Below are 71471 nucleotides of genomic sequence, written 5' to 3'. Positions count from 1 at the left end.
CTGAATTTGGAGGGGGAGCCAGGGGGCATCGTCGAGGGTATTCTTGTTGCGGTCGATCTTGGAGAAGAGGAGGTGGGAGACGTAGGTGTGAGCGAGGCTAAGGATGGAGAGGGGAGGATGAGGGCGAGGGCGAGGACAATCTGGGAGAAGATACGTCACCATGAGAGCACGATCTTAGACACATCTTGACACCAGATCCATGCTAGTGTTACGATTAGGGTTCCTCTATGTGCGGAGATTGGGGAAGAATTGGGGGAGAGAGATATAAGGAGAGGAAGGAGTATTTTGGGAACGAATAGGGAATGGTGGGCTAGTGGAGGATTTGGATTTGGGAGATTGCTCTAGTCTTCTATCTAAATTGGTTGCAGTATCAGCCATTTGATATCAATCTAACGGCCAGCAAATTTTAAGCGGTTTGTACCAGCAGCCCATAGGCCCAAATAATTTTACAAATTCAGTTCAGATCAGGTCGGGTCATAGGATTGAAAACCTAAAATTATCCAAATTTTAAATGGGTCGGGTCGAGTCGGGTTGGATTTGAATTCAGTAAACCCAAACCCGACTCAAAAAATAAAATGGGTATAATTTTAGGACTTGACCAGCCCTACGAGTCCTCCAAAATGGGTCGGGTCGGGTCGAATCTAAGCAGGTCGGGTTGGGTTGGATTACTGGTCAACCCGACCCATTTGCAGCCTTATGCATAAAGATTCAATGGAGCAATCACTCAGAGAGAGAGGCTACTTGGGAGAAGATGATATGAAGACCAAATACTTGTTTGAGAATTAAGGTATGTCAAATTTCAAGGATGATTTTTTTTTAGGAGGGAAAAATGTAAGAATTAGGCCAACCGGGCCTAATCTAGACCAAAGTCAGTAGGTCCAACCGGCTTTGATTGAAACTTAAAAAAATAGATTGAAATAGAGGATCGTGATTCCCTACTCGATCAGTTGGAATGGCCACCATAGAGGCATAGCAGGGGAGGCACGACTGGCACAAACTCTATGGAGCTGGTGCTAACACGGCTAACAATCATTAGGGGTTATTGCAACTAATGAATGGCCGGTCGGTGCCACCATTTGTCCAAGTTTATCTCTCTCTCCTGTGGCTTCTATATAAATTCCTTCCCTTCGATTGATCCCTCACCACTCACGTCCCTAGCTTCCTCCTCCTTCTCTGGTGGTCGGCGAGCCACCTTGACCGAGAGCCACCTCCCGAATCTCCCTCTTATTCCGAGTACCCTATTGCGAGAACCATCATCTCTCTTCTCTCAAAATCCGCCAGAACCCATCTCCTCAGCCAAAATCCACCGCCTCCAACCCTCGCCGATGAGTTCCACGCCCCCATCGTCGCCCCCTTTGGATGAGTTGGCTGCCACCGAAGCAGCTAGGGGCGCTGCCCCTCTTTCTTTCTTTCTCCATCTTGGCCGAGCACGGCTGTTCCCATTGGTCATTGACGGACGCTCTCTACAGCCGCCACCGCTGTCGGCTGCCGCCACCGCCCCACCACCATGGTCAATCACCGGCCGCCTCCTTCCTCATCTATTTTGCCCAGAAAGAAGAAGAAGAAAGAAGAAGAGGAGGAGGAGGAGGAGAGAGAGAACTCATTCCTTCCTCTTTCTCTCTCTTATTTTCTCTCTCTTCTCTTCTCTCTAATCTCCCTCTTTTTCTCTCTAAAAGACCTATGAACCCTAAGAGGGTCCCAATTGCCCATCCACTGGACCCTGAGCTGACCTCTGCATAGAGACTGTGAACAGCCCTAGTGCCCTGGCTGCTTCTCGGACCGATCACCCCAGTTTTATTGAATGTCCCTAAAACTCTTATTGATGAACCTTGTTGATTGACCTTAGCTCTGATTGAGTCCGATTCATTGAACGAATCGTCTAGACCTAACCCACTCGCAACCACCATACACCCGATCAAGTCTTCTCATATTATTTATAATTTCATTAAAGTCATCAAATAAAATTTAATTTTGCTGTTAATATTTTAAATAGGTCTAGCAAAGACGCTTAACAAAGTTTGAAAGTCTAAGACAAAAAGGTAAGTAGATCTTACACTCCTTATTTACTTTTTAAATTATTATGTCTTCTTTGCATAAGATTTGCTTGTGAAGATATCATGTTTTACTTAAAATTATGGATCAACATAGGTAATAAAAATCATTCTTATTTATGAAAATAGTTGCATGAATATTTTTTAAAAAATAGTTTTATTATGAAATATGAATCTGTTCGTGTCATTTAGTGTTTTTTGTCTATTTATATGTATGTTTTAAGAAAAGGATATGAATACCTCAAAGGCTCTTAGAGAGTTATGTATGATCCCCAGAATTGAAAAAATCGACACTCAGAGCTAACATCCATATGAAACACAGCCCTGCCAATGGGTATAAAATTAGCATATGAAAGAAGAATCTTTATCGATTATGAAATATGACCCTATCATAGGTATAAAGTGATCATAGGATGAATATCTGTGAGCGATGTTTTGAATTATATTATGGCTACATGGTAGAAGAATGGTTTATGAATGCATTTGATAGTATAACTATGTTATCAACATAACTCTTCTATCAACTTTGAGTTAAAATTTTTGATGGGCTGAAGCTTGCCCACCATATGCTAAACAATTTCTAGTCTCAGTATCTTTCTTTTGCCAATATGATCCCAACATATATAAGTCCAACATCTTCTTCCACATAGAGTGTCAAAGGGAGCCATTTAGATGATAGCTTGATAGTTGTTGTTATACAGAATATTCACAAAAGATAAGTGCTCATGTTAGGATCCCTCCAAATCCAATGCACATGACCTCAATGTATCTTTGAAAGGTTTGAATCGTCATTTCTGACTGTCCATTTGTCTGAGGGCGAAAGGTTATAATGAATTCTAATTTACCCTTCCTAGCTTGATGCATTCTCATCCAACAATGAGAGACATCATGTATCCCTATCAAACATAAAAAAGATTGGAGCACCATAAAGCCTTATAATTTTGTTAATATACAATTCGACTAGCCTTTCCATAAAGAAACCGACTTTGATGGGCAAGAAATATGCTGACTTTGTCAGTTGGTCTATAATCACCCAGATAGCATCATTTTTTTAAGAGTCCTTGCTTACCTGGAATGAGATCCATCGCTATATGTTCCAAATTCCAAATTAGCATAAAGAGAGGTTGCTATGGTCCTGATGGCAATTGGTGCACCGCTTTTACCTGAGGTATTTGCCCTTTTATGCCATTTCATCATAAATTTTCTCTTAAATCCTTGAACATTTTAGTATTTGTTGGATGTACTTATAGGTAGCGTTGTTAGCCTCAGACAAAATTTATTTCTTCAGTTTGCATTATTTGGGTATTGCCAAATCTTAAAGACCTATTTTTATAAATTCCCAATTCAGATGCCATACCAGATTGTACCCTTTTTCTATCCTCTATAGCTCTATATCATCTCCTTGGGATTCTTCGATTCTTTGAATCAAGGTAGGTTGCATCATTAGAGTAGCAAGCAGGAGATTCTAAATTGTACAATCATACCTCGATTTCTAGTATTTTTAAGTCTTGTAGAATATACTTCTATAAGATAATCAAAGCTGCTATACCACCTGACAATTTTTTGCTCAAGGCATCTACCACTATATTTGCTTGCCTTGGAGGTAATTGATGGTCAAGTTATAATCCTTTATCAAGTCTAACCACCTCTTATGCTTCAAATTTAGTTCTTTTTGTGTAAAGATGTACTTGAGAAAAATTTCACATAGAACACTATACAAATAATATCTATAAATCTTTAGGGCAAACACTACTACAGTTAACTCCGAATCATGGGTAGGGTAGTTTTGCTTATATAACTTTAGCTATCTGGTGGTATATGCTACCAACTTTCCATGCTGCATCAAAACACATCCTAGCCTCTCTAAGGAGGCATCACTATAGATAGCAAAATCTCTACTTCCAAATGGTAGAGCAAAGATAAGAGCTTGGCAAAAAGGATCGAAATAGAAAGTCTTTATCCTTTCTTTAGTGTTTCTTCATAAAGGACGAGCTCATCATTCCTATGTAATGTCACCAGCCAGAAGTCTCAGGCAACTCTAGGGTGAAGCTTTGAGGGATGTAGTACTCGATGCAAATCTTTATCGGGTCGTTCTCCCTTAATTTATTTTTCTTAGTAGCTAGGGTAAAATTAGCTGCCGGTGAGGGTTCTTTCGAGCTTGCAGAGCTTTAATTAGGAGAGCACCGAGCCACAGGCTCATTAGCTGAAAAAAAACTCCGCTATTTATCTCATCATTTTTCCTGATCAAACAAAAAGAAAAAAGGGAAGGTGTTAGGTGTCATCTTGCGTATTTCCTTTCTTAAGCATTGGGATAGGTCTAGAGATCACAAAGAGACTTGTGAAAATATTATGTGTTTTATCAACTACATCTTCCACCTTTTTAATGATAATTGATTTATCCTTTCAATCCCAGGAGACCTTTAGTCATGAAATTTAAGGTCAGATGGTTCAAGATTAAGATAATAGTAAATTCTTGACTTGGATCGGCCCTTTAAAAAGAAGTGCATGTCTAGAATACAAAATATGTTCAATAAGGAAGATCACCAAATAGTCAAAGCATGAAAAAATATTTAAATTTTATAGGCAGCATTGTAGGAGGATAGTAATTTAGCTCTTGCAAGTTGCAATAGACTCATTGCACCATTATGGATTTTTAGCTTATGTGGGATAGTACATATTTGGGGAGTTTTAAAGATTTTTTTCCTTTTTAAATTAAACTTGAAACCGTTATTTCCCATATCTCCCCTTTTCCGGAATCTGGTTTCACCTTTTTTGAGCTACTCCTTGAGCTACTTCAGAATTAGGCTAAGAGATATAGCGATATAGTTGAAGTTAAACTACGTTATCGAATAAGATCGGAAAAACCAAAAAGAGTTTTTGTGGGCAACTAATTCTAGATTTATATGACAACTAAATCAAATTTTAAACATGATTTATCTTATTGCTTATATCCCGGGCCAAAGGTTCCATGGTCGGGGAAAATCCTGTTTTTGGTAAATAAAACTCCTACTTTTGAGATCTCTCTCACGCTAACCTCCTGCCGAAGCCCTACCAAATCTCATCTTTCTCTTTTGACAGGAAACCTCCCTCTATTCGTTTTCCATATGGCGTCACCCGAGGAGAAGACCGAAGCAGATGGAAAAGGCAACGCTCTCAAAGGATTCAATTCATTCATCAAGGAAAGAGATCTTCTCTATCTCCCAGACCATGCCCTAAGGGTACAGATAGTTTCAAAGCGACCACACGGTGAGGAACGCATCGCCACAGAAGAGTCTCCGAAACCCGAAGCAGAAGGATCGGACAACGTCAGAAATGGTGAAAGTTTTCAGAGTGTCTACCATTCCTTGAACAGTATCCTTTTTTGTTAATCCTTTTTAACAATTCGATGAATAAGAAATATTCGTTCGTCAACAATGCAACTTTGCTTCATAAGCACATCTACTGTTTACATATACATGGAAAAGATAGCATATCTAATGTACTTAAGTATCTAGATTTTTAACATGCTTCTGCTTTTTATCACAATCTGGCAAATTTTAAATGACTGCTTCAAAAAGAGCCCAAAACAATGGACAGTAGATGCAATATGCACCTTCTTTCTTTCAGTTTCACAGAGAGAGAGAGAGAGAGAGGGCAGATCTACACTCCACTTTTGTCACCCCTAAATACAATACAGCTTGCGCTCTCTGTTACTGTAGGGATTGGGCTCCATGTGGTACTTATATTTCTTTCTTTTTGGATTGAAGGTACTTATATTTCTAGACGGTCAAGGGGTGTAGATTTTTCTACTACTGGAGATGGTTCTGGGGACGAAGTCATCAATGTCAACTCTAAGCTTTTATCCCGGAAGAGCGATCTGTTTCGCAAGGTAGGAGAACCAGAGTTAGATTTCAGTTTAGTTCCTTATTATGTTGTTTAAATCACTCAACTTCCTATTGCTCTATTTTGAAGTTATTCAATGAAATGAAGACAGCAGTACTAGAGGAACCTCTAACTATTCAAATTGAAGCATCTGGTATGTGCTAAATTATCATGCACGTGATATTTCGCTTATGTTTTTTTTTTTTTCTCTCTCGGTGTAACAGTTTGAATATGATTTGATGGAACAGAGGAAAAAGCCTTCTTCGGGCTTCTGGAGTTCATCTATTTTTCCAGTCTCTCAGCATCCTCTTACGAAGAAATTGTGGATTTGCTGATGATCTCAGACGAGTTCCAAGTTCTTTCATGTGCTTACAAATGCATAGAACAGCTGGTCCACACGCTAAACTCAGCACTCTCTTGCTTTGAGCTTTCGCATAAAGCAAGCTGGATCCAAGTAAAAGAGTTGCTATTAAAGGAGGCAATAAAGTATGTCACTCAAACTGACCCTCAAAGAATGATGTTTCCAAAACTTAAAGAAGACCGTGATATAATGAGGTGACTCCTGATCAGCTACTCTCTTCTTTTTCTATAGCTTTCCCGAATGATCGTTATGAATCAATTAAAACTTTGGATTCGTCTGACCAGCATGAAAGATGAACTACTTCCGCTGCCGTTTTCCGGAATCGAGGCAATCTTTCGCATGGACCGGATCCCAGTTGAATCAGAAGATGCTGTCTATGATTTTATCCAGTATTGGGCACAGACCCACTACCCAAAACCAGAGGACCATTCCGCTGCCAAGGAACTGCACCTGGAGCGCCTCATCCGCTTCAATTACCTGACACCCCAAAAGCTGGAAGAGGCCCTGCAGAGTGACTTCTTTCACCCTGAATCCGCATCCATGGCTGTCATCGAGGCCCTGGCTTTGAAGGCCAGGGACCCATGCACACGCGGACTCGGCCCGGGTTGGTGCTCGAGCAACCACTTACGTGAGCGGCGTTACAAGCGCCCGCCCGTAACAGTTAACAGGCTTTGGTACCCAGAATTCGACCGTTGCGAAGTATATTGTAGCCTCACCATGTCTGATTTATTGGACATGTTTCACTCCATAGGCAGTAGAGAGTCCGAGGACTTCCAGTTCGGCCACCAACTTTTCAGTCTAGTGGCTTCCTGCAAAGTTGGCACAAGCGAATTTTCTTTTGAGCTATGCATTACTGCGAAGGCAGAAATCTTGGGCAAGAATGTCTATGCCACTAGGTTTCTAGCAATGAAAGAAGTAGATGACTTGGTGGATTTTGTTGAGATGGGAACGGGCACCTTTATGCCTTCTAAAGAGGAAAAAGCTGGCTGTGATGACCTCTTACCTGGGTTCTGGCCTCAACTTCTTACTGGTACCGGCCCTTTCATACACGGTGGAATTCTTCTTTTATGCGTGGAGATCACTTGCAGACGGTAAGACGGATCTTATGCCAGTAAAGCACTTGCAAGAAATGCCTTTCTCACTGCAAAGGTAGAATGGTGGCAGTGCTTTCAATTTGCTGAATTAATCAGATTGTGCAGGAAGTTTCTTTATCCAGACATATATATGTTTGAATTGGAATCAAACATATGCCGTTAAACTTAGAATACATTTTAACTATATTTTGTTTTTTTGATTGTATTAATCCATGGAGACACCAAAGAAAGATTGATTGACTAGTCATGACCATAAATATATGATCATAGACCACTGAATACACCTGAAAAATGGAGGTGTAAATTTGAGATCCAGCAGATGCAAGGGAAAATCAAAAGGCTGTGTATCAGATCAGTGCAGTGCATGGCATTCATGAGGATCACCAACCAATGGAGCGGGTGTGAATAATCTGGATTATATAAGTTGGTTTCCAGGCAAAAAGCTTTCACAAGACCTCTAGCTACTGATTTGTGTTAGTTAAAGGAGTGCCCATGCATTTCTGGTATCAATCAATGGAATAAGAGCTTACTGCGAGTCCAAAAAGGTGTAATGCGCCACCAGCTCTGAAGCTCGCCTATTTCTGTTATCATATTCCCCTCTCCGGCACCTCTTCAATCAGAATAAAGTCCTGGCTAGAGTTGTAAGCATATCGGGTGGGATTAGGAACGGGCATAACCCGGCAGAGCCTATATCGATCTAAATCGGGTCAAAATGTAATCCAAACACCAACCATAATATATATATATATATATATATATATATATATATATATATATATATATATATATATATATATATATATATATATATATATATACATATATACATATATATATATATATATATACATATATACATATATATATATATATACATATATACATATATATATACATATATACATATATATATATATATATATATATATATATATATATATATATATATATATATATGTATATATGTATCTATATGTATATCTATATCTATATGTATATATATATATATATATACATATATATATATGTATACATATATATATACATGTATACATATATGTATACATATATATACATATATATATACATGTATATATATATATATATATATATATATATATATATATATATATATATACATATATATACATATACATATATATACATATATACATATATATACATATACATATATATACATATATATATATATATATACATATATACATATATAGACATATATATACATATACATACATATATACACATATATACATATATACATATATATACATATATATACATATATATATACGTATATATACATATATATACATATATATATACGTATATATATATATATATATATATATATATATATATATATATATATATATATATATATATATGTATATATATATATATATATACACATATATATATTGATTTTCATGGGTTCAAGAATCTAGGATCACCATCCATGCTTCAGAAAAGCTCTAAATTGTGAGCAAACATTGTAAGTTACCTCTATCCCTAGTTTTTTTATCATGCACATTATCTGATTTATGATTGTTATCTGCAATTTAAATTATGGATATTATCTGTACATATAATTTGTTTAAATTAAGTATCGCATATGCACTACACAAAAATAATTTGAAATATTGGATCAAGTATGAAATGATTTACATAGGATGGACAAAATTTTATCGCATCGATAAATATGTTGATTTAATCATGTTGCTATTGTCAAACCCGGCCCTTTAAGCGAATTGACATGGTCCATTCGACTGGCCCAATGGAATTTGGCTGAAGACACACACAAAACAAAAGGAAAAAAAATTCTTGGGGCTTGTAGCCCGGCCTGGAGTGGCCAGACCTAGCCCGATCCACTGGCCCAACCCAACGCACAGGCAGAGAAGAAGACTCCGATGGAAGTCTTCCTCTTCCTCCTCCTTGATTCGTCGTCGGAAACAACCATCGAAACCTCGTCGGACCGAGGTAATTGCCCTACGCCTCCTCTTTCTTTTTCTTTTTTTAGAGCTGCTAGCATGTTGGATTTAGCCGACAAATTGTTAGAATTTCACCCAAAAATAGAGTGCTCTATTTTGGCGACCCTTTCTTCTGAGTTGCGCCACTATCGGCTGCTAGATTCGGTCGGGTTTTGTTGCCATCTAGAACCCCTGAGAACATGTGGTTGCCGGTTAGGGAGTTGGCCATGGTTCATGCCGAGTTTGATTGGTTTTTTGATGACCTTCTTCCGCTTCTTCCCTTCTTCATATCGACCAAGCACCATCGCCGTTGGTGCCACAGCTGAAGGCCGGAGCTCGACCACCTTGGGCAGCTACCCCCTTGATCTAAGAAGAAGAGGGTGAGATCGGGCTTTTCCCTATTTGAAGGAAAAAGAAGAGAGTCTTCTCTCTCTTCTTTCTCTCTCCTCTCTCTAGTTCCTCTCTCTTTCTATTTCTCTCTCTTTATCACTTTTCTCTCTCTATAGGTTTTAGTGGACTAGTGGCAGGACTAGGTATTTTCTAAAATCAGGCCAACCCTTAGAGGGGTCCCGATCAGTGTTGTGTAACCTGGAGCTCCGGACCGTTGTTGGTGTTGGGTCGGCGTTATGTAGTCATAGGAAAGGCTCCAAGTCGGTGTTGTGTGGCCGATGAGGGATTTCAAATTTTTGGGTTGACCTCTCTCTATCTTGGTATTCTCTCTCTTCTTTCTCTCTCCTCTCTCTTAGTTTTCTCATTCTTGTTCCTCTCTACCTGGATTGTTTCTCTTTCTTATTTTTTCCTCTTTATGTGGTTCTATGGATCCAACTGGAGGGTCCTAGATGTTTTCATTATGGACCCAGATAGACCCTGGTAGACGGTCCTAGACTAGTATCGTTGCGACCACCTGTCGCGCTAGTCTTACCCTAACCATTGTCAAGTACTAGTGGACTCTATCATTATAAATCTCTATTATGTTACCCAAACCATAGTTTGATTCTTATTTCATGACTTGATTGGCTTGATTGGCCAGAGCGGATCGACACGGATCGTCGGACGCTGCTACCTAGTTGACCCTATCCATCCTGCACCCGATTGTTGTCCACCCGATTGTTGTCAGCCGCCATTGGACCCATAATTGATATATAATTCTTGATCAAATGAATTGGATTATGTTGTGCTGATCGATTCAAACAATTGGGCGTTGTTATCTAGTTGGCATCATATATCTTTCTATATGAATCTATTTTCACAATCAACCCTGATTTTGTATAGGGCTACAATCATCTGGAGGGCTCCGAATTAATGGACGTGGTGCTTTGGACTAACCATGTTATATTGGTTGCCCCGTCGTAGATTGGAAACGTGATTATGGTTAGCCTAAAGCTGGGAAAAAAAAATTGATGTGTGGATGTGAACTGGATTGAATAAACAAGGAATTTGGTCTTATCTCGTTAATATGGCAGGCCCCATCATAGGCTAAAAATATGGTACTTTTGCAGGCTTCGTCACAAACTAAAAATGTGAAACTATATCAGGCCCCATCAAAGGCTGAAATGTAAAACTATAGCAGCCCTGCCACAGGTTGAAAATGTGATACCTCGGCAGGCCCCATTACAGGCTGGGAAATGTGACCGAGATTTAGCCCAAAATTGAAAAGATAATTGATTCATATCAAGTTAAAAAGAAATGTAATAAAAAGTATTGAAAATACTAATGAAGATTTATGAGATATTATATGCTACATCACTATTGAGTGGATGGATTTCTATTGATATTGGGCGGACATATTTATATTGATTATTTGAGCATTATTGATAGCTGGTTTGTGATTTTATAATGTGTGCAACGATTTCTTGTGGTTTTCAAACTTATATTATTATTGTGTTGGTGTGGATGTGTCGTACGCTATAAAGCTTACAGCCCCTTTCTCTTTCTCTTTTTGAGAGTTGCAAGTTGGATAGTATATGGCTATGGTTGAGATCACAGGTGAAGGAAATGATTAGATAGAGCATAACTGATCTTGGTTGGATGATCAAATTTTGTAATTGGATCAACTTTATTGTCTGGTATTAATTAATATCATTGTTAATTACGGATATTGAGGTTGTATTATATTTTTAGGCCTTGCATATTCTCTAGGGCTCTACTCTAAGGAGTGTGCGGTTGTATCGCGTGCAAAACCCGGATGTTGGGTTTGAGGCGTGATAGCTATCTAGTCTATATGATCAGATGGGTTCAAAATTTAGTTTTCTTCCGAGCCTCTGGTGAGGTGAGCATATATGCTAATTGATGACATGTTGTAGTCAGGATCTAGTTTTTTTTCAGGCATAGCCAGTCGAAGCAAATCACTGGCACATATTGATAGAAACATATTTTTGATGTGATTTTAAAGCAAATTTTCTTCCAGACCTCCACTAGGGAAATTAGATGTATTAAACACTTTAAAATCTATATTGATAGACATACCTTGTAACATATATTCATCAGTAAACTTTTTTAATTAAAAATTTTGTACTTTCAAAATTGATATTATATTCATAATATGTTTGATCCCGCTAAAGATAAAGGTTATTTAATGAGCCTATATAATTCACTATCTCTTTCTATTTTTTTGGGATGCAGAAGAATAACTGGGAAGAAGATTCTAAGATCTAGAAGACACCTTTGGTTGTTTTGAATTAATAAATATGATCAAGCATTTGCATAAATTTTTTTCATTACTTTTTGAGATTGTAGACTTCGTTTGAATAATTATTAGATCAATTATTGCTTTTACCATCACTGCTTGAGTTTGGAATAACTGGCATATATATAAAAATGGCAGGCCCTGCGAAGATATGCAGGGGACTAAATTCTATGGATGTGCGGCCGTTCGCCACATGCTCGGCTTGTTTACTCAGATCATCTTTCTTCTAAAAGAAAATAAACAAAATAAAAAATTCTTGAAGAAAAAAGATATTATCTCTAAGGTAGATTACCAATTAGTCAAAGCTAGCGGAAATTTAAGTTTCTTAGGTATTAGCTTATTTGGGATGCTAGATATGGAGTGTTTGCACTATTTTAGTGAGAGTTCTTCCAACTAAAAAACGGCAGCAGGCCATTGAGGTGGTGGCTCAGTGAAATTGGACCTTACTTCCAACCAAGTGGTTCCAAGTTCGAAACGCGCATGCGCCGATTAAATTATGGAGACCGGATGCTTCTTGTATTATGCGCCGATTAAATTATGGCAAGGTCTTGAATGGATGGTACCTATAACCAGACTCAACTGTTGCAGTACTTTAGAGGAAAGAGAAAATTCTTCTCTTTTGAAAGGCTGCTACTTCAGCTGCCTGAGCTAACCCAACAGCAAGCCGAGCAGCTAGAAATGCCTGAGCTGTTTACAATGTTTTTGCCGAGCGTCAACATGGACAAGAATTTTTAAATAAATGTGTTGATGTCAGGGGGTACAACCTCCCGAACCCCCCGGATGGCACTGTCCGCTACGAATCGTCCATGCGTGGAAATTAGCCCGCCTCAAAAAATTAGAACATAACATTCTAACATAACAGTCTGGATCGTTCGGAGCAAGCAGTAAGTCCCTCCTTCCAACAAGATTTCGGACACGGGATCTGGGAGGGCTTATTGGTCCACTGGTAGCCTCGGTGGTTCCAGGTATGACGTACTCACATGGAGGATAACCATGACGGAGCCCAGAAGGATAACGAGCCGGGCCCACAGGTAGGAAGGATATGAGTAAAACCGGCCGGGATGCCACACGGTCATTTCTGTCAACATCGAATATTCTTCTGACGTGGTGGGAGCTCAATGAGGGCTGTTACGGGGGGCGGGGTGGGCTTGTCCCTTCCTCTCCCCCCTTTCCCTTTTCTTTCAGCCCAAAAAAAAAAAAAAAAAAGGGCAGCAGCACCAAAGCTAAATGATCCAACGGTGGATTCGCGCGATCCTTCGCGCGAAAAATGCAACCGCGACCTTCACGGCGGTTGCAACGGCCGTCTCTTTGCGTGCGAAAGGCCGTTATTTCCCTCGTCTTGGCGGGCTTACCTTCTTTCTCCCTTCTCCTTCCTTCGCTCCCTCTGCTACTTCTTGGGTTCTGTTTTGGGTTATGATAGGGTTAGCGAGATCTCCCCATCTCTCTCTATCGTCCCCCCTCCCTCCATCCCTCCCTTCGCGCCCCGCCCCCGCCCACCCCCCCTCCCCCAATACCCGGAATCTATGGAGTCACCCAAGAAGACGACCGAAGGATATGGAAGGAAGACTCTGAGACGCTTCATGAAAAGGGAAGTTATCCACCCCTCCGACCACCCCCTCAGAGTGCGAATTGTTTCCAAGCCACAACCTGATGGAAGGGAACACATTGGCACAGAAGATTCTCTGAAGTCCAAAGCAGAGTTATTTGATGACATCAAAAATGGTGAAGATTCCATTCTTTCTTGAGATATATTCTGTTTTTTTTCTTCTATTAATTAACTCAATGAGGATTTGCAATTCCTGATAAATTGTTTTCGGACTGCTTTTACTTGGATGAATTACCTGATTTCCATCAGTATCCTTTTCTTATCTCATTTGAAAAGAATTTGTATCTGTAGGAAATTGGGTATGGAAGATATGTTAATAGCAAGGAAGAATCAGAAAAGATTCAAGAAAGCATTTGAAAAAAATTAATCGGGCGGGTATGGATACCCGACGTATTTATCTTTTTTTTAATAGGATGGAATTGGAGTTTTTGGAAAAAATTTTAATCGAGTTTGGGATAGATTTGGATAGTAGAATTTTAAACCGGTTTGGATACAGGAAGGATAAATTTTGGGAGTATTCTATCCGCTGCCATTCCTAGATTCCTCTGAGCTTTTATCATATTTGACTTTGTGCCTAGATGCGTAGATAAAGTGGCTTGACTTCTGCAATACTTTTTGAACACAGATGATGGAACTTACTTCCATGTAGACAACTCTAAGTTACTGTCTGCAAAAGTCATATCAGCATGTCTGAAGTTGCTGAATATTGACTTTTGGTTCATCAGTAAATTAAGTTTGATCATGTGTTTTGAACTGTTGGCTAATAAGCACATCTGACATTTTTTTGTCAAAGAGAAAAAGAAAACCATGTCTAATGAATTTAGGTATCTAAATTCATCATTACTGTACCGTGATATCTGTAACATTTTATCATTGCAAAACATGCTTATGCTTTGCATCATAGTTTGGCAAATTTTGAATCACTGCATTCATACTTGTTGTCTACCCAGCTTCAAGTTATATTAAGTATGAATAAGAGGCCTAAAACGATTGACAGTAGCTGTAAATTTGCACTTCTTTCCATTCCGAGGGAAAGAGGAAACAGAGTTGCACTTCCACCCGAATAATGGCTGCACTCTATGTTACTGTAGGGATTGGGGCTCCGTGTGGTACTTATATTTCGAGGCGGTCAAGCGGTGTGGATTATTCTAATTCTGAAGGTGATTCTGTGGAAGAAGTCATCGCTGTTGATTCCAAACTTCTATCCCAGGAAAGCCATCTGTTCCGCAAGGTAGAACATGAGCTAAATTTCAGCTTAGTTCCTATGTTAAAGTTGCTTAATTCACTCAACCACCTATTGCTCTGTTTTGGAAGTTATTCAATGAAATGAAGACAGCATTACTAAAGGAACCTCTAACTATTCAAATAGAAGCATCAGGTATGTGCTAAATTATTGTTCTTTAAGGCGACAAAGTCCACCCTGCAATCCAAGCGATAATTTGAATATGACTTGATGGAACAGAGGCACACGCCTTCGTTGCGCTTCTGGAGTTCATTTTTTATTCCAGCATGCCACCACCCTCTTATGAAGAATGTGTAGATTTGCTGATGACCGCAGACGAGTTCCAGGTTCTTTCATGTGCTCACCAATGCACATACCAGTTAGTGTACAAGCTAAACTCAGCACTCTCCTGCTTCGAGCTTTGTTTTAAGGTGCTGTGGGTCGAGGTGAAAGAGTTACTAGAAACCAAAGCAATGGATTATGTCACTCAAACAGACCGTACTGACATGAGGAATTCAAAACTAAAGGAAAACCATGATATAATGAGGTAACTCCCTATCAGTTCGCCTTTTTTTTTTTCTCTCTTTTTTTTACAGATTGTTATACATGATCATTCTGGATAAATCATTTAATAAATCTTCTGATTCTACTGAGCAGCATCAAGAATGAACTTCTTCAGCAACCATTTTCTCGAATTAAGGCACTCTTCCTCATGAACTATCTCAAGGTTGAATCAGAAGATGCTGTGTATGATTTCATACTGTGTTGGGCTCAGACCCACTACCCAAAACCGGAAGACCACTGCAGTGCCAAGGAACTGCACCTCGAACGCCTCATCCGCTTCACTTACCTGACACGCCAAAAGCTGGAAGACGCTCTCCAATGCGACTTCTTCTACCGTGAATCCGTATCCGAGGCTGTCATCGAGGCCCTGGCTTTCAAGTTCTGGGAGACGTACAGACGCAGACTCGCCCCGGGATGGTGCTTGAGCAACCGATTTCTTGAGCGGCGTTACAAGCGCACGCCCATAGCAGTTAACCGGCTCTGGTTCCCGGAATTTGACCGTTGCGAGGTGTACTTGAGCCTGGCTATTTCTGAGTTGCTTGGCATATTTCACTCCGGGGGCAGAAGAGAGTCCGAGGACTTCCAGTTTGGCCGCCAACTACTAAGTCTCGTGGCTTCCTGCAAACAGGTTGGAAAGACATTTTCTTTTGATCTGAGCATTACTTCGAAGGCAGAAATCTTGGACGTGAATGTCCATGCCACTAGGTTTATGGCAATGAAAAAAGTAGGTGACGGCGGAGAGTTTGTTGAGGTGGGCACGGGCACCTTTATTCCTGCTAAACAAGAAAATTCTGGCGGTAATGACCTGCTCCCTGGGTTCTGGTCGCAATTTCTTTTCGGGGCCTGCCCTTTCATACTTGATGGAATTCTCCACTTACGCGTGGAGATCACTTGCAAAAGAAAAAGACAGATCTTATGACAGTTAAATTCTTGGAAGAAATGGCTTCCCACGGCAAAGGTAGAATGGAGGCAGTACTCCCTATTTGCTGAATTAAGCAGTCCATGCAGGAAACTTATGAACCCAGAGATAAATATATTCTTGTATTGTAGTTAAGCCACAGAACGAAATCTAGCTACTAAGTTGTGTTAAACGAGTTCCCATGCTTTTATGTCGCCCCTGTTTCCTCTCTCTCTATGACCAAAAAGGTGTAATGCGCCTCCAATGGAGCGCGCCGTATTCCTGTCTTCATGTTCCCCTCTTCAGCACAATAAAGTCATGGCGAGAGCCGCAAATGGATCGGGTTGAATTGGGATGGGCCATTCCAAACCCTGTCCATATTTTCAATCAGGTCAATAAATGGAATCCAAACCTAAAGCAATTTCCTTCATCTTGAATTAAATTGGATTAACAATGCATCGGATTTTTCAGAACAAATCAGTTCAAAAATAATCCAAACGCAAATCAAAACAAATACAAGTAGACCAATCACCTAATTTAATAAGATGATAGTAAGCAAAATAGGATTTGATTGATCCGTAATATCGGTACCGGGTACCTTATCAGTATAGTATATCTCTATGCCAAAATAGCTTTCTTATTTATTTTCTCAATTTTTATATCGGTATACCTCGGTATGGCATACCATGATCTCTGGAGATTTAAGAAGCCAACTTGGCCGGTTCTTAAATATTGGCCAGAGTGTAGGCCGTTGTATTCACATGCAAAACATGGATGGCATGTCAAAATTGCAGGTTGAGGGGTGGATGCCAATAGCTACCATCCATTCACGAGGTTCCAAACATGCACTGCCTTCTGCAATGCAAAGCTTGCACCAAGGATGATCCCAACTTGAAGTGGACCGTTTACCCCACCCATTCTACCTCAACCTATGCTAGGAATGTCTAGCAAAATCAAGGCCCAAGAAGTTAAGGAAGCGACCACATCTGATACAAAAAAAAAAAAAATAGAGTTCCAAGTGTGCTATTGACTCGAAGTCATCTTCGGAACCCTTTAGTAATCTTCGGTTGTATGAGCTACCTGCTGAGGTGTTGGTAGATGGAGATGCATCTCCCTCCGGTCTTCCCGCACGCCTTGCCACCCAACTCCTAAACCAAAGGCCAACCAACGCATCTCCCCCTCAAATGTTTTCGTTCCATTCTAGAAGACCGACCCTGGCTATCATGCTAACAAAACCGCACTTTGTTAAGGTGCCTTTCACTATTCTAGATTGGTTCACCTATTTGACATCCACGCCCCAAATGTGTCCAACAATGGCTAGAGATGGCTTCGTAACTGTGATGGCCTGGTCAAGGCCCTGTCCACTTGACTAGCGTGACCCGAGCTTGGCCCAGCCCAAGCTCCAAGCAAAAACTAAAGAATAATCGGAATAGGGGATCGCAAACCTCTGCCCGAGTGGCCCGAACGGCCGCCGTTAAGGTGCAGCCGAGGGAAACGGAGCTGATGCGAATGGTCAGTAGCAGCTAGGGATTGTTACAACTAGTGAACGACCCACCGGTGCCACCATTTGTCTGAGTTTATCCCTCTCTTCCGCAGCTCTATATAAACCCCTCCCCTTCGATTGATCCCTCACAACTCATATCCCCACCTCTTCCCTTCTTGCTCCTTCATCTCTGGTGGCCGGCGTGCCTCCCCAGTCAATCGCCACCGCCGAAAACCTCCCTCTTTCTCTCTTTTGATCCCAGATGCTTGCTTCCAATGTTCCGAGAGCCATCTCCTCTTTTCTCTCCGAGATCCGCTGGAAATCTCCACTGCCGACGGAAGAGCACCTCCTCCACCCCTTGCTAGCGAGTCCCCTTTCCCTGTTGAAGCTCTCTTAGGCCATGGTGGTTGCCACCGAGGTAGCAAGGGGCACTGCCCCTCTCCCTTTCTATCTCTATTTTGGCCGAGCATGGCCCTTTCCTAGGCCGTTGCCAGCCGTTCTCTACCACCTGCCACCGCCTCTGGCTACCGCCTAGCCGGACCACCCTGATCAGTCGAGTCCTCCTCCTTCTTCCTATATTCATGAGGTTAAGAATTCAGGTCTTGATGGGGACATCAGCTAGGTCCCCATTTTATTTGCACATTTGCTTATTGTTATTTCTGGGTTTATTTGTGTTTAGGGATTTATTTGTGGTTTATTTTATTCTGGGCTTATTTTCATTTTAGGGCTTGTTTGTGGGGAATTATTTTATGTAAGGGGTTTATTTTAATTGTTCTTATGGGGCCCTATTTAAAGGGAACTTGTAAGCTGATTAGGATTTTTAATGCAGAATTAAAAGACTTCTTTCCCCACGTTTCCTCTTCTTCTCTTCTCCTCCCTTCTCCTTCTTCCTCCTTCTCTTCTCCTCTTCTCCTGCTCTCATTTTAAAATTAGTCCGGCATCAACTTGGTATCAGAGCCAGGTTGGTTTTGCCCCTGCTGCCAAAGCCCCGATCCAACAACAGCCCTCCTTCCCCATTAGTTCTCACAGTGCTTCAAGGAGAACAGGGCCTTCCCTCTGTCAGCCTGTTCAAAAAAAAAAAAAAGGGGTCACTGCCGAGTCTGTGAAGACCCAGATCGACAGCCACCCGCATCCAAACCTTCCTCTCTCTCGGTCTGTGTTTTCACCAGAGCAAAAAAAGAAAAAAAAAAAAAAGGAAGCTCCCCTGTGGCCGAGCAGTTCCACTGTGCCCCTCCCTGCCGCAACCACCTCTTTCCATCAGATTCCCCGGAGGCCTCCCTGCAGCGCCACCTCTGGCCCTCCACCGGAGCCTGCAACCGACGCCACCACCACCTCTGCCGCGTCTTCACCGTCGTGCCACCACCGGTGTATGGCCGAGCGTCGCCGGATTCCGGGATTTCTGTGGCCGCACGAGTATTACGCCGTACGTCGACCACGGACACCGGAGCGCGTTGAAGGACCGCGTGTGACTCCCGCTGCCGGAAAGAGGAAGAGCGTCGTCGATCTGTTTGCCACCTTGTCCCTCGGCACTGTCGACGCACCCGCCGACCACCGCGCGCAAGATTCCGGCCGCCACCACGACCAGCCGCCGCCTGTTGCCGCCGACAACGGAGTCTCCGTCGCCGTTCAGTTCGGCCGCTCCGCAACCACCGCCGAAGCGGCCGGAACGCCCTCCCGAGTCGATCGGGAGGTTGAAGAAGGAGTTACGGTAACGGGTAAGTTCTAAACCCGTTACCCCAAACCCGATAGCCCGGTTCACATCCGGTAAGTTAAAAAAAAAAAAAAAAAAAAAACTTTGGCACGTGATCCGCACGTGCTAAGTTTCACAGTTATCGGAGCGGGTTTCCTTCGAAACCCGAAACCGATAACCCGAACCCGTTAGGGTTCAAAAAAAAAAAAAAAAAAAAAATCCCTTCGGATCACGTGACCTGCACGTGTTCCTAAAAAAAAAAAAAAAACCTAACCTCTGTTCTGCCGAAGAGGAAACCCTAGGGTTTCCACCGCCTCCTTCGCCGCCGTCGCCGAGCTCCGCCTGCAGCGCCACCACCGACCGTCCGCCGTTTCCTCCTCGCCGCCTCTGCCGTGCCGTTTCTGCCGCCGACGCCATTTCCTCCGTCACCCGAGCCCGCGCCGCCCCTGTGCCCGTGCCGCTCGTGTCGCTGCGCCGTCGCCGCCTCCGCCCGTGCCGCTTCCTGCCGCCGCCGAGATCCGCCATCGCCTGAACCCCTCCGCTATGCCGCCCGAACCAGCTGCGACGCCGTTGGGCAGCTAACACACCACCCGAGTCCGCCCGCTTCCTCCGATTGTCATCGTCTCTCCCTCCACTGAGCCACGCCACCACGCCCCGCCGCTACGCCCACCTCCGCTTGCCGCTGCACCAGACCACCGCCTCCACCTTTCCCCTTTTCTCTCCACTCCCCTTTCGGTCCCAGTTTCTCCTTCACTCGAGCTCCATCGCGCCCGATCCACTGAGCCACCTGCGGCCCAACTGACTGCAGGGCCCGCCACTGATTCCCGATCCACCGTAGCACCTGCGGCCCAACTGACTGCAGGGCCCGCCACTGATTCAAGGATCAACTCACAAGCCTTCCTCATTTACAGGCCCGCTAGCCACACCATACAGTATACCCCAAAGTTGACAGGTTCAGCAGGCCCCCAGTTGCTGTAACGCGACCAGATTCACGCCATCCGACGACCCGACTCACTGCGTCCCGACCGTCGCCCCAGCCCACGAGTACCTGATTCTGATTGGCTGTATCCGCCACAGGTAATAGGTTCTTCCTCCCTTGGACTTGCTTATTTAAATATGTTCTAGTTCTCTTGCATGACAGCCCTGTTTTGAAACTTATTTTCTTGTCAAACTGCAAAACCTAGAACATTTTTCACCACACCTGTCCTACCTACCAATTAAATCTAAATATTAAATTAGCACACCTTAGTGTCAGGACATCATCAACATCCATAGATCAGATTACTTTCAGACTTTGTATGACTGTAAAACGTGTTTGCAACCTAACTTCTTATAGTGACTAATTTTCTACTTTAATTCTGAAATAACCAAAGTACAAATTAGTAAAATTTAATTTTAAGTTATTTTTGTGAAAAAATTGCTGATTTCCGAATTCATAGTAGGTTGCATTAGTGGGTTGCATCAGTAGGTTGTCCTGCATTACCTTTGGACAATTAGGGTTCATTAGTAGTATTGCATATCATATCACCAATTAGAGTAGCTCCTGTATGCCCACCCGTAGTGGTAGAGAGTACCTCCTCACTGACTCTCAGACCCCTTCATCCACCATGGACCCCAGAGTCATACAAGATATTCTGGAACAATTAGCTGCAATACGAGCTGATAACGACGAATTCAAACGTGAGATCCGTGCTCAAATACAACACCTTAGGCCTCCGGAACCATCATCCCCAATCGCAGCTTACCCCGAGTTTGGTTTGACCACACCGCCGGCAGCTTTTCCCCATCCCCCTAGGAACCAACATCATCCTGATCACCAGCGCGATCTTGACGAGCGACTACTTCGTACCGTGCGAGTAGAAGCCCCCACATTTGCTGGTCAATTAGAGCCGAGCGTGTACCTTGATTGGAGAGCAGCCATGGATAACTATTTTGAGTGGTACGATATGCCTGAAGATAGAAAAGTACGGTTTGCCAAAATGAAGCTTATTGGGCAAGCTCACTGGTACTGGCATAACGTTGAACATCGGCGTGAGACCCAGAGGCTTCCACGCATCACCACTTGGGAGGATATGAAAGAGAAACTGAATGAGAAGTATCTGCCATTCTCTTACCGACAACGCCTTATGGATAGGTGGCAGAAACTAACTCAAGGGACTTTAACCGTCGCCGATTACATTGCACAATTTGAAGAGTTTCACATGAGGTGCGGTGTAATCGAAGAGGAGACTGTTACTCTTTCTAGGTTCCGGGCAGGACTCCGCCAGGAGATTCAGAAAGAATTAATCCTCCGAGAGATTACCACCCTTGGCCAAGCATACCAGTTGGCTCAAGATGTAGATAGTTTCTTACAAGCCCCTGTAGTGAGGCATACCGACCCTCGACCCATGGCCCCAGGAGCCCGACCTAATCAAAACTACCTCCCACAACCCAGGCAGCTTCCCAATCCTTCTAACCAGCCCGGCCCTAGCCAAGCACCGATTCGGACATCCCCGATACCTGTCCAGAACTCTTCAAATGATAAAGAAAAGGGCATACTAGGTCCCAATCCTCGTTCTAGAAGCCAAACACAATGTTTCAGGTACCAAAAGTTTGGCCATATCGCGTCCCAATGTAATGCCAAGACCTATCTAATGACTGAACTTGAAGTAGGAACCCAGGAGACTGGATGTGTCGAAGAAGTCTATGAACCAAACATCGAGGATTTTGTAGAAGACTTTGGAGACGAACAGACCGGGTTAGAGTTTATCCAGTCTGAACCCCAAAATGAGCCCACTGACCGGAATGACCAAAATCCTAGGCTTCATGTGGTTCGGTATACTCTAGCTCAAACCAAGACCGAACAAGATTGGCGTAGAACCTCCATATTTTACACGTTTCTTAAGATCAATGATAAAACATGCAAAATCCTATTTGATAGCGGGAGTTGCATCAACGCCATTGCGTCTGGAGTTGTTTCCCGCCTCGGCCTGAAATCTACCCCTCATCCCAACCCATATAAGGTAGCCTGGGTAGATAAGACATCCATCTCGGTGTCGGAAAGATGCCTTGTACCGATTCAATTCCTATCTTATAAAGACGAGATCTGGTGCGACTGCCTTCCGATGGACGTAGGTCAAGTAATTTTAGGGAGACCTTGGTTATACGATAGGGACGTCACACTTCATGGACGTTCGAATTCGTGTAGCTTTATGTTCCAGGGTCGGAAAATTGTACTGAACTCATTGCCTCCCCGAGAGCCCGCCTCTACAAAAAAGAGTGCTACCCTACGGAAAGATAAATTACTTCACATCATTACTTCGAACGAGGTAATGAAAGATATCGACAGCCAATCACCTGTGTTTAACCTTGTGGCTAGAGTTATCAATGTGGAGTCGAATCCTGAGCACCCACCCGCAGTAGTTTCCCTGTTGGAGGAGTTTCACTCTGTTTTCTCTCAGGATCTTCCAGATACACTTCCTCCGATGTGTGACCTCCAGCACGTCATTGACCTCATTCCTGGAGCATCCGTACCAACTCTTTCCCATCATAGGCTCAACCCAAACAACCACACCGAACTGAAATGTAAAGTTGACAAACTCCTCACTCGAGGGTATATTCGTGAGAGTTTGAGCCCCAGTGCTATACCCACACTCCGCACCCCCAATAAAATTATGGTTAAGTATCGTTTTTTCCATCCCTAGGCTGAACGACCTCTTCGATTTTATGTCGAGTGCCACGATCTCATGGCAAGATGTCAATATGGGCTTCGTGTTGGGACTTCCTCGTACCTATATCAAGCACGATTCCATATTTATGGTTGTGGACCATTTTTCGGATATGGCTCCTTTTCTCCTATGTCCTAGGACTTCTAACAATTCTAGAATTGCCAAACTTTATTTCAATGAAGTCGTTAGACCTCCTGACCTTCCAACACCTATTATATCTGATAGAGATGTTAGATTCGTGAGTTCCTTTAGGAAAATTCTTGGACACATGATTGGCACTAAATTAAAATTTTCGTCGGCCTATACTAGGACCTGGGATTTAGTGTTACCGACCGTCGAGTTTGCATATAATAGTTCGGTCAATAGGTCCTTAGGCGTGAGTCCTTTCGAAGTGGTGAATGAATATAAACCTAGGCAGCCCATAGACTTGATTCCCATGTCACATCAACATAGAGTCTCTGAGTCTGCACAATCATTTGCTTCACACCTGCATTCATTGCATCAGGAGATCAGCAAACTTATTCACTCTAATAACTTAAAATATAAATCCTTTGCTGATTTGCACCGCCGTTATAAAGAATTAAATGTAGGTGATTCAGTCATGGTAAGAATTAGACCTGAACGACTTCCTTCGGGGACGTTCAAAAAGTTGCAATCTCGTAGTGCGGGACCATTCAAAGTCCTAAAGAAAATCAGTTCGAATGCGTATGTTGTAGATCTTCCTGAAGACTATGGGATTAGTGCAACATTTAATATTGAAGATTTAGTCCCATACAAGAAATCAACATTCATTCCTTCTGACCCTTTTGTTGATACATCCACTGTTGGTGATCACCCTGCTCTAGCACCTGCTAGTGAGCCTCCACCTCCCCAGTTTCATGCACGCAGGGAACACATAGAACATATATTAGATGAGCAGGTTATCTCTACCAGGAGAGGAAGCTACCAACGTTACCTTGTTCGGTGGAAAGGTCGACCCGAATCAGATGTGTCGTGGATTTCGCGAGCTGAGTTGCAGCGCCTTGACTCGGATCTTCTGGAGCAGTACGACAGCCGCCCCGATTTACACTCGACGGGGTCGAGTTTTTCTCATCCGGGAGGAGTTGATGGGGACATCAGCTAGGTCCCCATTTTATTTGCACATTTGCTTATTGTTATTTCTGGGTTTATTTGTGTTTAGGGATTTATTTGTGGTTTATTTTATTCTGGGCTTATTTTCATTTTAGGGCTTGTTTGTGGGGAATTATTTTATGTAAGGGGTTTATTTTAATTGTTCTTATGGGGCCCTATTTAAAGGGAACTTGTAAGCTGATTAGGATTTTTAATGCAGAATTAAAAGACTTCTTTCCCCACGTTTCCTCTTCTTCTCTTCTCCTCCCTTCTCCTTCTTCCTCCTTCTCTTCTCCTCTTCTCCTGCTCTCATTTTAAAATTAGTCCGGCATCAGGTCTCCATAGAAGGAAGAAGAAGAGAAGGAGAGAGAAAGTCCATCCCTCTCTTTCTCTCTCTAATCTCCCTATGTCTCTCTCTTTCTTTGTTTTCTTCTCCCTCTCCTTGTCTTACCTAGCCTCCTTAATGGACCTATGGTTGACCCTTGGTAAAAAGGGATCTTGAATCATGCTTGTTGTTGCGCAATGTGTTGGCCCTCACCCTAATCCTTACGTACAATGTGTTGGTAAAATGAATTTAATTGGTATTCATTTTATCTGGTATTCATTTGATTATTTTCTTATTACGTATAGTGCAGCGGTTTGGAATTCTTACTGAGCTGAAAAGGTCTTATTCTTCTTTATATTTTTTTCTGGGTCATAGAAGGTGTAGTTTCGAATGAAAGAGATGTAGAATTTGTCCAGCTAGTAGTTAGTTAGCTAGTTATCTCTTTTATTTTTCTGATATCGATGGACATATGAAACTTTATAATTGAACTAGGTTATTATTTAAGGTTAATGGTTTTATTCGATTAATTTAATTTAATTTGTTAGTATTATGTGGATATTGTTCAACTTACGCCTTTCATATTCTCTTGGGCCTTGTCCTAAGGTGTCACATGGCCGACCCGAATGACAGGTTTAGGGCATGATAGAAGTGGTATTAGAGCATAGGTTTAGGATCACTAGAGTAAGTTATGGTTTGATAAGAGTAAGATATAAATCAGGTAGAAAAGATATAGTTTGAATTAACTACATCATGGGATAGCCTCAACGAGCTTATGCATGGTATAACCTCCACGGGCTTATGCGTGAGATAGCCACCACGAGCTTATGCGGGAGATAACTTCTACAGGCTTATGCGTAGGATAACCTCAACGAGCTTACGCATAGGATTTTGTTTAGTAGTCCTATTCTAGGTCATAATCTGTTGGTTAGTCCAAAGTCAAAAAAATAGTGTTATGAAATCTAGAAATCAAGTTAATGAGAATAGATGACATGACATAAGAAACTATTGTTGAATAATTGATTAAATTTGAGATATATATATACAAATATATATATATATATATGTGTGTGTGTGTGTGTGTGTATATATGCTTATTTGATAAGATGGGCTTATGTGCATAAGCTCTCCGAGTATTGATATGGTATTCATTTTATCTGGTATTATTTATTTAATTATTTTTTATTACTTATAGTGCAGTAGTTTGGGATTCTTACTGAGATTCTTATGGTGCAGCGATTTAGAATTCTTACTGCGGTTTTAGAGTCAAAGAAGGTATAGTTTTGAATGGGAGGGACATAGAATTTGTACAGCTAGTAATTAGTTAGCTAGTTATCTCTTTTATTTTGCCGATATCGATGACATCGGAAATTTTATAATTAAATTAGTTGATTATTTGAGGTTAGTAGTTTTATTGGATTAATTTGATTATATTTGTTGGTATTATGTGGATATGATTCATCTTAGGCCTTGCATATCCTCTCGAGCCTTGTCTTAAGGTATATGAGGCTATGTCACGTGGCCGACCCTGGTGGAAGCACTATCGCACGGTCTCCCTTGACCCATACCCCTCGTTCCGAAAACAAATGGAAAATCTACTGAAAGAAATGCACATCCATTCAAGGAATCATCCATGTTTCTCTAACATTTGCTGCTCCTCGCACACTCCATACCATCCTATTACCTGCTCTAAGAAACCTCCCCTCCTCTTCACGAGCGAGGCCCTTAAAACTGGTGCCTGCTTCCGCTATGGTAGCTCAAGGCATCTCAAACCCAACTGCTAAAATCCCATTCCTTGTTTCTGGTGCCTCAACTTCGGCCACTCTATAAAACCATGCAAGACTACACTAATCCATTCAAACAACTCATCTCGCTTCCAGCTTAAAACTACCTTCCCTTGCCAATCATGCAAACTCAACAATCCTCCCACTCAATCATCATGCCCAACCACAAACCTCGCACTAAATCCTTGCAGCAATTCACAGAGGAGATAATAGGCGTTCTTCTTATTTGGGCCCGGTGGCGCTCACTGAATCCTTCGGCCGACCAATAAAGATTGATGATATATCCGCCACCTTGATGCACAGGGCAAGAAAGATTGGTTCTTGCCTTCTTGGACCACCAGGCAATTCTTTGCCAACAAATTCTTCATCTCTTATCCGAACCATGAAGTCTTCCAATCTCTCGTGATAGAATGACACATCCGTAGTGATGGATTCTTATTGACCATCAGTCACTAGGACTAGTTAAAAGGACGCATATTCCATCATCTCCGCAAATATATATTCTATTCTACAATTCTCAACCTTTCGTTATTCTATTGGATAGCTGTTGTAGTCGCTGTTATCCTTTTAGGTTTTGACATCCCCAGCTGAGCTAGTAGATCGAGGAGCCTTCTATGTGAGATCTGACTGGATTTGATGCAATATTCTTCTCTGAAAACCTCTCCAACATTCCAGAGATAGCAGAAGTCATAGTAGATCCTTACACACTCAGTGAAGATCGTAATCAACTATATTGTCGAACAAACCTCCCATTTCGATTGCTTATCCTCCTCCAATGGTGAAAGAAACAATGATGGAAGGATGACTAGGAATTTTGGAGCGGATTGGGAGAAGGCGATCCGGCCGAACCCACACATCATCAAATCCTAGCTGAATTGTTTCCATTGGATGCTAGAAAGCTACACAGCCTCATTTGCTAGTTGAACTGAACCCGATATTCATGAACCAAATACCAAATCAGCTCCTCATCCAGATAGCCTGTCTCCTCTCTCTGATTTTGCATTCATATCTTCCCATATCTGCTACCTGTCCTTTTGATGATGTGATTGGTCACACATGCTTCCTCAAGTTCCTCACATTGCTACTACCTCAAGACTTTCTTGCTTAACTAGGTTGAAGAATCTCAGTAAATTAAAAAAATATATATCATAAATATGAATTGGAATTACTATGAAAAAGGAGTTTGAAATTTCTATCATGATCCAAACTTTTTGAGAAGGAATGATCACTAGGCTTACCATAAGAAGCTTGCAATTTGGAAGCTATCTGTTCTACCCTTTCCCTAAAAAAATAAAGACAATAAAGAATTTTTGAGGAAAATTGATATGGTCACCAAGGAAGATTACCAAATAGTCAAAACCAGAAGGAAATTTAAGTTTCTTAGGTAGCAACATGGAAATTTTGGCGATGCTATTTGGGGAGTTTGTACACTGCTTTAGACTGCTTTCTTCAAATAAAAATTGCGAGGAGCGCCAAGGCTAAATGATCCAACGGTAGATTCGCACGAAGGAAGGTGAATCCTTCTTTCGCGCGAAAGATACAACCGTGCCCCTCGTAGCTGTTGCAACGGTCATCTCCTGGGTGTCAATAGCCGTTTTCTCCCTCATCTTGGCAGGCTTTCCATCTTTCTTTCCCCCTTCTCCTTCCTTCACTCTCTCAGCTACTTCTTGGATTCTGCTTCAGAATCAGGGTTAGATAAAATCAGTGAGATCTCCACTCTCTCTCTCTCTCTCTCGTACCTAGAATCTATGGAGTCACCCAAGGAGAAGATCGAAGGAGATGGAAGGAAGGCCCTGAGTCATTTCAAGAAAAGGGAAGTCATCCATCCTCCAGACAAACCCCTCAGAGTGTGGATTGTTTCGAAGCCGCAACCTGATGACGGGGAGCACATCGGCACAGAAGATTCTCGGAAGTCCGAAGCAGAGATATTGGTTGATTTCAATAATGGTGAATGTTTCATTCTTTCTTGATCTGTATTCTTTCATTCTGTTCGTGAATACGATGAGGATTTGCATTCCTGAAAGATTGTGTTCCCTTTCTCTCAACAGTTTGAAATGCGCCTTTCACATCATCTTCATGATGCACTATAGTTTTTCTCTGCTCCCAAGAAGATAGAGGACTGCTTCTCCTTAGATGAATTCTCCTTTTCATCAGTATCTTCAGTATCTTTTTCTTTTCTCATTTGAAAGGAATCTATATCAATAGGAAATTGTGTGTGGAAGATATGTTAATAGTATAAAAGAATAAAACAAGACTTAAGAAAGCTTGCTTTAATCTTGAGATTTATCTGCAATATTTGAACCCAATTAATATTTCAGTTTTATGACCATTCCGTCATTCGTTTCTTGTTCCTTCATTCCAATTATTCTTTCTTTTCTTCCCTTTTTCAGCAGTGGATGATTAACTAGATTAGTTTTATTATGTAAAGATATTCAGTATAACTATAATCCTCTTGACTAGTCATTTCTTTGAGAAATTACTGGCTGCTTTCCTTTTCCCTTTCTTGGTTTGAAGAAGTTATATTTGTAGGAAAATGGATCTGGTAATTATGCAGACAGCAAGAAGAAGCAGAAGGTTAACAAGGAATGATACCTGAATTTTGAGAATTATTTTGGAAAATTATATAGTATTAGATATTTTAGCTATATGGTCATTCTGCCAAATCTATTGTTTTGAGTGTGTGTGTATTCTTTTTGCTTGTTTAAGATTTATCTGGGATAAAAAGCAATTCATTTCATATCGTTGTTTAATACCGAAAGAAATAATTCAAATGGACCAATATGATCATTGAACAGTTTTCATGATTATGGCAATATTTGGATAAAGGCTAATTAAATGACTAAATATTGTGAAATATAAAATAAGCTAAGAAGCAAGAAGTTAGTTGAAGTAACAGGAAAAAGAGGAAAAACGTTTAGGCAAAGATATTGGCACTTCTCTAAGTTGATGTCTATAAGATCATATCGGCATGTTCATAGTTGCTGTAACTTGGAACTTTGGTTCATCAGCAAAAGGCCAAGTTTGAGCATGCGTTTTGAACTGCTGACTTGTTATTGTCAAAAGGAAAAGAAAACCATATCTAACGGGTTTAGATGCCTAAATTTCATCATATACTGTATTGTGATGTCTAACAGTTTGGCAAATTTTAGATTGCTGCCTTAATACTTGTTGTCTACCCTGCTTCAAGTTATGCTGTCATCATCCATATGCTATTGCCAAATATGAATTAAGATGCCTAAATTAGCTGTAGATTTCAGACTTTTGTAGACTTTGTGGGAAAGAGAATGCAGATGTGCAGTTTCATCCCTCAATAGAATAACTGTTGCACGCTGTGTTACCGCAGGGATTGGGGCTCGGAGTGGTACTTATATTTCGAGGCGGTTAAGGGGTGTAGATTTTTCTACTTCTGGAGATGATTCTGTGGAAGAAGTCATTTATGTGAATTCTGAACTTTTATCCCGGGAAAGCTATCTCTTCTTCAAGGTAGAATCTGATATAAGCTTAATTCCTCATTATATTGTTTAATTCACTCAAACGCCTATTGCTCTCTTTCGAAGTTATTCAATCAAATGAAGACAGGATCACAAGAGGAACCTCTAACCATTCAAATTGAAGCATCTGGTATGTGCTGAAGTATTTTTTTTACTTTAAGGTGACAAAGTCCACCCTGCAATCCGAGTGATAATTTGAATATGGTTTGACGGAACAGAGGAGCATGCCTTAGTCGCGCTTCTGGAGTTCATATATTTTTCCAGCATGCCACCACCTTCTTACGAAGAAATTGTCGATCTGCTGATGACCTCAGACGAGTTCCAGGTTCTTTCATGTGCTATCCAATGCACATACCAGCTAGTGTACAAGCTGAACTCACCATTCTCTTGCTTCGAGCTTTGTCATAAGGTGCAATGGGTCAATGTGAGAGAGTTTCTAGCTGCGGAAGCAATGACTTACGTTACTCAAACTGACAGTGATATAATGAGGTAACTCCTTATCAGTTCGCCTGATAGTTCGGGATAAATCTTTGCTTTCAAGGGACTAATAAAACTTTTGATTCTACCGAGCAGCATTAAGAACGAACTTCTTCGGCAACCATTTTCTCGAATTAAGGCACTCTTCTGCATGGACTATCTTAAGGTTGAATCAGAAGATGTTGTGTATGATTTTGTACTGTGTTGGGCTCAGACACTGTGAGATACTGGGCTGAAGCCGGCAGCCCTAGCCGACTTCAGCCCAACGCCTCTTTTGGAAGGGGCGTAGCAGGGGATCGCGTCTGCGATCCCCTCCTTCTTCTTCGGGCGCAGAGACGCCGCGGGCATCCCGCGGCTGCACCGCGGTCGTCCCGCGTCCACCTCGCGGCCGCACGCACGGCCGCTGATTTCGCCTCCGCCGCAATTCCCGCAACGGAGAGCCGTTGAAATGGGGTGATAAAACCCCCGTTCCTCCTCCTTCGGAGATCACCCGAGCCCTCCTCCCTCTCCTCCGTCTCCTCCTCCTCTTCCCTCCTTCCCTCCTCCTCCTCTCCTTGGTGACCGGCGTGCCCTCCCGGCCGAGCGCTGTCCGAAACCCCGTCGCGAGTCTCCCCTGTTTTGAAATCTTCTTCCTGTCGGAGAGCCCCACCGCCATCGCCGCCACTTGACCGCCGAACTGAGCCACCTGCGGCCGGGATCCGCCGCCTCCATCGTCCACCGGTAGGCCTCTTCTTTGGCTCTTCATTTCGTTGCCATTTACCTTTGATTTCTCCTCTGTTTCGCCCCTACAAACCGAGATCATCTCGGTTGCCCTCCTCCCCGTTAGCCGTCGCAGCGGCCGCCGGCCGCCTCCGCGGCCGGCTGGCCGTCAACCGAGGGGTGGCCTTCGGCCACCTAGCCAGCCCTCTCCCCTCTCCCCTCTCCCTTCTCTTGGTACCCATCTCCCCTGTCCATGGGGAGTTTGGGGAAGATGAAGGCCCATCGTGGGCCGAACTGGGCCAACTTGGGCCTGGTTCACTGTGGGCCCAACTTGGGCCCAGTTCAATAGTGTTGGGCCCAGATGGGCCATAATCTTTTGTGGGCCCAAATCGGGCCTAGTTCAGCCTAGTCCGGGCCCTATTTGGGTCGTACCCTTTTGTGGGCCCAGTCCAAATCTGAAACTCAGTCCAAACCCGAAACCCAGTTCAACTCTGAACTCGAACCCGGAGCTCGAACCCGAACCCGAAACCCGAACCCAAACCCGAACCCGGAATCCGAACCCATTTGGCCAATAAATGAAATTTTGTAGATAAGCCCTTGCCAGTATATTATTTCACAAAAAGGATATTCTGTAATTTATGTTTGGTCCCTATAAGAAAGATTATTACATAAGGCTCCCCAAATATATTTGATTGGTCCCTCCACTAAAGTTTATTATAGAACAGTACCCTGTAATTAAGTATTAGTCCCTGCAATAAATTTTATTGCATAAATAAACCAATTAGAAGCCAACCTTGGGGGCCCTATTTAGCTGGGTCTATGTGGGCCCATTGGACCGTGCCCAATATGGGCCCTATCTGGCCATGCCCATTATGGGCCAACTCTGGACCCTGTTGGGCCGTGACCAATAGTATTATTTTTGGATTTTGCTTAGCTCTGAAATTAATAAGGAATTAATTAAATTTAAACAGGTAAACCTGATCCGTCTATCTGAAGTAGGAATCAAGCGAGAAGATGAAAATAACTTAATACTTCAAGTGTGATTTCTGAATTATTTAATAAACTGATTATGTTTTGATATATGTTTTGCATTCAGTAAAATGGGTCAGACAAGTTAAATTTTATTTGAAAATCATGTTATATGCTCTGAAATCCATGAAATATATTTTTATATATATATGCATTCTCAGCATGGCTATGATCTGTTCTGTTCTGTTCTGGCCCCGCCAATGGGGATTATACGTTGGACCTGTCGACTTGTATCTGTGAGGAACCGATTTCGACACCGTACCACCGGTGATTAGAATAGTGGTATTTGGACACCGTACCACCGGTGCTTAATAATAGTGGTGTTTGGCACCTTGTGCAACCCATGCCACTGGGTTACGTGGCCGTAGCCTATTATGTTGAGATTCTGGTATAAGAGTTTTTGAAAAAATGATAATAAGTTTTGAAAACAACAAAACGATGTTATTTATGATTTATTCCAGACATTATCCTGTATTTTGATCTGATATGCTCTGACCCCACTCTAGGGTATTTTGTTGCTTACTGGGCTAGTGTAGCTCATTATTCTATTTTCTCCATTTTTTCAGATCCAGAGGCTTGATCTCACGGGATTGAGGAGTGCGTTAGATTTTCCGACGATTCCTTCAGTTATTGGTCCTTTAGTTTGATTGATTAAAGTATTTGACTTACGTAAGCATATGTTATTTGAAATTTTGTAAGACTGCTTTTGAATAAATTTAAATAATTATGTCAGTTTTGAATATCTGTATTTGCTTTGATATGATCCGATGCCTTGCACGCCTGTGCGGCCCGCCGTGCGGGCGTGCGGCGTCTGCCACGCCTCGGGCTCGGGGCGTGACAGATTTGGTGGTATCAGAGCTCAGGTTTCAGATTCCTAGGGATTGTGTTTGAAATAGTCAGATGGAGCTTAAGTTTTAGGATCTTTAGGATTCATCGGAAAGTTTGAGAGATGGGTAGACATTAGGCCATTAGACGAAGGCATTTATTTGCTTTTGTTATTGATAAATTTGAGTTATTTTATCATAATTTTGAAATGCTAAAATTAGAATGAAACCTAATTATGGTCGTAACCGAAGTGTGAATAAGCTATTCCGAGAGTATTCTTGGTAGAGCAATTTGTATTTCAAGTTATGATTAATTAGATTTTGACTAAATTAAGTGAAGGAATGTTAATCATGGAATATTATCGTGCAATGTAATTATTTTTGAAGTTCAACTTGATATCAGGTATTGTGGATATTACTTCTAGTTTGAAGTTAATTATTTGGTGGCAAGTTAAGTTTCGTTCATAGGAAGTTGTCTAATGCTTGAACTAGGAGAGATTTTATGATATTCTTCGAGGTTAAAATATGTAGTCGGATCAAACATGAAATTGTTATATATAAGTAAAATATATTTAAGGATGAGACTCAAGAGTTCTTCTTTGGCTCTACTTGGGACTTGAAATTTTATATCTTTTCGTTTTACAATTAAGATTGGTATTTTGATGGGAAGTCAATTAGTACGTCTTGAGAATATTAGAGTATTAAAATATTTTTGGGTTGGTCGAAAATAGGTCCTCTTTGATTTGGAAAAGTTCTTGATGGTTTTTCTTGTTAATGAAAAATTTCGTTGGAAAGTATAGTGTTTCTGATTTTGATCAATATGGATATCATTGTGTTATTAGTAGATTCTTTTATCTGCAATATATATATTAAAAAAAAATGGGAACTATTATTAAAGGGATGAAATAGTTAATGAGTTTGTGGTGTTTTGAATAGATTCTCTAAGTCTAGTAGTTTACAAGATTCCGAAATGTTTGCAGTATTGCAAATAAAAAAATATTTTACTTATTTAAGGAATTGATCTCAATGAAAAATCATAGAGCTTATATCTTGGAGGAATTTCTTGTAAATCTTTGAACCAGATTATTAGATTTGTGTGAGTTAAATATTTATTAATCAAGGCTGTGAGTTGATTGTGGATTTTGTATCACCATATGAGAAATGCAAGTGGGATTTTATGAGAGGCCCAAATAAGTTTAGCCTAAAAGAAAAGATTCGGGATGATTGAGTAAGCTCCTGAGTAAGTTAATCTAGAATCTTTTAATTAACAAAGCTTAGAATAAATATTAACTTGTATAATGGAATTGTCAAGGGAAACTAGGATTGGCTAGTTCAAATTTGGATCTAGAATATGATTACTTGATTATACGATGGGACAAATACGACAACTATCTCAAGGGTTAATCATGACCTAGTGTACTTGGAAAGCAAGGATAAAATTTTGCTTGGATAAAAAAAAAAAAAGAAAAAAATGTTGATGATCTGGGATCATTAAGAAATTTTGGAGAATATTGATCAGAGTTGCGCAGCGAAAGTATGATGGACTGAGTCAATTTAAACTAGTCAAAAATATTGACTGTGTTTTGGTAACATGTTATTATGAAAGACTATGTTGTTCAATAATGAAAGATTTTGTTAATAAGGGAAGGTGTATGCTATTGATTCTCAGGTCAATCATGATAAGATTATGTTATCTCTTGGATAGACTTTGCTATTTTTGGGTATGCTAAGAAAAATTTGAGGATATCATGACCAAGATTGGTTGATTATTGATTAAATATGGTCTAATTTGTTAAGTATCGGAATAAACCATGCATTATTTGCTTCCATCTTATGATTTATAAGTTTAAGTTAAAAGCTTTGCGGCATATTGAATCATAGTATCAATACTTTGTCTTTCCAGACTTGCTTTTGTGATTTGATGCAAATCATTTTTGAGATAAATCGTTGCTACCTAATGATCATCAGTACATGTTCATTTTGCGAATCATATTCTTAGCAATATAATGATTTGACTCTAAGGTTGGTCATTATCTATTGTGGGATCAGCTCCTTACCATAATATGAGCATCAAATTCATTTTATTTCAAGTTCTATCCCAAACACAACTAATTTTAATCAATCCTATTGTGAATCGATCCTGATCCGATCTCGAGTGAACATGCATCAAGATGATAATTTCAGTCTGAGATTTTAGTTAATCTCAGACTGAAATTATCATCTAAAGCTATCTATGTTAATTATCATCGAGTGTTAATCTTGCGAGTTTATATGAAAGTTTTGATAATTGATCTAAAGCTATCTATCACTGATTTTGACCGAGGAGAATGAGAACTTGGATTTGTATTACTCAATAGGCTGAGCATTTCTAAATTTGAAAGGCCTAGATCTCTCAAATTTCGAGGACGAAATTTTCTTAAGGAGGAGAGAATGTGAGATACTGGGCTGAAGCCGGCAGCCCTAGCCGACTTCAGCCCAACGCCTCTTTTGGAAGGGGCGTAGCAGGGGATCGCGTCTGCGATCCCCTCCTTCTTCTTCGGGCGCAGAGACGCCGCGGGCATCCCGCGGCTGCACCGCGGTCGTCCCGCGTCCACCTCGCGGCCGCACGCACGGCCGCTGATTTCGCCTCCGCCGCAATTCCCGCAACGGAGAGCCGTTGAAATGGGGTGATAAAACCCCCGTTCCTCCTCCTTCGGAGATCACCCGAGCCCTCCTCCCTCTCCTCCGTCTCCTCCTCCTCTTCCCTCCTTCCCTCCTCCTCCTCTCCTTGGTGACCGGCGTGCCCTCCCGGCCGAGCGCTGTCCGAAACCCCGTCGCGAGTCTCCCCTGTTTTGAAATCTTCTTCCTGTCGGAGAGCCCCACCGCCATCGCCGCCACTTGACCGCCGAACTGAGCCACCTGCGGCCGGGATCCGCCGCCTCCATCGTCCACCGGTAGGCCTCTTCTTTGGCTCTTCATTTCGTTGCCATTTACCTTTGATTTCTCCTCTGTTTCGCCCCTACAAACCGAGATCATCTCGGTTGCCCTCCTCCCCGTTAGCCGTCGCAGCGGCCGCCGGCCGCCTCCGCGGCCGGCTGGCCGTCAACCGAGGGGTGGCCTTCGGCCACCTAGCCAGCCCTCTCCCCTCTCCCCTCTCCCCTCTCCCTTCTCTTGGTACCCATCTCCCCTGTCCATGGGGAGTTTGGGGAAGATGAAGGCCCATCGTGGGCCGAACTGGGCCAACTTGGGCCTGGTTCACTGTGGGCCCAACTTGGGCCCAGTTCAATAGTGTTGGGCCCAGATGGGCCATAATCTTTTGTGGGCCCAAATCGGGCCTAGTTCAGCCTAGTCCGGGCCCTATTTGGGTCGTACCCTTTTGTGGGCCCAGTCCAAATCTGAAACTCAGTCCAAACCCGAAACCCAGTTCAACTCTGAACTCGAACCCGGAGCTCGAACCCGAACCCGAAACTCGAACCCAAACCCGAACCCGGAATCCGAACCCATTTGGCCAATAAATGAAATTTTGTAGATAAGCCCTTGCCAGTATATTATTTCACAAAAAGGATATTCTGTAATTTATGTTTGGTCCCTATAAGAAAGATTATTACATAAGGCTCCCCAAATATATTTGATTGGTCCCTCCACTAAAGTTTATTATAGAACAGTACCCTGTAATTAAGTATTAGTCCCTGCAATAAATTTTATTGCATAAATAAACCAATTAGAAGCCAACCTTGGGGGCCCTATTTAGCTGGGTCTATGTGGGCCCATTGGACCGTGCCCAATATGGGCCCTATCTGGCCATGCCCATTATGGGCCAACTCTGGACCCTGTTGGGCCGTGACCAATAGTATTATTTTTGGATTTTGCTTAGCTCTGAAATTAATAAGGAATTAATTAAATTTAAACAGGTGAACCTGATCCGTCTATCTGAAGTAGGAATCAAGCGAGAAGATGTAAGTAACTTAATACTTCAAGTGTGATTTCTGAATTATTTAATAAACTGATTATGTTTTGATATATGTTTTGCATTCAGTAAAATGGGTCAGACAAGTTAAATTTTATTTGAAAATCATGTTATATGCTCTGAAATCCATGAAATATATTTTTATATATATATATGCATTCTCAGCATGGCTATGATCTGTTCTGTTCTGTTCTGGCCCCGCCAATGGGGATTATACGTTGGACCTGTCGACTTGTATCTGTGAGGAACCGATTTCGACACCGTACCACCGGTGATTAGAATAGTGGTATTTGGACACCGTACCACCGGTGCTTAATAATAGTGGTGTTTGGCACCTTGTGCAACCCATGCCACTGGGTTACGTGGCCGTAGCCTATTATGTTGAGATTCTGGTATAAGAGTTTTTGAAAAAATGATAATAAGTTTTGAAAACAACAAAACGATGTTATTTATGATTTATTCCAGACATTATCCTGTATTTTGATCTGATATGCTCTGACCCCACTCTAGGGTATTTTGTTGCTTACTGGGCTAGTGTAGCTCATTATTCTATTTTCTCCATTTTTTCAGATCCAGAGGCTTGATCTCACGGGATTGAGGAGTGCGTTAGATTTTCCGACGATTCCTTCAGTTATTGGTCCTTTAGTTTGATTGATTAAAGTATTTGACTTACGTAAGCATATGTTATTTGAAATTTTGTAAGACTGCTTTTGAATAAATTTAAATAATTATGTCAGTTTTGAATATCTGTATTTGCTTTGATATGATCCGATGCCTTGCACGCCTGTGCGGCCCGCCGTGCGGGCGTGCGGGCGTGCGGGCGTGCGGCGTCTGCCGCGCCTCGGGCTCGGGGCGTGACAGACACACTACCCAAAACCAGAAGACCACTGCACTGCCAAGGAACTGCACCTGGAACGCCTCATCCGCTTCATTTACCTGACACGCCAAAAGCTGGAAGACGCCCTCCAATGCGACTTCTTCTACCCTGAATCCGTATCCGGGGCTATCATCGAGGCCCTGGCTTTCAAGGTCAGGGAGACATACAGACGCAGACTCCCCAGGGGGTGGTGGTCGAGCGACCAATTTCTTGAGCGGCGTTACAGGCGCACGCCCATAGCAGTCAACAGGCTCTGGTTCCCAGAATTCGACCGCTGCGAAGTGTACTTCAGCCTCGCTAATTCTGAGCTGCTAGATATGTTTCACTCCTTGGGCAGAAGGGAGTCCGAGGACTTCCAGTTTGGCCACCAACTACTAAGTCTTGTGGCTTCCTGCAAAGAGGTTAGAAGGACATTCTTTTTTGATCTGAGCATCACTGCGAAGGCAGAAATCCTGGACGAGAATGCCTACGCCACAAGGTTTATGGTACGTACTGGGGTGGAGTGGCTTGAGATGGGCACGGGCGCCTTTATTCCTGCTGGACAGGAAAATGCCGGAGGTAATGACCTTCTCCCTGGGTTCTGGACCCAACTTCTTAGCAGGACCTGCCCTTTTATACTCGGTGACATTCTTCATTTATGTGTGGAGATCACTTGCAAACGGTGAGACAGATCTTGTGCAAGTTGAATTATAGGAAGAATTGGCTTCCCACGGCAAACTTAGAATGGTGGCAGTACTCTCAATTTGCTGAATTAAGCAGTCCATGCAGGAAATTTCTGAACGGAGAGATAAATATATTCTTGCATTGTAATTAAACTACAGAAAAAATCTAGCTACTAATTTGTGTTAAACGAGTTCCCATGCTTTTCTATTGCCCCTGTTTCCTGTCTCTCTATGACAGGAGTTTATTAGGACTTCCAAAAAGGTACAATGCGCCTCCGATCGAGCTCGTCATATTCCTGTCTTCATGTACCCCTCTTCATCATTTCTTTGATCACAATAAAGTCATGGCAGGAGCCACAAGTGGATTGGGTTGGATGGGGAATCTGGGCCAATCCAAACCCAGTCCATATTCTAAATCGGGTCTAATCAGCATTTCTCTCTTCCCTCCTAGTTTCACAGCTGACTCCTTCCGATTTCGGAGCATGAAGAGGGTGAGTTTAAAACCTCTACAATATGTGTTTGCATGGGCGACAAATCGCCCATCTTAGAAATGGATAGCTATTGTCCATTGTGTTCGCATGCCAGCATGATGTCTGGCAGCCATCCATTCTCGAGATTCCAAATATGCACTGTCTTCTGCGGTGCAAAGCATGCACCACGGAGGATCCCAGCTTGAAGTGAGCCTATTATCTAGCCTATTGTACCTCAACTTGTTCTTCTAGCAAAGTCAAGGCCCAAGAAGTTGTTAAGGAAGTCCAGCTAGGTTGACCACACTCTATACAAAGGAAAAAAAGTATTCCAAGCGTGCTACTGACTCAAAGCCAATCTTCCGTTGAATGAGCTACCTATTGAGGTATTGGTTATATGGGGATGCGAGTATGGATTCACTTTTGAAAGAATAGAGAGTGGAGTTGGTTATAAACATATCAGGTTGGTCAGGTGATTGTGCTCGACTGGCTAGGTCAATTCGAGCAAGGAGGATTCAATGGTAAAGATCAAAAAGTAGTCAAAACTAGTTGGGATTAAAGTAATGGACCAGTCTACCGTCCGGATATCAAGACGGTGCAGTGCGTCCACCTAGGGATCAACTTAGATCCGAGTAAAAAGGAAGCCAGGGATTTGAACTAAAATTCCTAGGTCTGGCTTAGAGAGAGAAAGAAGCTTAGAGAGAGAATCTTGGTCCAAGTCCTGATCTGATGCTAATCACGGGCCTGGATTGAGTGGTTCGGGTCGACCATTTGGGGAGATGTCTAGATCTAATCAGAATGTGGGCTTGCATAGAGAGAGAAAGAGAGACGATCTAAGGCAAGTTGTGTTTTTGAGCCTGATCTATTTAGTTTCGAGCTGAATCCACTAAGTTAGGTCCAATTAGAGGCTTGGCTTATTCAATCCAGTTTGACCAAAATAGAAAAAGAGAAAGTTGGCCTGGGTCGACTGCATAAATCAATGTATCTAGTCCACAAGTCAATTAAAGAGAGACAAAGAGGGTTTTCCTTCTCTCTCTCTTTTTTTGACCCAAATTGAACAGACTTGCCCACAATGGATATATAGAGCCCAACAGGGCCCACAATAGATGCATAGGGCCCAACAAGGCCCAAAAGGATACAACCCGCAATGAATGAATAGGCCCCAACAGGGCCCAAGAGAAATACGGTCCACCATAGACAGCCCAACAGGACAATAAGGCCCGAACTCGGCCCATGATGGACACAACCCAACAGAGTGAATAGGGTTGAACTTGGCCCATAATGGATATGGCCTAACAGGGTGAACAAGGCCCAATAGGTATACGACCTACAACAGATACGACCCAATAGGATGAATAGGGCCTGAACTCGGCCCACAATGGACACAACCCAACAAGGCCCAAAATGATTAAATCGAGTCCAAATTTGGCCCACAATGGGCATGGCCTGCTGGGCCCAAATTTGGCCGACAATGGGCACGAACCAACAGGGCCCAAAATAGATGAATACGGCCCAAGCAGATGAAACAGCCCAACACGACCCAATTGGATAAACTCAACCAAAGTAGATGAAATGGCCCAACACGGCCCAAGTAGATGAGACGGCCCAATTGGATAAATAGAGGGAATCTTCATCATTTTTTTCCCACTTGGCCCAAAATGTGGTGGACACGGCCCAAGAGTGTTCCTTCAACCCGTTGAGAAAACAAGGACGAAGCGGGAAGAGAAGGAAGAGAGGGAGGTGATGTTCGAAGGTCCGGCATTGGCCAGGCCTGGGTGGCCGGAGGTCCGGCACGGTGGAACCGGTGACAGAGGCGGCGGATACTGCGGTGGCAGGCAGCAGAAGTGGGAAACGACCAGCGGGAAGGAAAACCGAGACAGTCTTAGTTTGGGGCCAGAATAGAGGAAGAAGAACAACTTTACAAAATGAAAAATAGAGAAGAATATGGAAGGGAAGCTCATCGGCAATCGACGGAGGCAAAGGACCTCGGCCGCGGCTGCTCAACCGGTGGCGACTAGTGGCGACAACGCTCGAAATAGGGAGCAATCAAAGGAACAGAGCAATCGTGGAGAACTTTGGATGGAGCTTGGCCGGGGTGGCACGCCGACCACCTGAGAAGGAGGAGGAGGGAGGAGTGGGAGGAGAGTGCTTGGAGATGGTGGCTCGGTGGCAGAGGAAGGGGGGATTTATAGAAAAACATTTTTGAACGGCTCACCGCCGTGATTTCCATGGCGGTTGAGCGTGATCGGCAGCCGCTCAAGCGGCCGTGGGGCGGCTCCGAAATGGTCTCAGTGCCTCCGCTCGCGTCTCGCCCAAGAAAACTGGAGCAGAGGATCGTGATCCTCTGTTCTGGCTTGCGCCATGGGCTGAAGACGGCAGTCCCTGCCGGCTTCAGCCCATTATTCTCGCATATTGTGTGCATCTTCCTCCCCATACACGTGGGACTGCCGGCTTCAGCCCATTATTCTCACATATTGTGTGCATCTTCCTCCCCATACACATCAAACATTTGAAATACAAAGCTTCTCTATATCATGGGCGGCCAATACTCCTAAGAAAGGAGTAGGAACCCAAAAGCACACAACAAACATTATAATCAGCAAGATGATCTGCCTTCAGCCAATCCCCCTTTCCTCTATGCATCCCCCTCCTTCAAAAACTTGGTACAAAGTCCACAATGAAATAAAAATAATAACTCAGTATCCAACCCAGTTGTTGAACAACCCAGTCATGTTGAAGCTGCCTTTGGCTCATCGAGCAGTTTCTTTGCAAGAGGATGCAATGCAACAGCTCCATATTGAGGGCTCGAATACTTCTTATAAACCACCTTCAGCTCACTCTCTGCTGCCAGGGAATGAAATCTCACTTAATGTTGTGCACAATCCCTGTGTCCAGACATGTTGAATTGGTTCAGTTATCGTGCCCAATGGAGAAACTAAATGGAGAAAGAGCAAACACTTGTCAGCTAAGATAGGTAAATTGTCTTCTACATAACCCACCACGGATAACTGATCTTCAGCATCCAAAGCATCGATATCTTGAACCAGATCCTTTGGTTCATCAACAATCCCACAAGCAGCCTGAAATGAAATTTCAATGCACGCAAGAAATTTAATGATTAATCTTTATTTAATAATAACATTCAGTCCATGACTAGACATTATGATACAAGGAAAATGGGTTCATTGAGGGGGAAAATGATAGAGATCATCATTTATACCTCCTTAGCAGCAACGTATTAGACGTTCTAGGAAGTAACTAAACTTCCTGAAAAAATTTCCAATGTCTCCAAGTGCTTTTCGGTTCTTTCCATTACCTCCAATGCCAAAAGTTGTGCATTCCATCAATGCCAATTTGTTGTGCATTGATGTCCAAGACCAAAAGTTTTTTATCATAGTTTGTTCTAGGAATGGAGCTTTCGAAGCCAGCATCCCGAGTAGGAGAATAATCATTCTAATCACTGAGTAGGAGAATACTGAACATATTTCGATGAAGATGGAAAAACATAGTTTCTGTTCTATTTGCGCATCCATAGATGCAGCTGTATGCGAATTCATGTTTTGGCACAAATATATCAAATATAGATTGCTTGTTAATTGAAGCAGTGGATGAAGAGGCAATCCCTACAAAAAAAGAAAAAAAAGTTCTTTTTGTTCCTAGCAGCTCATTTGCATGAGATGTCAATAGCCTTTGCATGAACCATTAAGCCCGTTTCTTGTGATAGTTTATATGAAAAGCCATTATGTTACTAATATGTCAAAACTGTTATGAAATTTAACTTAGAAAAAATCAAGGGCACCCCTCCAAGTTTGAGCCATTTACACTTTGACCTCAAAAGTTTAAAATGTATTAATTAGCCACTAAAACTTTAAATTCATTACAATGTGGCACTTTGAGATTTGTGCATGCAAATACTTTACAAACAAAGAGTTTTGAGATCTGTACGGAAAATTGGATCATAGTCATAGTACTTTGAGATTAGTGTAGATAGATGGATAATAAAGAACAGAGCTCTTTAAGATCTATGCAGAAAAATAGAACATAGTCATAGTGCTTTGGGATTAGTGCAGGTAGATTGATAACAAAGAATAGAGTTCTTTGAGATCTGTGCATGTAGATGGATGATTGAGGCTGGAGTAATTTAAGATCTATGCTAGCAAATGAATGACAAAGAATGGAGCACTTTAAAATCTATGCAGGTAAATGAGTGATAGATAATGGAATGCTTTGAGATTTATGTAGATAGATGAATGAAAGAGAATGGAATGCTTTATGATCTATATAGGTGGATGGATTATAAAGGATGGAATACTTTAATATCTGTGCATGTAGATCAATGACAAAAAGACAACCACTTTGAATCAAGGGTATTTTTGTCTTTTTTATGCACCATTAACGGTGTTAGAGTCCAGATAGATGATTAGGCCATATTGCAATAAATTTAAACTTTTGGTGACTAATTGATACTTGATGCAAACATGCTCTCAAAAGATGAAACTAGTGATATCAAGTTCTTGTAGATAGTGATGAGGTACATTTGGCATTAATGTTCTTACACTACAAAAGAAATAGTATTTTCCGGCGCTTTCTAGAGCTTTTACCGACGCTTATAAGCGTCAGTACTTTCTAATCCAACGCGTCCAAAAGCGTCACGAAACTGTCGGGCAGGTGGGCGTGGATAATTTTCGTTCCGACGCTTTTCGCCTGCGTCGGCATTACCTTACCTTTACCGACGCTTTAAAGCGTCGGCAAAGGCTTTATATCCGACGATTTTAAGCGTCGGCAAAGGATTTATGCGTCGGTGTGCATGGGATTACCGACGCTTTTATGCGTCGGCGTTACCTTACCTTTACCGACGCTTTAAAGCGTCGGCAAAGGCTTTATATCCGATTACCTTTACCGACGCTTGAAAGCGTCGGTAAAGGCTTAAAATCTTCTTATGCGCCTGTGCCGGGATAATGTTATTGCCAACGCTTTTAAGCGTCGGCAATAGAGATTTTTTTTAAAAAAAAATCATAAAAAGAAATGTGAAACCTGTATACAAATTTATAAAACAAATTTTTCCAGCACAGCAAACACACAATATTATCCCATCACAAAAGTCACATCACAAACAAAATTTTTTATTAAAAGCTAATCATATTATCATATTTGATTACATTGTACTTTAAAAATATTAAAAACATACATAGCAAATTCCTAAATAAACAGTCTACGAGGTCTCAAGGGTCGACGGCATCATCATCTCTACGAGTAGAAGTATCAGCAATCACAACAAGTCCATCCAAATCAAGTTTCAAGGCTGTCTCTTCAGCTTGCTTAAACTGATGCATATGAACATAAGAGAGCATCAGTCAGTTAAAAAATGAGAAGAATGAAAATTTAAAATCAATAAACAGGGTAAAAATGGCTCACAATAGATACTGCATTTATTCAAGAGGTATTTGTAGATACATATAGACAATAAGCACCTGTTCTGGAGTTTCAATTTTGTCCCTTCCACTGCAGATCATATCAAATCCACCCTATTTTCATATCAAAACCACAAAATTGAAGTCAAATAACTTACTTCCAAAAAAAAAAAAAAAAGATGCAATTATAAACTACATAAAGGTCATTACTGTTTAAGTAAATGCTTGCATGAAACAAGTGTGCAAGGAATCAACGTACTGGGTGCTACCTGGCTAAATATTTGTATGCATAGGCCACCAACTAGACTGTAACTCAACAGTCAAACAGCTGATTAGCATTCATAGCATGATAGCACATGGTGTTGTATCAACAGAACCACTAGCACAAATAGGCATGAACAAATATGGAGCACCACCACAATTACCGTTATGGAATGTTAAGATGAGCAAATTTTATCTGAGGACTATGTTGAATAATGCAAGAGTACATTTGTTTCTGATACTCCGTAGTTTTACCTTGATTACAAATACATCATGTCTTTCCATATACACTTTAATAGTTTAGTTTCCGTGCTGCCTTCTCAAAGAATTTTACGTTCAAACAATAACTTTCGCAATCTAGAAGTGAATATTTTCCCTTCCTCTCCAACCAATGTATGTTACTTTTCATTTCAATAAAAGCACCCAATAATTCACACTTCTTCGATGTTTATTATCTAGCCCCTTTGGTTTTCACAGCAATACTCACATGTCATGCCAACTTAAAACAATCATGGCCAGTCCCAATCATGATAAGAAAGGTAAAAGTTTGCCATTAGGTTCACAGCCAGTTGTTAAAAAAAAAAAAATCCAAACTATCAAATGGATCCAAATTTGATATTCACAACTGCAAGTGCATCACTTGTTTTATCTAAAGGTAGTGCTAAATAGAAATGCTTGGAAAAAGAGGATTAAATAGAAATGCTTGCAAGTGCATCACCAATCATTATGAACCATCACCAAGCTTATTGGAGGCAACTGAGCCTCACAGTGTCAAACCAACAACAGGGAGCAAATCTATTGTATTTTATTGGCATCATAATACTTAGGTACAATATTTAGGCACAATGGCATTCCTTACAAACCATAAGCTTTACTTTGCACAGACTAATCCTCTTTTTTTTTTCTTCAGTTTTTTTCTCTATTTAAACTTACAGATTCTGGACAACAGTAACAAAAAAAGCTAAACATCTATTAAAAAGCAAGCAAGAAAGAAAGACCACAAATACTCCTATCCAAAACTAGGTTAGAAAAATCAGCATCATCATTCCTCAAACATATTTTTTCCCATAAGATTATTGTCTAATCAAGGTAAGCACGTGTGAATAGTATATTAATGTGAAATTCAAGAGAGAGAAGAGGGAAAACGGTCTATAAACCCTGTAGCATAGAAAGATGCGGTTGGTTAATCCAGAACTATTAGGGCGAGCCAGATACCTGATTTCTATAAGGATAGATGTACTCTGAAGTGAGCTCCATGTATTTGCATTTCATGATCCCTGCTGGACCTCCCTTGAATCCGTACAGCGTGCTCCCCTTGGCTCGATCCTGCAAGTAATCTACCATGACGACAAAAAAGATGAGGAAACCAAGAAATTAATCCATCACACAATCAACCAAAAGCACACCAAAAAAAAAATCATCCATGACCACAAAAGGATATAGAAAGAAATCAATCAATCAATAAGGGGTAAAAATCCAAAAGAAACAATGAAACGAAGCGCTCACCAAAGATCCCAGAGATGACATTGTGCCCACCGGGAGCCTGGCCTCCAGAGAGCACCACTCCGACCTTAAGACTCCCAGCCATCTCCGAAGGAGCGGAACCCGTCGGAACTAGCGTGGCGGAGGGCTGGCCGAAAAGATTAGGAAACAGCTTCTTGATCTCATCTGCAATCGATATCGTCACAAGCATGACAATCAAAACACAGACCATCATTGGCCTCAGATCGATCGATATAGATCTCAATCAAGTCATAAGGGGGAGAGAGAAAACAGGGGAGACAGATACCGGGGTTCCCGGCGGCGGAGCTCAGAGGGCCGTCCACGATCTTGAAGGGTCCCCTAACGACGGAGGGGAGGGGGAGGGAGTGGTTGAGGCGGCTAGTCTGCACCTCGCTGTACACCGCCGCGAGGCGGCCGGGCGACGGCCCCTTGCCGCCGTTGGCGAGGATGGAGTTCGCAGCCATCCGCGGAGATCGAGAAAGATGATGAGATGAGAGCAAGCGACGGAGAAGATATATCACTTTGTATAGTGTGCTTACGGTCCTTTTATAGCAGGGGGAGAGGGAGCAGGGTGGGATCGGTTAGGGTTATCATCACGGAGTTATCCGACGTTATATGATCAGGATTCAGGGGGTGAGGGAGAAAGTCTAGGGCTCAAGCCTCGAGCTATGAACCACCAGTTATATGAGCGGAGGTGAGGCAACGCTCGATCTATGAACCGGAGAGGAGGGAGGAGGCTTGAGGGAGAATCGGGAGGCGGAGAGGCGGAAATGCTAGGGCTCGATCGGGTGGGTACTCAGGGAGGCGGAGAGGCGGAAAAGGATTCCAGGCTAGGGATCGATCGGGAGAGGAGGAAGCTACCGACGCTTCTTTGAAGCGTGAGGATATGTGGCGCTTGGGGTATTTTTTCCCGACGCTAGTGAATAGCGTCGGCAAAAAAGGGTCGGCTTTTCCCACATTTCCTGTAGTGTTAAGTGTCAAAATATCCATCAACTTTGACACTAAAATATCAAGAATCATGCCATTAAAATATGCATTGAGTGTTGCTAATACTCATAAACCCAAGAACTGCAACTTTAAAATTCAGAGCTACCGTACTGGGACTGAGGATCGCCATCTGAATCATTCACGTGAAAGAGCTGACATTGACGTGAAAGAGCAAGTTCTAAGACGACGTGTTATTGCAGGTATAGATAGAGGTGCAAATGGGTCGGATTGGATTATAAGTGATCCTGACCCAACTCAGATTCTTATTCGGGTTTTAATTTTGGCCTCAGACATGATCCAATAAAAGATTGGGCTAGATCGGGTTGGATCCATGACTATAATTTTTGATCTAATGGGTCATTCGGGTCGGATCAGGTTCTTATATAACCTGGACCTGACCCAACTATTCGGGTTTGAGTTGGTCCGGATCGGTACCGGGTCAACCCCAGGTCTGGGTCCTAGGTATTGTTTTTGAAGAACAAGTGAAGACTTTATGGAGCTTCCAAACCAAGCAAATCCATGGACGATGCCAGCAGAGTCGGCTAGGCGGGCGGGGCGGCTGTCGAGGGAGCGGCGAGCATCGTCGATAGCGGCAACGGTGTCAACGACAATGGGACCGAGGAGGAGGATGATGAGGATGATGACGAAGAGGGAGGCGATGTTGTCGGCGAGGAGGAGGAGGAAGGCCTAGATGAAGGTGACCATAAGGTGGCGCTAGACCTTGGGGAAGATGGAGAGGAGCTTGGGGAAGGAGAGCTTCTTGGCTGTGTGGATGGAGGTGATGGAGTAGACGACGACAGAGGTGGAAGGGATAGAGAGGATGAGGAAGGCAAGGAGGTAGGCAGCCTTGAAGAGGAGGAAGGTGAACCATTCGAACGAGAGGCAGAAGAGGATGCTGGATTTGGAGGGGGAGCCAGGGGACATCATCGAGGGTGTCCTCATTGCGGTCAATCTTGGAGAAGAGGAGGTGGGAGACGTAGATGTGAGCGAGGTAGAGGATGGAGAGGGGGAGGACAAGGGCGAGGGCGATCTCGGAGAAGATACGTCACCAGGAGAGCACGATCTTAGACGCATCTTGACACCAGATCCATGCTAGGGTTATGATTAGGGTTTCTTTATGTGGGGAGATTGGGGAAGAATTAGGGGAGAGAGATATAAGGAGATGGAGTATTTTGGGGACGAAGAGGGAATGGTGGGCAGGTGGAGGACTTTGGATTTGGGGGATTGCCCTAATCTTCTATCTAAATTGGTTATAGAATCAACCGTTAGATATTAATCTAATGGCCAGCAAATTTTAAGCAGTTTGTACCAGCGGCCCATAGGCCCAAATAATTTTACAGATTCAGTTCAAATCGATCAAGTTGGGTCGTAGGATTGAAAATCTGAAATTATCCAAATTTTAATTGGGTCGGTCAAGTCAGGTTGGATCTGAATTCAATAAACCCAAATCTGACTTAAAAAATAGAACGAGTACAATTTTAGGACCTAACCGGCCTCACGGGTCCTCCAAAATGGGTTGGGTCGGGTCTAAGCGGGTCGGGTTGGGTTGGGTCACGGGTCAACCCAACCCATTTGCAGCCTTATACATAAAGATTCAATTGAGCAATTACTCAGAGAGAGAGAGAGGCTACTTGGGAGAAGATGATATGAAAACCAAATACCTGTTCGAGAATTAAGGTATGTCAAATTTCAATGATGGTTTTTTTTTAGGAGGGAAGAATGTAAGAATTAGGCCAAACGGGCCTAATCTGGACCAAAGTCAGCAGGCCCAGCCGACTTTGATTGAAATTAAAAAAAATGGATTGAAATAGAGGATCATGATTCTCTGCCCAATCAGCTCGAACGACCACCATTGAGGCATAGTAGAGGAGGCACGACTGGCGTGAACTCTGCGGAGCTGGTGTTAACGGCCAACGATCATTATGGGTTGTTGCAACCAACGAATGGCCGGTCAATGCCACCATTTGTCCAAGTTTATCTCTCTCTCCTGTGGCTTTTATATAAATCCCTCCCCTTCGATTGATCCCTCACCACTCACAGCCCAGCTTCCTCCTCCTTCTCCGGTGACCGGCGAGCCACCTTGACCGAGAGCCACTTCCCGAATCTCCCTCTTATTCCAACTACCCTATTGCGAGAACCATCATCTCTCTTTTCTCAGAATCCTCTAGAACCCACCTCCTCAACCAAACTCCACCGCCTCCAACCCCCGCCGATGAGTTCCACACCCCCATCGTCGCTCCCTTTGGATGAGTTGGCTACCATCGAAGTAGCTAGGGGCGCTGCCCTCTTTTCTTCTTTCTCCATCTTGGCCGAGCATTGCTATTCCCATTGGCCATTGATAGATGCTCTCTGCAGCTGCCACCGTTGTCGGCTGCCGTCACCACTGCACCACCATGGTCAATCACCGGCCGCCTTCTTCTTCATCTGTTTTGCTAAGAAAGAAGAAGAACAAGAGGAGGAGAGAGAGAACTCATTCCTCCCTCTTTCTCTCTCTTATTTTCTTTCTCTTCTCTTCTCTCTAATCTCCCTCTTTTTCTCTTTAAAAGACCTATGAACCCTAAGAGGATCCCAATTGCCCATCCAATGGACCTCGGGTTGACCTCTGCATAGAGACTGTGAACCGCCCTAGTGCTCAGGCCGCTTCTCGGACCTATCACCCTAATCTTATTGAATGTCCCTAAAACCTCCATAATTGATAAACCTTGTTGATTGACCTTGACTCTGATTAAGTCTGATTTATGGAACGAATCGTCTAGACCTAACCTACTCACAACCACCGTACGCCCGATCAAGTCTTCTCGTATTATTTTTAATTTCATTAAATTCATCAAATAAAAATTAATTATGTTGTTAATATTTTAAATAGGTCTAGCAGAGTCGCCTAACGAAGTTTGATAATATAAGACAAAAGAGACAAGTAAATCTTACACACTTTATTTATGTTTCAAATTATTATGTTTTCTTTGCATAAGATTTGATTGTGAAGATATCATGTTTTACTTAAAATTATGGATCAACATAGGTAATAAAAATTATTCTTATTTATAAAAATAGTTCATGAATATTTTTTTCAAAATAGTTTTATTATAAAATATGAATCTGATCATGTCATTTAGTAATTTTCGTCGATTTATATGTATGTCTTAAGAAAGAATGCAAATATCTCAAAGGCTCTTAGAGACCTATGTATGATCTCCAGAATTGGAAAGATCGACACTCAGAGCTAGCATCCATACAAAATACAGCCTTGCCAATGGGTATAATGTTAGCATACGAAAGAAGAATCTTTATCGATTATGAAATATGACCCTATCACATGTATAAAATGATCATAGGATGAATATCTGTGAGCGATGTTTTGAATTATGTTATCGCTAAATGGTAGAAAAATGGTTTATGAAAATGCATTTAAAATTATAACTATGTTATCAACATAACTCCTCTATTGACTTTGAGTTAAAACTTTTGATGGCTTGAAGCTTGCCCACCATATGCTAAATAATTTCTAGTCTCAGTATCTTTCTTGGCCAATATGATCCCAATATATATAAGTCCAACATCTTCTTCCACATAGAGTGTACGTCAAAGGGAGCCATTTAGATGATAGCTTGATAGTTGTTATACGGAATATCCACAAAAGATAAGTGCTCATGCTAGGATCCCTTCAAATACAATACACATGCCCTCAATGTATCCTTGAAAGGTTTGAATCGTCATTTTTGACTATCCATTTGTCTGAGGGTGAAAGGTTATAATGAATTCTAATTTACCCTTCATAGCTTGATGCATTCTCGTCCAACACTGAGAGACATCATGTATCCCTATCAAACATAAAAAAAGATAGGAGCACCATAAAGCCTTATAATTTTGTTAATATACAATTCGACCAGCCTTTCCATAAAAAACCGACTTTGATGGGCAAGAAATATGCTGACTTTGTCAGTTGGTCTACAATCACCCAGATAGCATCATTTTTTGTAAGAGTCCTTGCTTACCCGGAATGAGATCCATCGCTATATGTTCCAAATTCCAAATTAGAATAAAGAGAGGTTGCTATGGTCCTGATGGCAATTGGTGCACCGCCTTTACCTACAAATAAGTCAAACATTGAGCAATGTACTGAGCTATTTGCCCTTTTATGCCATTTCATCAGAAATTTTCTCTTAAATCCTTGAACATTTTAGTACTTGTAGGACGTACTTGTAGGTAGTGTTGTTAGCCACAGACAAAATTTCTTTCTTCAGTTTGCATTATTTGGGTATTGCCAAATCTTAAGACCTATCTTCATGAATTCCCAATTAAAATGCCATAGCGGATTGTACCCTTTTTCTATCCTCTATAGCTCTATATCATCTCCTTGGGATTCTTTGATTCTCTGAATCAAGGTAGGTTGCATCTTTAGAGTAGCAAGCAGGGGATTCTAAATTGTTCAATCATACCTCAAGTTCTAGTCTTTTTAAGTCTTATAGAATATACTTCTATAAGATAATCAAAGCTGCTATACCACCTGATGATTTTTTGCTTAAGGCATCTACCACTATATTTGCTTGCCTTGGAGATAATTGATGGTCAAGTTATAATCCTTTATCAAGTCTAACCACCTCCTCTGCTTCAAATTTAGTTCTTTTTGTGTGAAGATGTACTTGAGAAAAATTTCACATAGAACTCTGTGCAAATAATATCTACAAATTTTTAGGGCAAACACTACTGCAGTTAACTCCAAATCATGGGTAGAATAGTTTTGCTTGTACAACTTTAGCTGTCTGGGGGTATATGCTACCAACTTCCCGTGCTGCATCAGAACACATCCTAGACTCTCTAAGGAGGCATCACTATAGATAGCAAAATCTCTACTTTCAAATGGTAGAGCAAAGATAGGAGCTTGGCAAAAAGGATCAAAATAGAAAGTTTTTTATCCCTTCTTTAGTGTTTCCTCATAAAGGATGAGCTCATCATTCCTATGTAATGTCACCAGCCAAAAGTCTCAGGCAACTCTAGAGTGAAGCTTTAAGGGATGTGATACTCAATGCAAATCTTTATCAGGTCGGCCTCTCTTATTTTATTTTTCTTAGTAGCTAGGGTAAAATCAGCTACCGGTGAGGGTTCTTTCGAGCTCGCGGAGCCTCAATCAGGAGATCACCGAGCCACAGGCTCATTATCTAAAAAAAAACTCCGCTACTTACCTCATCATTTCTTCTGATCAAACAAAAAGAAAAAAGGGAAGGAGTTAGATGTCATCTTGTGTATTTCCTTTCTTAAGCATTGGATAGGTCTGGAGATCACAAAGAGACTTATGAAAATATTATGTGTTTCATCAACTACATCTTCCACCTTTTTAATGATAAGTGATTTATCTTTTCAATCCCAGGAGACTTTGTTCATGAAATTTAAGGTCAGATGGTTCAAGATTAAGATATCATAGGATAGTAAATTCTTGACTTGCATTGTCCCTTTAAATAGAAGTGCATGTCTACAATACAAAATATGTTCAATAAGGAAGATCACCAAATAGTCAAAGCATGAAAAAATATTTAATTTTCATAGGTTACATTACAGGAAGATAGTAATTTAGCTCTTGCAAGTTGCAATAGACTCGTTGTACCGTTATGGGTTTTTAACTTACATGGGATAGTACATATTTGGAGAGTTTTACGAATTTTTTTTCTTTTTAAAGGCGTCATTTAAATTAAACTTGAAACCATTATTTCCCATATCTTCCCTTTTTCCAGATTTGGTTTCTCTTTTTTTGAGCTACTTCTTGAGCTACTTCAGAATTAGGCTAAGAGATATAACGATATAGTTGAAGTTAAACTACCTTATCGAATAAGATCGGAAAAAACAAAAAGAGTTTTTGTGGGCAACTAATTCTAGATTTATATGGCAACTAAATCAAATTTTAAATATGATTTATCTTATCGCTTATATCCCGGGCCAAAGGTTCCGTGATTGGGGAAAACCCTTTTTGTTGGTAAATAAAACTCCTCCTTTCGAGATCTCTCTCACGCTAACCTCCTGTCGGAGCCCTACCAAATCTCATCTTTCTCTTGCTCATCTTTTGACAGGAAAACCTCCCTCTCTTCGTTTTCCATATGGTGTCACCCGAGGAGAAGACCGAAGCAGATGCGGCAATGCTCTCAAACAATTCAATTCATTCATCAAGGAAAGAGATCTTCTCTATCACCCAGACCATGCCCTAAGGGTATGGATAGTTTCGATTCTTTCCATTACCTCCAATGCCAAAACTTGTGCATTCCATCAATGCCAATTTGCTGTGCATTGATGTCCAGGACCAAAAGTTTTTCATTCTAATCATCGAGTAGGAGAATATTGAACATATTTCGATGAAGATGGAAAAATATAGTTTCTGTTCTGTTTGTGCATCCATAGATGCAGCTGAATGAGAATCCATGTTTTGGGACAAATATATCAAATATAGATTGCTTGTTAATTGAATCAGTGGATGAAGAGGCAATCCCTGCAAGCAAAAAAAAACAATTCTTTTTGCTCCTGGCAGCTCATTCGCATGAGATGTCAATAGCCTTTACATGAACCATTAAGCCCATTTCTTGTGATAGTTTATATGAAAAGCCAATATGTTACTAATATGCCAAAACTAGTTTGAAATTTAACTTAGAAAAAATTATAAGGGCGCCCCTCCAAGTTTGAGCCATTTACACTTTGACCTCAAAAGTTTAAAATGTATTTATTAGCCACTAAAACTTTAAATTCATTATAATGTAGCACAATCGTCTATCTCCATTGCAAAATAGTATCATGTAAGGATCACATAATAACTAATTTTTTGTAAAATTTCAGGACCGTCCTTTCCATCCTTCCCACTAACATAGCAAAGGATTCTTGTTTTGGCAGAAGTTGAAGGTAAGGGGAGGAAGAGTAGCACGTGGAGTGCTTTGAGATCTGTGCAGGCAGATAGATGATAAAAGATGGAGTGTTTTGAGATTTATGCAAGTGGATAGATGATAAAGGACAAAGCACTTTAAGATCTATGTAGACAAATGAATGGCAAAGGATAGAGTGGTGTAAGATCTATGCAAACAGATGGATGATAAAAAATAGATTGCTTTGAGATTTCTGCAGATGAATGGATGATAGAGGATGGAGCACTTTGAGATCTATGCATGTAAATAGTTTACAAACAAAGAGCTTTGAGATCTGTGCAGAAAAATGGATCATAGTCATAGTACTTTGAGATTAGTGCAGGTAGATGGATAATAAAGAACAAAGCTCTTTGAGATCCATATAGAAAAATAGAGCATAGCCATAGTGCTTTGGGATTAGTGCAGATAGATTGATAACAAAGAATAGAGTTCTTTGAGATCTGTGCATATAGATGGATGATTGAGGCTAGAGCACTTTAAGGTCTATGCTAGCAAACGAATGACAAAGAATAGAGCACTTTAAAGTCTATACAGGTAAATGAGTGATAGATAATGGAATGCTTTGAGATCTATGTAGATGAATGGATGAAAGAGAGTGGAATGTTTTATGATCTGTATAGGCGGATGGATTACGAAGGATGGAACACTTTAACATCAGTGCATGTAGATGAATGACAAAAGGACACTCTCTTTGAATCAAGGGTATTTTTGTCTTTTTTGTTCTCCATTAATGGTGTTAGAGCCTAGATAGATGATTAGGCCATATTGCAACAAATTTAAACTTTTGGTGACTAATTGATACTTTATATATATATATATATATATATATATATATATATATATTATTGTCCTCTTTACTCCATATGTCATTTTTTACCCTAGTGCATCCCTCTTATATATCTTACCAATTTTATGTTAATTAGCCTAGTAACATTCTTGCCCATGTTAACTACCAAATGTCCCAGTGAGCTCTCTCTCTTTTCCAATAAATTTTTTCCCCTTTCAAAAAGCTCAAATAATTTGGGCTTTATATATTTCTTTAATTTGACTCCTTAACAAATTGGACTCTTTGATTTGACTCCGAACAGATTGAGCTCTACCATAGGTAAAGGCCCACTAAACATATAAGAGACATGAAATCTACAAATGGGAAGATCAGTTTCAACAACGAGATTATTCCACAGTAATGGGCCCTCATGGAAGCTGTTATTGATTGCTATGACGTTACTATTTGCCCCATTTTTATGATTTCAAATAATTTACTATTGAAATAGTGACTATTGTGATAGCTTTATAATAGCATTATAATAGAGAATAACTAGCAATTATATAAGAACAAGAATGATACCCATGCTATGCACAGGAAGATAATGAAAATGTAGATATAAATTTATGTAATAGAAGAATACATAATTTCTCTGAAAATAGAATAAAAAACTAAATTATAAGTGGAATGTATTTAATAACTAATGATCATTTTAGGTTCAATATCTTATTAATAAAAACATTAGCACTCACGGAAAAGATAAATATAGAATTGTTATTCTTGTATACGTGCTGTCAATTTTGCAAATTGTATTGAAGAATTTAAATATAGATTTGTTGTTCTCATAAATCTTTGTAGTATGTCATGGGATATACCATAAACATGTCGCCTATGAATTAAAGCCTTGGCTTTTTTATGTGTCTTCGACTAGTGTTTAGTGATATTTTTAATGGCTTTCTAAAATAATATGTTATTGTAATTTTCACCTAAAATAATTAAGAAGAGCCAGCTTATGGTGATATTTTTGATGGTTTTGTAAAATAATTTTTTCATCTGCATGGGGGCTCTAAAAGGATGGCTTCAAATATTCTTTTCTTAAAAATCTTTTTTTAAAATAATTAAGAAGAGTCTAATACATAGTGATATTTCTAATGGCATGATGATATTTCTAGCAGATTGCTAATATAATTTTTCCTCCATGTCATGGATTCACAGAATAATATTTTCTCATATTTTTTCTTAAAATACTTAGAAAGAGTCCGGTGTATGGTGATATTTCTAATGGCTTCGTAAAATAATTTTTTCCTATGTGGGGACACTAAATACATTGCTTCAAATATTTTTTCTCATAATTTTTTCTAAAATAATTAGGAAGAGCCGGATGTGTGGTGATATTTCTAATGAATTTCGAAAATAATTTTTTCCTCTACGTCATGGCTTCCTAAAATACGTTTGATAAATTTTTCAAAACTAATTAAGAAGAGTCCAATGCATGGTGATATTTCTAATGGATTCCTAAAATAATTTTTTTCTCTATGTCATGGCTTCCTAAAATATTTTTCCTCATAAAGTTTTCTAAAATAATTAAGAAGAGTCCAGACATGGTGATTTACTAAAGAAAAATAATAAAATTTATGTGGTATTGGAATTTTAAAATACCAGTATTCATTATGCTGATATTGAGATTTACTCGGTATTTCATTAAGTCAGAAAGTACTTGGTTCACACATATATTATAGTTAGATAATTTTAACATATTTAGATACCTTTAACATATTTGCATAACTTATAATTGTTTTAATTTTTCTGGATATTTGAGATGATTTTCTATGATTTCCTTTCTAATTTTCCTAAACTTTGGAGAGAGATTGAGTTTTCTCTCTCTTTTCCACATAATAGGTATAGGGATAACATTATCATTTTTAAAATCACTGTTCAAATGAAGAATTGCCAGCACAAATTTTGAAAAAATATTAATTATAAAAGCAAAGAAAAATTGTACATAGCTTTCTTGTTCCATTTCTTATACTATTTTTTCCAGTAATTATAGGTTGGAGTAAGTTATTTGATATCTTTAAGATATGGAAAAATAAGAGCCTGGCTCCTTAAGATATCATTTGATGAAATTGTGCTTGCGATCAAAAATCTACTTTCATTTTTCTGGATATTTAGTTTTTTCTCCACTCGTTGATGGTAGCACAAACCCAGAAGAAATCAACAAATCAAGGATCAGCTTTTATATATAGCAAATAAAATAAATCAGCAAGATGCAGGTAGAACTTGTTGCTTATGTGGAGAACTTTCATCAATCTTAGGAGGATACAAGCCAAGCACCACAACTAAATCCATCTAATTCTCAAGGGAAACATAGAACAAGGAGCTGCAATTCTTCAAACTCGCATCATGAATGAGCAATTTGCTTTATGCATTGGCTTTATGCATCTCCATATAGAGATGCCTGTGGATGGATAGATCTGTGGGAGGGTTAACATGGCCACAATTCACTCTGGCTTTTTGTACTCAATTTGAGCTTCCCAATGATGCAGATTTAGGAGGAATGCTTTCAAACTTATGCCAATTCAAAACTGTTCTAGAATACCAAACATGGTTCGAGAGAATTGCCAACAGTATAACTGGTTTACTCAAATCATTTTTGGTTACCTTTTCTGGTTTTAGGTCTCCGAGACGAAATCAACATAGGAGAAAAGGTTCTTCAAACAACAACTCAATTCCGAGCATTCTCCTTGGCTCGTCTTCATCAGGGGGCTGTGCAAATTAATTCTCAAATATGGCAAGAAGCAAATTGTGAGCCAAATTTTTTTGTTTTTTAAGGAAAAGGATCAGGCTTGTTTTCTGTTGAGATTTGTGAAAGGTGGAAGAAGGGACTATGCTTAAACTATGATGAAAATCTTTTGGTCTTGGACATCAATGCACGGCAAATTGGCATTGATGGAATGCACAACTTTTGGAAAAGATGATGAAAATTTGCAGGCAAATGAAGTTTTAAATAACCTTTGAGGACAAGTGTTGCTTAAGCGGGGTCGGATATTACATACCTATCTTTTCAAAAATTTTTATATATGTTTTCTGTTTCCAACAATCATAGGTTTGACTAGATTATTCCATATGATCCTTAAGATATGGTTTGATGGCATTGTGCTTGCCCATCAAATATCTACCTTATTTAGGTGAGTCATGGGTCTCTATTTTGAATAATCATGCATGTATCTTAGGCGAAGAAAAGATGTTCTATTAATGCAGGTTAGTGGCTGGATCCCTGAAAGAGATCCATCTTCTTCCCTCTTCTCTCATATTCTAATATTTATAATTAATATATATACCTTAGTTACGTGTCAATAACAAATAACAATCATTATTCCTACTATGTAATAACAGAATAATAGTCAAGTAAAGATCCTTACTTATCCATTACTAATATAAATAATATTATAACAGCTAAAATTATTTTCTTTTTTTTTGTTTTGGTCCAGCTAAGATTATTTTCTTGAGATAAGCCAGTATAACATAATAATAGCCATTATTATAAAATGATGAGCTAGATGAAGTCTTATATATATACACACGCGTGTATACTGCCAAAACCTGGTTCAAAACATTATCATTTTCTTCTTCCATTCTCATTCTACTCTTAAGAGGTTCGAATTTCAAGTAACAGTAGTAAAAAATAATCTATTTTTCAAGCAAAGTAGAAGAATATGAAAATAGCCTATCATGGGTGTCTTTTCGCTCTCCAGCTATTCGCATGTGCTTTGTCGCTTATGGCTTCAAAGTCCAACTCCAAGATGCAAAGTAGGAAAGAAATGATTTTTTGTTATAAAACTTTAGTATATTCTCAAGACTTAGAAGGAATAATCATGGACCCACCAAACCCATGCAAGCTGCCTCCTACTACCTTTTCAGATCAGCTTTTCCTGGCTTTATTTACTGAATTGAGGAGGACTAACGCATCCGAGTCCAAGTTAAATAAGCTCGGAGTTGTATGAGTGCCCACAAGGAAAAAAATTAATGATGGCTCCTACATTTATATGAAGAGAGTTCCCAATAGTTTTTTTTAAGAGAAGAAAAAGTTTTCTAGTAATCTTCTCTTCGTATCTCCCTCACTCCTTTCCTCCATCCTGAGTCTCCACCCTCCTCCATAGCTGTTGGAACTTAAGAACTTGATATGACTTGTGAATTAATTGGACATTTAAAAAAATCATCTTAGATTTTACCTGTGCTCGTTGGATAAGTTGTATCATCTAGGCCATGCTTCTCTTTCCTACACGTCGCTCCATTTTATTGGCGAAAGGAACTCTTCAGTTCATCTCCAATAGCTTTTCATATGGAAGTTAGGACTGGCATTAAAGAAATCCTTGACATCAACTTCCAATATATTGATTTGTAGTATAAGCATCCAAATGACTTAGAATAAGAACCGGGTTGTAGACCGTTGAATTCAAACAAAGCAATCCCACATGCTCATGTTATCAAGCAGAAGATTCTCTAACCACCAATATAATAAAACTTACATCTACACAACTAGAAACCATATTTAAAGCATCTAATCACATGACAGAACGCAAGAAACTATGATCATAATATAGAGAGCCTACCAAACCTATTACACTACCATAGTAAACCAAACCTTAGAAAGACCCTTCCCTTTTAAACACTAGTGCCACTTTCAATAACTAGGTTGTTATTGCTGTTGTTGGTGGCGGCAGTGGTGGCGGCAGCGGTGGTGGTGGTGGTGGTGGTGGAAGAAGTGGTGTCTTTGAGACTAAGCATCATTTGACGAATGCCTCTAGCATACTCCAGCAACGTATCGATGGCCGGAATGATTTCCTTCACCTCCTTCTGCTCCTCAAAGTCTCGGAGCCATGCATGGAAGAGGGGGAATGCCTCGGAGTCGACGAGCTTCACCTCCATGACCTCATTAAACACGGCGAGCCAATAGGAGCCGCATCCGAGGACAATGTCCAAGATACCAATCTTATCGCCACCAAAGAACCTTCTCCCCTTGAATGCTCCCTCCCGGAGCTCAGTTTCGATTAGCTTCAGATTCTCATGGACTTGGCACACAGCAGCCTTCTGATCCTCACCTGATGACCCGAACACTGCGCCGGCTGCAGGGCCAAGCTGCATTGCCATGCATCCAAAGCCTCAGTGATGATACAAAAAATGTGCATGGAAGACTGATAGCTTAACAAGTCTAGGAAATTAATGGGCGGAAGATAACCTTGTCGTCGGCGAAGTGGCACCAGAAGCGGGCAATGGCCCGCTCATAGGGATCGATGGGCATGATCGGGTGGTCGGTCCAGGTCTCGTCTATGTATTCGAGGATGATGACCGACTCGACGATCGGGCGGTCGAGGTGGAGCAGCACGGGGACCTTCTTGTAGACATGGTTGTATAGGAGGAGGGAGGGGCTCTTGTTAGTGAGGTCCTCCTCCATGTACTCAAATTCTAGGCCCTTGAGCTTGAGGGCAAGTTGGACTCGGTGGGTGTAGGAGCTGGCCCATGAGCCGAAGAGTTTAAGACAAGAGGGGGACTGCTCCATGGCTGGAAGGGTTTTAGGAAGGGTTGGCTTTTGCCTTTCCTATGGCTTCCAAGCCAAGGGTTATGTAGAAGAGGCTTGCAATCCAAGGGTCATATAGAAGGGGAGGGAGGTGAGCTTTGGGGCCCAGCAGTGGGGTTAACGCGGTTGTGCATGAGATAGGGGGTAGAAACCCTAGGTTGATTGAAAAGGATGGCGGGCTTCTTCACCAAGCCACTCTTTTCAGGGTTGGCTTTCATTTCAAAAACTTATTTAGCAGATAACTATATATATCCAAATAAGAAACGACATGGGTTACAAAGAAGAAAAAGTATCGTACGTAACAAAATAATACATACAATGGTTAAGTTGATGGCCTGAGGGGCCCCCATTGTGTCATACATAAATGAGCAACTCAGGCATCTAAATAACACTATGGTACGTACTTACCATAATTATATTGTCGCAATGGCTAGCTCTCATTTGAACGTTGCACCGGACACATAATAAAGTAGTCTCGAAAGAAAGAACATTAGATTAAATATACTAGCAGTGATTTTTGTCGAATATCTCCTATAGTTTACCATGATCTTTCTTTATTTATTATCTTATTCCATAAAGATGCAGTCAAAAGCTGAACTTGGTGGAGAATAGTCATTATTTCCTTTCCATGCCATCAATTAAATAATGATATAACATGGTGGGGCACAAAGACTGAATATATAGTAGCAATATTAAGAACTTTAGAGACAGATACATAAGGTTTTATAAGTAGATATATGATGATGCCTAAGCTAGTGGAAAGGAATCCGGAAAGGCTTATAATGAAGAGGGTGCAATAGTGTTGGTAAAGTCGTGCGATGGAGATCCGTGACACAGGTAGGCCCAGGCAGTTGCACCATTGTCTGTACGTAGGTCACATGAAGCCAAAGCTCTATCTTTATCCAACGTAACAATTATGGATTACATAGATCCAACAAGAACAGGTGTTATTGGCACTGTGCTCGTCTTCACTTCATTCTTTAAGTGCCTTAACCACAGGGAGACGAAGTCTAGATAAAGAAACACTAGCTCCAAGTAAGCCAAGGCTCTATCTTTATCCAACGCAACAATTATGGATTATATAGATAGAACAAGAACAGGTGTTATGGCACTGTGCTTGTCTTCACTTCATTCTTTAAGTGCCTTAACCACAGGGAGACAAAGTTTAGTTAAAGAAACACTAGCTCCAGGTACAAATAGAACTGGAAACCGAATACAAGCACCCAAGTAGCTGGGCTCGTTTGTCTTGGTACAAACCAAAGTAGGCTCCTTTGTCCGGTATCCACGCAAAATCCACGCACAGAGGATTTGGTGGTCACGTCCACAGCAAAATCGCTTGGCAATCTCTAGCTTTCCGTATAGACATGTCCTCCCTCCCCTCCAAAGTCTTCTCACTTTTTTTTTTTGCTGGAAGTCTTCTCACTTCTCCCATCCATAATTGAAATGGCAAGGCTGCTCAACTCCCTGCGGCAATAGCGACGCGTCCCAGTAAACAATTTAAAGGGCGTGCACGAGAGAGAGAGAGAAAGGAGAATCTCCTTTCTTTTTTTTCTTTTTTTTTAAAAACACATCCACATGAATCAGAAAATAAAAGAGTAAAAAAATTTTAAAAAAAATCTAATAATACAGTTCACAAAATAGTTTTTATATAATTGCCATCGGCATTTAATCAACATTATTTTTAACTTTTCAAAAAGTTTGTGTCACATCATAAAAAAATAGAGTAGAAGCTATTCTTCAGAAAAACGTACCTTAATAGATGAAAAACACTAGCATTTGGTAGATTGGGTAGCCATCAAATCACTGGTCTTCAAGTATGATATAAGAAGTCTTTAGACGGTTTGTAAAATTCTTCTACTTGTGGAAATACACAACCCATGCTGGTGGGTCCTACCTTTCATTTTGTGATATGTCATTCCAGAAATGGAAGGACATTGGAGGGTGGTTAGGTGTGAGCGTGGCATATCTTTGCTGACCGGATTCTTCTCTTCCTTGCATCAATGGCTGAGTGGCACTGCAACACTGTTAACGAGTTTGGTAGGGGAAGGGAAAGAGTAGTACTTCTTTTACTGGACCCAATTTTCATTGCTTGCACTCACACTGCTGTACGTCTCTTCCTGCAGTTTGTTCTGTGCCCTTTATTAGACATCTACCAAACACAAAGACCTGACGAGGCCAGCTCTTCAGTCTTCTCAGGAAAAGGTGCATGCATCCTGATCTGTGAGTACAATACAAGCTATCTACCTTGTATAGACCAGGCCAGAGCTTACCAAGCCACCAGTGACTTGGTGAAGTAATATGCAGGGAGTAATTCTTCTCAAGAAAACTAGTAGAGAGTAAACAAGCTCAGCTCAAGAAAACCAGGTCCACCTCAAGCTTGGCTCATTTGTAATTGATCCAAGCTCGAGCCACCTTATGTCACTACAAAGTTGTGTGTGTGTGTGTGTGTGTGTGTGTGTGTGTGTGTGTGAGAGAGAGAGAGAGAGAGATTTTATTTTTTTTGTAATTTTATTAAATAATTCAAAATTGGACTATATCTTAATCTCATAATTAAAAATGCACTCTGTTAAATAAATACAAAAATATTTTTATATAAAAAATAATAATATATAACTATATAAGCGGAGCTTGAGTGAGCTCTTTTGCTAATTGAGCGACTTGAACTCAGGCCTCATTTTGAGCCAAACATGAGCTCGCTCACCAATGCTTTGCTCATCTGGCTGCCCCCGGTAAGTAGGTGCATGGTTGAAATGGTTTACACAGGGTGATATTTTCTATATGACTCACATAGTAAGGTACATTCTGCTTGAGGTCAGAATATTGCAGCAGGGGTGCATGCGTGCATCCGTATGGTCTAAGGTCCCACACTGAAATTTTATATATGGAGTCAGTACACGTGAGAACTAATTCGGTGCACTGTGGTGCAACTGTTGCTATAATTGTATGTGTACATAAGGCCGAAAGGAAGCATCTCAAAGCAAATGCTGTGTAGGAAGCACATGGAATCACGGGGCTCGAGGAGAGGCAAACGACCCTTTTGAATGCAACGAGTGGATGCTATGTATGGGCGATGGCTTTACATTACTTTTCAGAAAGGCATATATTTTCCTTGCAGGTTTTGTGTGTTTAGTGTGGGCATGTCTCCCATACATCGCTCACATCACTGTTCTGAGCTTTCTTTGAGGCAACGCATGATGACATCTCTCCATTGTGCTACGCAAAGAAGAAATGAAGATGGTGAGTTTTCAGTAAGTTTAAACTAAGGTATCATGGAGGCATGTAAAGGGACGAAGGCACACCAAGGTCCATTAGTAGCTGTCTGAAAAAGTTTGGTCATGTTGGAGGTGTTACTGTGTGGTCTCACGTCTTACGTTTAGCTTTCACTTTTACCCGTTAATGGGACGTGACACTACGTATATCACCCTGTGTAGTCGAAGCTTTCCTTGCTAAAATATTCCCACTAACATGGCGTTATCCTAACCGAGAGCATGCCCACGCTAGTTACTAATTGGAGACTTTTATCACATAACAGCCTACAGTAGTAATTGGACGCACCAAACATTGGAGCATTGCAGTTAACGAGTACTTGGTTTGGCTTTTGCATTGGTTTCTTAAAAAGCATTTGATTGATTGCCATTATTCCAGAGAGCCAAATTGTTAAAACATTAGATGAATGCACAAGAAGCACGTCGAAGAATATTGTGGATTGAGTGTGTGTGTGTGTGTAGAGATGAAAATGGAAGGGAGAAACACTGAGCCCCTACCCAACATATTGGTTTATAATAGTAGATATTGAGGTTCAGCTTGATCTCCAAAATGTGTAAGTAATAAATATCCTTTACTATACAATGAGAACTTCGATCGACCATCGCCTATAGTCAGGATGTTCAACTATCTCATGCATGTATCGAATCAAATTCATAGAAGTGTGCATAGGACATGCAAATTTCTAGTCAGATAAGATGGGTATTGCATCCATAGTGCTGAGTACTAAGACAAAAGCAAAACCTAGATACCCTTTGATAGCATAGCTTTGTTGCACCAAGCTCCATATTTTAGCCAATACATCAGCATCATGTAGACTATTATCTTCAGCCTACACCTGAAAATATTAGCCAAACATTCTCAACTCAGATTGTAGAGGCTTCAATACCCCTCTCTGGGGGAATACCTTTAGCTCATATCATGGTTGAAGCAAGAGCTAATGGATCAACTACAACCCAGTGGATACATAACAACTAGCCTAAATATCCAGATTTCACAATTAGACACTTCCCACTGTACGATCATTGACCGTGGGTACAAACTGAATAGTGTTGGACGGTGGGTACAGTTTTAGGCTAACATTGCGCACAGTAAAAAATACAATTTAGGTACACCAAATGGCCGGTGCACTGCCACATATAACATATGTTGTACCAAAGAGATGCCATTGACGACCACGCGTATCCCTTTTGAATTAATAAGAAATGTAGACCTTTGGGAGCATGGGAGACAGAGTCCAGGAAAGAATGAGCTTTAACTGGACTAAAAGCCAGTCCAAGGAAAAAACACAAGACTTGAAGACCAAGTTAGCTTACAAAAGAACAAATATGCCCTAGTAGTCTATGAGAAGAATGAGAGCATGCTTTCGAAATTAAAAAGTTCAAAGCTGAAACAGTCAAAAATTATTACACTAAGTGGTCAAATAATTGCAACAGAATGCATAACAGCTTGAGAAGTTTAATGGGAGTAGGTTAAAAAAAAAAAAAAATCTCGATATTTTAAATCAGAACAGCTCGATCACTTATATATATTTTTTATGGTATACATAAATGCATGTAAAAAAGAAAGTAAAATCTTATGCATGAGAAGAACGAAGCAGGAGTATGTGCTGTTTCTGTCTTAAATACGCACACCACTAATGGGTACCTCTTAGACCAAAAAACTTCTACAGAAACATCACACGATAAAATCTGCAGTTCTTCAGCAAACTCTCTGTCAACAATCATAGCAATTTATAGGCAGGATAAGCAGCCAAAAAGACACAGCAGAAGAGCTTTGGCAATATAACAACAGATCTCAAATGTAAAATGAAGCAAACTCATCTTTTTTAGACCATCTTTTTTTTTTTAGTGTGCTTCTGTAACCATTGTTGGAGAGGCTGGGTGGTTAAATGCATGTATCTTCTTTTTCTTGTATGAGAATACGTATCTGTTGTGCTGATTTAATGAAATAGAAAGGAGTGTAATGAGGAAAAGAATTTAGTTAGGTAAGGCACTTTCGGGAAGCTTTCTTAAGGATAGAGATTTTCCCTCTTATGGATGCAAAAGGACTCTTGGAAATCCCAGCTTCAGGATACAATACTCAAAACAAAGGTGATATATATAAGATTGCACTTCTTAATCACCTAATCAAGAACCCACGCCCAAAAAAAAAGAAGTGTAGAAGAAAAGTTTGAGACAAGAAAAGTTATAAAATAGAAGGTCAAAAAAAGTTGTATACGGTTTCTCATGTCCCAATAAATTTATAAGAGTCCATAGATCACATACGTCCAAAGCAAAGCAACTTTCCAGAGTCCGTACATTGCATACGTATTTTTTCAGAAATAATACAACTCTAAATTTTTTTTTTAATATTGTAGAAATTCTAAGAACTTTCCAAGGATCTAAAAACTTTTAAAAAACTTCATATCAATAGGACTCCTTATTAAACAAAATCCATGCAAGTTTTTATCCTTTTAAATTATTATTATTATTATTATTATTATTATTATTATTATTATTATTATTATTATTAAACTCTCCTTTTCTCTTTTAGCAGTGTACAAGTCAAAAATGGTAGTGCATTTATCCAGCTATATAAATAATTAAAAATTTCACAGCTTTCCATTCTTTCCCTCACGTGCATTACACATGCCAAAATCTTCTTTTGATAAGGGCAAACAAGTCTCTAGGCATATCAAGATTTAACGACTATGATCAAATGAAGTGATAATGGAGATTGAATAATTAATGTGATTTCATGATGAATGAGAGATTGTTTCTTATTTTAAGAGTAACATATAGTTTTCAACTAGTTATTTTTACTAGAAATCTAAAATATTGCAGCAAATAGTTCAATATAAAACAATTTCAGAATACATGTCCATAGAGGAAGACAATTATTAGGGAAGTGCATTTTTGTACCATCAAATTTAGGGATACTAGCAATCAAGTTATCCAAGTTCGGCCTATGGCAATTTAGTCAACAAAGTCAAAAAATAGAGTGAAATTAGAAAATCGGACAGACGAAGCTCAACGCTATCTGCTCTTGACTGTCATATGACCGCACATGATCGATAATTGATCTAATGTGGCAGATTAAAGAAGGATAAAAGGTAGTTAGTTTTGATCAAAAATGTCCATTAAATCAAGAAAAATTAAGATTGCCCTAGTCCTCTCTCTCTCCTAACCCAACAATTTCAGGGGCTTCCTCTCCGGTGTCGACCTCAGCTTGATCCACCAAGCCTGCCACTTGTTCGACAAAATCTAGTGCCTACCCATTCCCCTCTAGAACGAGGCCATCGCTTTGACGAGAGGGACAACTACGACATTTCCTATTGAGTGTCTTCCCAACATCAAAAAGACAGGCCACAGCTTGAGAGGTGTGATGACATTGAAAAAGTAGGATTATGGCATAAAGTTTTCAGCATATGGAGATCTAAATTATATATATAGCACTACTATTTGCTTCGATGTTGATATGTTTGTATAATTTTTAAGTGGACCCCTAATGTCTACTTTTGGATGCTAATATGCTAAAAATATCATGACATAATTGTTTACTAGTCTCCTTATGTCCGATTTTGGACCTGGCATTGTATACTGAATGCTAAAAAGCTTAATATATAATAGTCTAGTCCCCTTATTTTTTCTATTGATTTTGTACCATCAAATTTAGGGATTCCTAATACATTATTACCCAATGGTTTAGTGGGACCCTTATATCCACTCTAGGGTCCTGCATTGGATGGTGATATGTTTTAGGGATTCCTCATTGCATTTATATAAATTGCTTTTGTGTTTATATGAAAATTTTTATCCTGTGCAGCGTTATTTTAACTATCCATTTTAACTCCTCTCAAACACTTGAACTTCTTTTTTTTATCATATATTTATTTTTTTATTATTTATATCCTTTGGACATATAGCTCTCCATCATCAAAACTCTTCGCCATGCGTTGCATCTATTTTGAACTGCTAAGCTAATGGAGCAAACCAGCCAATATCTGGGAATGGACTACAAGATATAATGGGTGAATTTAGCTAGCATCTGATCTCATATCTTCTGAACTGTCAAACAACTCCTCAATCGTCCCATAACTCTTCTCTTTATTACAATTATTTCTCCCATGTCTCCTATGTTTATTACTGTTATTTTTCACATTACTTTAATCCTCCACCCTCTCCTCTCTTATAACTCCCCACCCGGAGTTTGTTCTAAGTTTCATATTCTTATGTAATCCCATTGAAACGTAGGACGTGTACCATTCTTCATTCTATGAGATTGCTCCTACTGTGATAGCAACCTTGCTTCCAAAAAATTCCCCATCTCACGTGGTTGTCTTTAAATTAATAATGTCCAATGCCCATTTCATGGGCAGCAACCTTCAAACTAATCCAAGTATGGCTGGTTGTTCTTCTCAACAAGAACTAACCATTGTTTATCTCAAAGAACTCTCTTTATTTGCCTCTTCTATGCGAGTTTAGAGTTTTTCCTTTCTTCAAATATCCAAACATGAAAACCCGACCTTTGTGGCCTTCTTGTAAAGATCTGAATTTTGGGCCTGTTATTGAGCCCAAAGAACTGAAGTCGGCAATGGATACCGACTTCAGTTCGCTCTTCGTGTCGCCCCACGAAGACCACGCCGGCCGAACGGCCAGCGGGATCTTCGCACCTCCCCCCCCCCCCCCCCCCCCCTTTTCCCTCTCTCCCTCTCTCCCTCTATCTCTCTCTCCCTCTTTCTCTCCTCTGAGAGCCTCGTCCGAGCCCATCCCTTTTCCCATCCCTCTAAAAAAAATTTGAGTTTTCCCTCATCTTCTTCCCTTTTCTTGAGAGGTTTGCCGGAGCCACCGCCGCCGCCGGAGCCGCCAACGTCGCCGGGGATTCGCTCGTCGACGACCGGAGGTGAGAAAGACAATCCATTCATTATTTTTTTTTATGGATCTAAGAGGGAGAGAAATGAGGGATGGCAACCGGTTTTCATCCCCTGTTTTGGAAATTTTTTTTGATGGGATTCGGCCGGCCGACGGTGGCCGGCCGGGGTCAATCCGGCCGAAACGGGTTCGGCCGGAGGTGGGCGAACAAGGGGCCGGGCTTCCCAGCCCCGGTCCCTCTCTTTCCTCCCTTCTTCCTCTCCTTCTTCTCTTCTTCTCTTCTTCATCCCTTCCGCCGCCTGTGACAGCAGAGTGGCCGGCGGCGGCTGGCCGAGCGCCGCCGCCGAGGGCCACGGTCGACCGCCGAGGGCCGACCGGAACCACCAGCCACTCCCCCCCCCCCCTCCTTCCTTTTCTTCTTCTTCTTCTTCTTCTTCTTCTTCTTCTTCTTTCTTCTTCCTGGGCGTATACCTTGCTTTGATTTCCGTGCCTATTTGGGTCTCAAACCAGACACAACAGACCTTGATCTGATTGAACCATGGGATTTAGCCTAAACTTGAGTTGGGTAGTGTGGATCAGACCGTGTACCGGCCTATTTGGGTCTCAAACCAGACACAACAGACCCTGATCTGATTGAACCATGGGATTTAGCCTAAACTTGAGTTGGGTAGTGTGGATCAGACCGTGTACCGATTCCACCCATTTCTTGAATTGGGTTGGGTCTGAGTTTAAGTGAATGGGTTTTGTTATGGTCTGATCAGACCTGGTCTGGGTTGGGTTGGGGGTCTGTGTTGGGCTGAGTCGGGCCAAATTGGAACTGTGGACTGGTTTGGGTTGGGCCCGAAATTTGATATGAACCTGTTATCCGGTTTGGTTCAATTGGGCCTAATCTGTTTTGGGCCACAATTGACTTGGGTCTAAAGGATTCTGATTTTAGGGTATATATTTGATCTTGGGGACCCATTCTTGGATTTATGAACTTAGGAGTTTAAGGGGTTGAAATTAGTTTAAATTATGTTTCTTAATTAATTAAATAATTAATATTTATGTTTAATCAGGGGTTCGTGATATCTGTGGCAGGGATCTTTTAAGCGAACCCAGGTAGGTGACTTATTGCTTTAAAATCGAATTATAACATGTATCTTGCATATCTTGATGTTATGATTTATTCTTGGCATTATGTGTTAGAATTAGAATTAAATATTTATTTTTTTTTTTATAAACTGTTATGTGACTTATTATTGGGAGCATGTTCATGACTTTGATTTAGAAATTCACGATGTGGAAAATTTATTTATTGATTTTTAAAGACCGCGTGACTATAGTCTAGACCCCGCCAATGGGATGATACGTTGGCCCTGTCGACTTGTACTGAGGAACTGGTTTCGACACCGTGACCACCGGTGATAGAATAGTGGCGGCACAGGGGTGCGTTTTGCTCTGCGGAGCGGCTCAGTGGAGCGTGAGATTGGCACCAGGGGGTGCGGCACAGTGGTGCGTTGGCTCTGCGGAGCGTGAGATTGGCACCAGGGGGTGCGGCACAGTGGTGCGTTGGCTCAGTGGAGCGGCTCTTCGGAGAGTTGTATTGGCACTTCGGTGTAACCATGCCACTGGGTGATGTGGCCGTAGTCATGCGGTTGAGATATTTTGAGTCTCGGATCGGGTTTACAGATTATTATGTGGATTTTTGGATTTATGAGTTTAGCTGCTTTTATATGCATTATGACATGTTATATGATGACTTTATTGCATGATGTCGCCTACTGAGCTGTTAGCTCACTCCTATTACTTACATTTTTTTTTTCAGGTGATGACATGTGATTATAGGGATTATGGGATGGAGTGATCATGATGTATTTAGCTAGTAGATATTGACTTTCCTTTTGACATGTGTATATATTTATGGACATTTAATATGGAAACTGGAATTTATCTTTGTTTAGCTATTGATGGTTGATCTGATTTATCTGCCTTGCGCGCCTGCGGGGTCCGCCCTGCAGGTGCGCGGCGTCTGCTCGCGCCCCGGGCCCCGGGTTCGGGGCGTGACAGATTTATTGGTATCAGAGCTTAGGTTAACGATCACTAGGGACATCAGAACAAAAAAAAAAAAAAAAAAAAACAATAACTAATGAAAACCCTAGGAGCATAGGGACACATGTGAGGAAATGAGAGTGGGGTAGTAAACTCATAGGAAGATTTTTGACTTAACCCTAACTTGTGGTATTATGTCTGTATCAGGATGCCGCCCCGCCGTACTCGTATACCACCTCGTCGTCTGATTGAGACGATGGGAGATGATCCGGCGACTCCTCGCCCAGCTGAGCGAGTTCAGGAAGAGGGAGATTGCCCAGCATGTATCTCAATGCTTAACTTGTCAGCAAGTTAAGATTGAGCATCAGAGACCAGCAGGTATGCTACAACCTCTGCCGATTCCAGAGTGGAAATGGGAGCATATCACTATGGATTTCGTATCAGGACTACCTCGTACCCTTAGAGGTCATGATTCAGTCTGGGTGATCGTAGACAGACTGACCAAAACAGCTCATTTTCTGGCAATCAAGACCGGGATGACACTGGAGAAGCTGGCAGAATTATATATCGAGCAGATAGTACGGCTGCACGGAGTTCCAGTATCCATTGTATCAGACAGAGATTTCCGGTTTGTGGCACATTTCTGGGGCAGCTTGCACAGAGCTTTGGGGACCACCCTTAGCTTCAGTACAGCCTTTCATCCACAGACAGATGGACAGTCTGAGAGGACCATCCAGATTTTAGAGGATATGCTGAGAGCCTGCTCTATTGATATGAGGGGCTCTTGGGATCATCACTTGTCACTGGTAGAGTTTGCTTATAATAATAGCTACCAGGCAAGCATACAGATGGCTCCTTATGAAGCTCTATATGGTAGGAAGTGCAGATCGCCTATCTGTTGGGATGATGTGGGGGAGAGGAAGATCTTGGGTCCAGAGATGGTGCAGCAGACAGTGGAAAAGATTCAGTTGATCAGAGAACGACTCCGAGCAGCTCAGAGTAGACAGAAAAGCTAT

At 41.1% G+C, this 71471-nt stretch overlaps 5 protein-coding genes across 5 annotated transcripts in view; 3 read left to right on the top strand and 2 right to left on the bottom strand.

The window, feature by feature from the left end:
* Positions 1-7610, top strand: part of LOC108511828 (BTB/POZ domain-containing protein POB1-like) — a 14265-nt gene extending 6655 nt beyond the window's left edge. The window contains exons 2-6 of the mRNA XM_017846354.3: positions 5130-5366; positions 5798-5919; positions 6003-6066; positions 6161-6467; positions 6558-7610. Of these exons, the coding sequence (XP_017701843.1) occupies positions 5156-5366; positions 5798-5919; positions 6003-6066; positions 6161-6467; positions 6558-7368 (1515 nt within the window). The 5' untranslated portion in view covers positions 5130-5155 and the 3' untranslated portion in view covers positions 7369-7610. The remainder of the gene's footprint in view (positions 1-5129; positions 5367-5797; positions 5920-6002; positions 6067-6160; positions 6468-6557) is intronic.
* Positions 7611-14716: 7106 nt separating this feature from the next.
* LOC120112318 (BTB/POZ domain-containing protein At2g46260-like) lies at positions 14717-16355 on the top strand. Its single transcript, XM_039131296.1, has 4 exons — positions 14717-14881; positions 14965-15028; positions 15113-15419; positions 15530-16355. Exons 1-4 carry the CDS (start codon positions 14717-14719, stop codon positions 16353-16355), a joined length of 1362 nt encoding a protein of 453 aa, XP_038987224.1.
* Positions 16356-27267: 10912 nt separating this feature from the next.
* On the top strand, positions 27268-30621 carry LOC113463720 (BTB/POZ domain-containing protein At2g46260-like). The gene is made up of 5 exons (XM_039131262.1): positions 27268-28377; positions 29774-29913; positions 29988-30051; positions 30140-30410; positions 30495-30621. The coding sequence occupies exons 1-5, from the start codon at positions 28179-28181 to the stop codon at positions 30619-30621; spliced, it is 801 nt and encodes a 266-aa protein (XP_038987190.1). The 5' UTR covers positions 27268-28178.
* Positions 30622-44062: 13441 nt separating this feature from the next.
* LOC120112786 (pyrophosphate--fructose 6-phosphate 1-phosphotransferase subunit beta 1-like) lies at positions 44063-46662 on the bottom strand. The gene is made up of 5 exons (XM_039132673.1): positions 46364-46662; positions 46081-46242; positions 45790-45911; positions 44374-44427; positions 44063-44226 (listed from the first exon to the last, which is right to left on the bottom strand). Exons 1-5 carry the CDS (start codon positions 46539-46541, stop codon positions 44125-44127), a joined length of 618 nt encoding a protein of 205 aa, XP_038988601.1. The 5' UTR covers positions 46542-46662; the 3' UTR covers positions 44063-44124.
* Positions 46663-59158: 12496 nt separating this feature from the next.
* On the bottom strand, positions 59159-60372 carry LOC103721850 (glutathione transferase GST 23-like). The gene is made up of 2 exons (XM_008812213.4): positions 59969-60372; positions 59159-59868 (listed from the first exon to the last, which is right to left on the bottom strand). Exons 1-2 carry the CDS (start codon positions 60287-60289, stop codon positions 59395-59397), a joined length of 795 nt encoding a protein of 264 aa, XP_008810435.1. The 5' UTR covers positions 60290-60372; the 3' UTR covers positions 59159-59394.
* Positions 60373-71471: the final 11099 nt, after the last annotated feature.

This window comes from Phoenix dactylifera, chromosome 1 (genome assembly GCF_009389715.1).
Source record: "Phoenix dactylifera cultivar Barhee BC4 chromosome 1, palm_55x_up_171113_PBpolish2nd_filt_p, whole genome shotgun sequence".
Taxonomy (NCBI): domain Eukaryota; kingdom Viridiplantae; phylum Streptophyta; class Magnoliopsida; order Arecales; family Arecaceae; genus Phoenix; species Phoenix dactylifera.
This window is presented reverse-complemented; position numbering and strand designations above follow the sequence as displayed.

Bases quoted from the DNA above. Each gene is read 5' to 3' on its own strand.
- LOC120112318 (XM_039131296.1), top strand. From the start codon at position 14,717: ATGGCTGCACTCTATGTTACTGTAGGGATTGGGGCTCCGTGTGGTACT. The intron at 14,882-14,964 runs GTAGAACATGAG...CTGTTTTGGAAG, and splicing joins AAAGCCATCTGTTCCGCAAG to TTATTCAATGAAATGAAGAC. The intron at 15,029-15,112 runs GTATGTGCTAAA...TTGATGGAACAG, and splicing joins TATTCAAATAGAAGCATCAG to AGGCACACGCCTTCGTTGCG.
- LOC113463720 (XM_039131262.1), top strand. From the start codon at position 28,179: ATGGAGTCACCCAAGGAGAAGATCGAAGGAGATGGAAGGAAGGCCCTG. The intron at 28,378-29,773 runs GTGAATGTTTCA...GTGTTACCGCAG, and splicing joins ATTGGTTGATTTCAATAATG to GGATTGGGGCTCGGAGTGGT. The intron at 29,914-29,987 runs GTAGAATCTGAT...TCTCTTTCGAAG, and splicing joins AAAGCTATCTCTTCTTCAAG to TTATTCAATCAAATGAAGAC.
- LOC120112786 (XM_039132673.1), bottom strand. From the start codon at position 46,541: ATGGCTGCGAACTCCATCCTCGCCAACGGCGGCAAGGGGCCGTCGCCC. The intron at 45,912-46,080 runs GTGAGCGCTTCG...TCGTCATGGTAG, and splicing joins TGTCATCTCTGGGATCTTTG to ATTACTTGCAGGATCGAGCC. The intron at 44,428-45,789 runs GTATCTGGCTCG...ATATGAAAATAG, and splicing joins TCTATCCTTATAGAAATCAG to GGTGGATTTGATATGATCTG.
- LOC103721850 (XM_008812213.4), bottom strand. From the start codon at position 60,289: ATGGAGCAGTCCCCCTCTTGTCTTAAACTCTTCGGCTCATGGGCCAGC. The intron at 59,869-59,968 runs GTTATCTTCCGC...ATGGCAATGCAG, and splicing joins GCCACTTCGCCGACGACAAG to CTTGGCCCTGCAGCCGGCGC.